Below are 72,089 nucleotides of genomic sequence, written 5' to 3'. Positions count from 1 at the left end.
AAGTGGCTTTCAGGTAATGTTAGTTTAAAATCTGCAGCAGAAGTGTAAATTAAATTTTTTTGGGTGTATTTATAGTCTGTGTTTGGGTGTATTCTGCAGATCTCTATGAAGACCGTCATATATGGGTTCCAATCTATCTGGATCACCACTTCTGGGCAGGGATGAGAAGCACACAAAAGAGCAGAGCATGCATTCATTTTTTAACAAGTTTATTACCCGGAACATCTCGCTTATTCAATTTGTCAAACAATACGATAATTGCCTCGGAAGCAGGGAGCAAGCAGAGAGAGAATCAGATGCTGCAGATTTTCATACGGTCATACCGTGTGCAACCAAATCCTCCATTGAAGCTCAGTTTCAAGATGTGTACACTCATCAAAAGTTTAGGGAAGTCCAAGCACAATTCATAGGAAAGGCAAATTGCATCACTAGATTAACGAATTCTGCTCTAGGCTATTCAGTATACGAAGTTGGAGAACAAGTTTCCAGCTCAATATTCAACAAGTTTGTGGTTACTTACGACTCAGTAGCAGCCGAGGTAAAATGTCAATGCTTATTATTCGAGTCAAGAGGGATATTGTGCCGTCACGCACTAAGCGTGTTAAGCTTTGAACGAGTAAGCCAAGTGTCACCTAGATATATACTGGAACGATGGAGCAAGAAGGTAAAGAGGCGACACACACACATCAAGAGCAGCCACGACGAGCCACTGTTGGAGCCAAGAAGCAAGAGGTTTGACGAATTGGTTTTTCGTTCACAAAATATTTGCGAATTTGCATCAGAATCGGAGGAGCTGACTACAATTCTGCACCGTGCGTACGATAACGTCATGGTTGAGATGGAATCATTGAAAAGCCAAAAGGAAGGGGACATCTTCTTTATCTCACGAAGACACCAACTTGGAATCCGTTAACGAGCTTCAAAGCCCTCCAAGGATTCGAACAAGAGGACGTCCAAAAAATAGGCTAGGTTCAAAGTTGGACAAACAGATTGCAAATGCCACAAAGAAGAAAAAAACGAAAGCTTTAAACGAGGTAAAAGTGATGTTCTTTAAATATGTGGTGATTGAGTTTAATTTTCTCATTAATAGTTTAGCTAATATGCGAGTTTGTTATATTCAATTAAACATCTTTGATGCTGCATCAGTGGTACTTTCAAATTCCAGCCAATATCAAGGACATATTATGAATTATCAGTTCAGGGTACCAGCAGCAGCGGATAACTCTTTGGGTGTATAGTTACAGAATATGGGTGTAAAAGCACTGTTCTTTTGGGTGTATTTTTGTGAATTTTCTTGTGTTTCACATTTTACATATATATATATATATATTTCACAATATGTTGTTCATGTTATAAAATATTGTTTTTTTTATTACAGTTTAAGGGTTTAAGGGTTTAGGGTTTTAAGGTTTAGAGTTTTAGGTTTTAGGGTTTAGGGTTTAGGGTTTAGGGTTTAATGGTTTTAGGGTTTACAGTTTAGGTTTTAGTATTTAGGGTTTAGTGTTTAGGGTTTAGGTTTTAGTGTTTAGGGTTTAGGGTTTAGGATTCAGGGTTTTAGGGATAAAATATCAGGGGGATAGATGTTTGGGTGTATTTTCAACTTTCTTTGGGTATAAACAATGTGAGGTTATGGGTGTATATTTGGTTTGATGTTTTTCTTCATATTATAGTACCTGTAATTCCGACATTTTGAATACAACAGAGAGTTTAATTATTGAAAGAAATTTTACAATAAACTGGATTATAATTGGCAATTTTTTACAGCATGTGTTCAATTTGTTACAAGACTATATAACATTTACATTAATCATTATCAATATCCTTAGAATCTATCTGACAATATGGACTCAATAACAATGAGGATGGCTTGGACAGTCTTATTGCATTACTTCCCCTAATGACTTCAGCTTTGTCTTGATTCATTTCATGGAATAGAATCCGGGAAGCATATTCTACTCTAAAGTGGTCCACCTCGTCCTACAGTTAAAAAGAATATTCTGTTTAATCAACCATGTTAATTGAGTAATGTAATACAGAGTTATTTAGTTTTAAACACATTTACCTGGGTCCAATTATCCCACTCATACTTCTGCCTTTTAATGTTTTCGGGCTGAAATATCTCAAGCCACTTCATTACGTAGATAGCATAGTCATAGCTGAAAACAAAGAAAATAAATTACAAATTACATATAGGAAAGTTTAATTTTCAGAGTGAAAGATTTATACCTTGTCTTTTGGCCTGAGATGTTAAGGTATGGTGGTTCAATTTCCTTGTCTTTGTCCCTTGTCTTCAGAGGTGCCCCCCAGCATATACTTTAATTTGTGAAATTACATATCCCTTAAAACACAAAACAAATCAGTAATACATGAATAATTTCAATAAAGGGATACACCCAAAGGAGCACAAAGTTACATCTTATATTGAACAGAAATACACCCAACTATTAAAATACAGAACACAGAACCAACTTACAATGCATGTATTCAGGGCAGTTCTCTCATCGGATGGAGATTTCGTGTGATATGGGTCGACTATATAAAATTTCCGCTTTCTTGTATCAGCCAACCATAACCACCAATGTTGTGAATGGCAAACAGGTGCAAAAATCTGAAATATGTTCAGATTGAACACTGTTTTAGTTTATTTGGCACATAAATAAAAAATGGTAATAAGAAGTTTTAGAAATGAAAACTTACATAACGATGTGATGCTAATTTTTTAAGGTCCAAGAAGGGTATGAACATTGGGTAGTCTTCCACCCTGAATGGCTTATTGTTTTTAGGCTGTAAGAATACCCCTTGTGGATGATTTCCAAGGGCCATGTTCTGCAAAAATTGCGAACCACAAAATGAATACAGAAAATACACCCAAACGAATCCAGAAAATACACCCAAATGAATAAATAACTTACACCTAATTTAACACAGAAAATACACCCAGATGAACACATAAAATACACCCGATTTAAGACAGAAAATACACCCGAAGGTATGCAGAAAATACATCTAAAATTCGTTGAAGCAACCCTTACCACAAAATCAGGGGGGAGACAGTATACTTCTTCTTGAAACCTTTTAATCTTTTGTTGGTTTAGGATGAAATACATGGCAGAGACAATCTAAAAAAAGATGTCGAAATCAATTTTACATCAATCAGGATTGCAGTTAATTTTGGTGATAAAAACATTAATGTTAATGTAATATTACCTCAGCTTCTATATGCGTTTCAGGTGCGAGTGATGCAAGGTGGAGTTTTGACAAAATGTATCTATCTTGGGCTTGGAGTGTGCAGACGGTGTCAAACTCATTAGTTAGTCGATCTGCGTATTTCTTCACTCGTATGGCCCAGAGGTAGCATTTCTCTTTCATGTCAGAAGTATGTTGATTCGTCCTCGTAGGAGTTTCAAACTTCTCGAAACTCTCTGCGCCACTCTCCTTTGGAATCTGTGGATTTTTTTCTTTTGTTGTCACCCCACCACTTGCAATTTTTTGTACCAGATCCCCTAATTGTTCTAGCAGTTTTAGGGTTTCTGGAGTTTTTGCCTTCTCTCCATCTTGCGTTGACGCTCCCTCCTGTGTTGCTGCTTCTTCTTGGCTTGAATCAGTCAAACCAAGGCTGAATGATGGCATCGGATCTGTTTTAGGAACATACGATGCTGTCCGTGCCATCATCATCAGCACAACAGCGTCTTCTAGGGCTGGATTACTGCGTGATCATGTATAAACGTATTATAAGAATAAGAATATACGAATGATAACCAAACATTAATTTTACTCTGATGAACTTACATTTTAGATGGAGCTGGGGGAAGCATGGGTGTGCTTTCTTCAAGTTGTTGGGGGGGGGGTTCAGGAGTGCTGCACGGTTACATAAAATTAATCATGTTATAAAAAAACTAGTCAGGGATCAATCGTGAAAATATACACCCCAACAGGTACAATATACACCCAAACTGTAACCAAATACACACCCAAGACTATTTCTTACCTTTTTGTAGTTCCTTCAATTTGTAGCACAGGGGTTGGTTCATTTTCTGTCTCAGGTGTTTCTTCAATTTCCGACATAGTGGTTGTTTAGGACAGTGGTAGACAAACTTGAATCGGAACTCTAAACAAGATGAAAAATAAAAGGTTAACAAAGCCTCCGAAAATAAAAAGGTTATAAGGTTGAAATTTTCTTGAAAAACTCACATTACAAGCGCTTCAGACTGTGTCTCTTCCCTCACAACCATCATATTCTCTTCATCCGGCTCACTGGCTGACTCTTCAACCAGACTCAACCTAAAATACACCCTAAGAAAGTCAAAAATACACCCGAAGCATTCAAAAGAAAGACAGGCTTTGTTTATTGAGAACTTACATACTTGCAGTTTTTACTTTTTTTTTTCCTACCTTTTTTTTCTCGAATAAAACAATAAAGGGATTTTTTTCTAAAAAAAATATATACAGAATTAGAAGTAGAAGGTAATAAAAGAACAGAAGCAACGGTTATTTGAAAGAGAAATTACATGCTCTCTGCCGGTTTGTTTACGTTACTTTGGTCTGTGTGTCCTTGAGAGGAAGGATCATCACTTCCCAAGTTTACGTCCGGTATTCTAAACATAATAGAGTACATATTATTCAAAAAAAATCCATACTGTTAAATCAGGATAACAATATTTTATTAAATAAAGCTTCTTACGTTTCAAATGAGACATAGTGACCTTCTGTCGATCGCAGGTCAGCTTCCTTCTCCCTGCGAAACAAGAAACAATTATTAGCAAAGAAAACACCCTAAAATCTGAAATATACACCCTAATAAGACATACCCCTGTGCAGCAGATTTTTCATTGTTTTCCCTTAAGAATTCATCTAAATCTTCAGTTCCAATTTCAGATCTGAAAGTACATGCATAAAAGAACATGTTAACAAATATAATTTTGATGATAGACGGTAATATAGCTTAGAAAGTACTGTACCCATGATAGGATTGAGCTTGCTCAGGAGATGAATCCTCAACAATGACCTTTTTCTTTTTGGACTGTGTCCTGGGGGGAAAAAACAAGTATGAATCAGAAATACAAAATTAATTTGATCACAAAATACTATCCAAAGAAGTGCTTACTTTTTTGGTGTTCTCTGAGTCTTTTTCTTTGTTTTTTGCTTCTCCACTGGTGATGATTCTTCACTTCTATAAGTTAATAAGAGACACTCTGTTAATACATGAAATCTTGATAATAAATCCAAAGAAAAGGAGTAATAATTTCAGAACATTACTCATCAGTTGATTCAGATTCTGAATCAAAATCCTCCTGAATCTTCTTTCTTTTTTTGGACTCCATTCTGGAAGGAAAACAACCATTATTTAAAAACATACTAAAAGGGATAAAATACACCCAAATGAATATACAAAATATACCCAAATGAATGCACAAAATACACCCAATTTGATAACAAAATACACCCAACTGGATAAACAAAATACCCCCAACTTGATAAAGAAAATACACCCAACTGGATAAACAAAATATATCCAAATATGTTACTTTTTGGTTTTTCGGGTGGGTTGTTTTCTTGTTGAATCTCTGAGTCTTCTTCAGTCTCAGACTCAGAGGTAGAATGGTCACTTTCAGTTGTTTGAGTCTCAGATGATGATGTTGAACTTGCCTTCCTTTTTTTTGTTTTTTTTCGTCTTTTTTTCTTTTTTCTTTATTTCTTTCATTTTTTCCTTTGTTTCGGCCATCTTTACAATCCCCTGAAACATTAGAAATTTTAGTTAGTAGCATTCAGGTAAATAAAATACACCCAAGATATTTTGTTCACTTACCATATGTTCCTCCATTTCTGCCCTCATTCTTTCAACCAACTGCTTCCTAGTCCAGTTGGCAATCCAGGGTTCTGGAGGTCTTTCTGCCCTCTTCTTGTCTTTATTTTTTGATAGATGAAAGTAAACTATCATCAGGGCAAACAGGCAGCCGTCAATTGCCTTTTTCTTTTTCAGATTGTAATCTGTTACGCCCTTGATGATAAAATTCAAAACATGTGCTCCCCAGTTCCGCTCTATTATTGTGTCCATCTTGAAAATTGGCGCCAGGTGCATAGGTGAGATTTTGTTTATTGTTGTTGGTAACAGGAACGCCATCTGTATATAGAGGATGAAAATCCTCTTGAACATGAGGCGATCCTGTTCATTATCAACGCCAATAGCCATCATCTCATCTGTCAGATTTTTGAGGGTCTTACCTTGGAATCTTCTAAAAATTTGTTTGTCATCTTCAGAAAGATCCTTATAATTGACTTTCTGAGGAAATAGATCTCCTACAAAAAAGAAAAGATATAGTATGAAAATCAGTTCAAATACACCCAAGCATCAATTGAAATACACCTAAATATGACTCATATACAGCTATGTTTGTAGCGAGTTACCTGATGCGTTGATGCCAACCGCAGCCCCTATTGTTTTTTGTCTTACTTTAAATGAACCGTAGCCGTTTTCGAGTCTGTTTTCCCCTAATTTAAAGGAGTTAGCCAACTCTCTTAATATTTGGTGATGCACCCTTAGCGGCGGGATGTGCATCAGGCCACCAAATCCCAAATTCCTAACAATTGTTTTCTTCTCCTCGCTCATATTTCTGAATTTCTCACTCAACAAATGGGTTGCACACTTAAGGTCTTTGGTTTGCTGTAAACAAAGCAAAATTATAGTCAGAGATATTTCTGTTATGAAAAACTGATTTCATCTAAGACATATATTTGTTCTTACATTTTTTTCAGCTTGGTTTCTGCCTGCCATTTTTTCTGAAATGAAAAATACACCCATAGATATCAGTAATATACACTCATAGATATCAGTCAGATACACCCATAGATATCAGTCAGATATCACTCAAACATGCATAATATACAAGGTCAAGCAACATTACAAGGTCAAGCAATATACACCCATGGACAAGCAAATATTAGAACAGTTGCAACTGTTGACTATATTACAGTATATCAGTTCAGAAATATATACCCAACAAAGTATGCCATATACGCCCAACAAATTACTCCATATACACCCACCAAATTACGTAATATACTCCCAAAAATCAGTTACGAGAAGAACTAGAACAAGAAGAACAGTAACACCTAGAACAACTAAGAAGAACAGTAAAACCTAGAAACAAGAAGAATAGTAAAACCTAGAACAAGTAGAACATTAAAAACAGTAAAATGAGACCTAGAACAAGAAGAACAGTAAAACCTAGAAGAACGTAGAAAAATAGTAAAAGCTAGTTCTTCGATTTCGAAATGTGGAAAATATACAAGATGAGTAAAATAGTAACGTACCTTGGGTAATATATCTTCATTTTTTCTGGAGATTGTTGATCGAGAGTTCTATCTTGTGTTGATGGAGAGTTCTAATCTTCGCGACGAGTTCTATCTCTGCAGTTTCCAATGTTGCTCGAAAATAGACGGTTTGTGTTTTCTTCGAAGAAGGAGAAGTGGAAGAGTGCGCCATAACGAGCGCTTTTTGCGAAGCGCAACCGTTGAGTTGCGCGCGTGTAAATGATGCTCCATCAAAGTGAGTGAGTGCGCGTGTATTTTTGATGGGTTTGGCCAACTTGTAACACTTGTAGGCCGTTTTTGCTTATATGTGTAGCAGGCCCGTATTAAATAAGTAACAATCTAAACTCATTTCTATTTTAATTGATATATACTAAAGTGATTAATTAATTACAATTGAATTTAAATTTATTGTTAATAAAAAAATATCTAAATAACAAGGATTGATAAGTCCATAGGGGTTTACCAATAGTTTTTTAATAAAAAATACATAAATTGAAGAATTATATGTTATTGATAGAGAGAGGGGGAGGGGTTATTGACAGAGTGATCAATACTTAATAGCAACAAAATTCAATAGAATGATAGATGAAAATTAAGAATACATTTATTCTTGGAGTTATCATTAATATATATATATATATATATATATATATATATATATATATATATATATATATATATATATATATATATATATATACTTGAGCGAGCTTTAGTTACTTTAAAAAAAGAAAAAACTCCTTCAATTCAATAAGATTGCTATGTATATCTACAGAGTCGCACACATAAGTTCTTTACCATTAACGTTTGATGTTGTATTCAGTATAGGCATAAAAAAATTCTATATATATATATATATATATATATATATATATATATACTTGAGCGAGCTTTAGTTACTTTAAAAAAAGAAAAAACTCCTTCAATTCAACAAGATTGCTATGTATATCTACATAGTCGCACACATAAGTTCTTTACCATTAACGTTTGATGTTGTATTCAGTATAGGCATAAAAAAATTCTCTCTCTCTATATATATATATATATATATATATATATATATATATATATATATATATATATATATATATACACTTGAGTGAGCTTTAGTTACTTTAAAAAAAGAAAAAACTCCTTCAATTCAACAAGATTGTTATGTATATCTACAGAGTCGCACACATAAGTTCTTTACCATTAACATTTGATGCTGTATTCAGTATAGGCATAAAAAAATTCTAATTCTTTCACTATCTTATCAAATAAAGAAGACTAAACTTATCACGCTTGATGAATTAGTTTAATATTATTTTTTTAAAATTAATGTGGATAATTCTCAATTATAGCAATTGAAACTATTCAATTTAATTTCTTAAATTTAAATCCCAACCTCTTGAACCATCATATATATTAAATCTTTATTTTCAAAAATTAATTTAAAATTTTTGCTTTTTACTTATATTTAAAAAAAAGTTTTATTTATAGGTCATTCTATTAAAGCGAACATTTTTTTTATCTTGAAATTTGGTTATTTATAAATTAAAATTAATGCAAATATATAAAACCTGCTTTTAGGTTTAAAAACATTTTTTTCATAAAAAAGTCTAAAACAAATAAGCGCCCGCAAAATAAAATTCGGTTTTAACTTTTAAATTTTAATACTCTTTTACGTGCGCAAAATAATAATAATAGTAAATAATTATAACTACAATAATAATAATAAGTTGTAAATAATAATAATATTTAAATTAACGACAATAATAATGTTTAAATTAACAATAATAATATTTAAATTATAACAAAATAAAATATCACTACAAAATATATTGACCTTTTTAGTTAAATATACAAAAAATATAAGGGAGGTGCTAGTGTGCTGAAAGAAAGATTCTTCAGCAGGTGTGGGTGTTGCTGGTCTCAAGGTGGTGAAAACATGTGTTCCGCTGACACAGTTACTGATTTTGCATGTGTTGCAGTGGAAGGCATCTGATACAGTAGAAGGTCCCACAATCAGTGATAGTGCGGGAATCGAGGTTGATAATGAGATTGATTAGAAGTAACAGAATGGTAGTTAATTGGAGATTAAATCTAATGTAGTGTAATTGGTTTTTTTTTTGTTAAGTCTCAGGTCTCAGTTAGATGAAAAAATTGATGGGCCTGGGGAAAATATAATACCCGAAGGAGCAAAAAAGAAAATGGGCCAACCCATGGGCTTTACCCCACTTCTCCGTCACCTGTGAAGTGTCCCCGACCGTTCTGTCTGAAGCTAATGAAAGTTCTAACAAAATTGAAACCCTAGCCGTAGCTCTCGTCGAGGTTATATATAGTGCGCCGGCGCTCTGCATATGTAGCTTCGGTGGTGATCGAAGTCTCTTGAACGTCACCGATCGCAACTCCGAGTTGTGGCTCGGGCTCCGGTGTCCTTGTCTCGTCAGGCGCGTTGTAGCCGTGGTGTGTTTGCCCTTCTTCGTCGCGTCTTCAGTCAGAGTTCCGCGTCGTGCCCGTCTCGTCCGGTGACGTTCGGTCCCCGTTTCTTCTTCGAGTTCGCATTCCCGGTCGTTCTGTAGCCACCCCTGTCTGTCGCCTGCCAAGGCCGGGGCCAAAGCGAGAGCCACACCCGGCCGAGAAATTGCAGTAATGTGTCGGTTGGGTGAGTTTCCCATAGCCCGCTAGAAGACAATACACCCAGACCAGAAGAGTAGTCTACTTTAAAGTCTGCCACTTCTTGCCTTCTGTTAAAATAAGTAAGTTTTTGAATCAGTAGTAGGTTGGATATTTTGAATAGACTAAATTAAAGTATACCGCAGATATGTTCTCTTATGTATGACGTCGTTTGTTTAGCTGTGAAGTATCTTATTATAGTTATAATTTTACTGCACTCGACATGCATGATGAAGTGGTTTTACCATGTGACTGGATGGCTTTATAATTGCTAGCATTTGGAAAGTTAGTATGTTAATTGCATGAGAAATTAAAATAATTGGATGTTAGTAGTTAGGAATGTTTACCTGCATAAATAGCATGCTTGCAGAGAAATTAATACGTTAGTTGTTATTTTGTTATTCTTAGTCGGTTAATTTCGATTTTTTTATCTTTTGTTTTGATTTTTTGTCCGTGAAGTTCTTAAGTTGAAACTTTGCTAAATTGTTGGGAGGATGATGATGTAAGTTGACAAGTTGTTCGGGCGGTGCGAACTTATTTTAAGGACCATGCATTTAGGGTCCGTACTTGATTACCTGGTACATTGTGTTATTGTATTTACTAGTGTCTGGGATATTATTGCTGGAAATTGGTGATGATTTGTTTCTTGTAACCCGAATGGTTTCTACCTCTAAATGGGAAAACAAATTCTGCAGAACAGTATTTTGTCTAGGGTTTGTTTTCTTTTGGAAGTCAATGTTTTTGTGTTGGCATATTCAAAATGTGAATGCTGTTCTGTTGTGGTTGTTGGGGTTATTTTTTTCTGGAATTCAGGTTTGTTTGTGCTCAGTGCTGAAACTCTGGATGTGGGTATGCTTATTTTTGTTTTGCTCTGGGTCTCGCAGTTGTTCTGACGAAAGCTCCAATATCAAACCTTGTGAAAACTATTTTTGATTTTCTGGATGTAAATTCTGTCATCAATGCTAGTTGGTGAAACATAGGTTGTTTTGTTGTAAGACTGTGCTTGGAATAGGTGATTCAATACTTAGTGAAATATTGTTTTTGTTGTAAGGCTGTTTGTTGGTTTAAATTTTCACCGTGTGGGAATTTCCTTGCAGTATGTAATAATGAATTAGGTAAACTATTTCAATGGAGGTGTCTTTGAGCCAGGAGGATGCTGATCGTGGAGGGAGTGATGGTGATGCTTGCGATGTAGAAAATTCTGAGTTGGAAGACCTTGCCGGACTAAGTGTGAATGACATCCTTAAGAAGGTATGGGACAGCGTTGATAATGCATATGAGTTCTATCGGGGTTTCAGAAAATTGCATGGATTCGGTGTGCGAAAGGGTGACTCCGGAAAAGACTGTGAGGGGAATCTTGTAATTTACGGGTTTTTTTGTAACAAGGAAGGCTTCAGGGAGCGTAAACACTACGATAGGGTTGACAGAACGAGGGTACACAAACCGGAAACAAGAACTAACTGCAAAGCAATGTTATCGGTTTATTTAGACAAAAATGATAAGTATTAGAAGGTTAGGAAGTTAGTAACCGAACACAATCACGACCTGACACCGGCAGGAATGGTGCACTTGATTGCCAATCAACGTCGGTTAACAGAAGTTGCAAAGAGTCAGATAGTTGGGATGCAAGCACATGGTATTGCGACCTCTAAGATTGTAGGGTACATGGCTGGTATGGCCGGGGGATATTCGTTGTTGGGGTTCCTGAAGAAGGATGTCTATAACTATGCTGACAAAATGCGGCGCATTAAAATAGCTGATGGCGATGCGAATTCTGCATTAGTATATCTAGAGGGAAAAATATTATCTTAAACTTAACATTCAATAACAATGATATTGTTAAATTTGATTTATTATAAGAATAAAAAAGAACACATAATTAAGCTCAAAAAATGGTGATGATTAATTTTATTAAACTAGTTAATTAGTTGATAATTAACTGAAAATTTAGTTTTCTCAATAAATACAACTTTAATAATTAGTGACTTTCTAAAAAATATTTAACATAAAAAAACATATTATATATACATTTGTATACTCTAGTAGTATTTATTATTAAATTCGTATTCATTATAGTAATTAAACGATTTATTTATGCCATAAAAATGATAATAAGTTGATTTTGTAATTAAATTTGAGATAATAAAAAGTAACATAAATGTTTAAGAACATATGTAGAAAATAATATTTACTCATGTTAAAAATAAATTATAAAAAGTCTTTATAAGTTATTTTCTATTATTTTGGATATTGTACTAACTTAAATTATCTCTTTATTATTTTAAATATTATAATTAGTGACTGTGTGTGTTTCTAATTCTTATCAATATGTATACATAATTTTACTTTAAAATTTTAAATATGTCTACATAAATTTGGGTTGCTCGAGTGATTACCTTAACCGTCCGCTTAAACAACTGTTCGGAGTTCAAATCCTCATTCCGTGTGTGTCGCAACTCAGTGACCCGCTTAGATGACTCTGAAAGTTACGATACACTAACTATAAACTTATTGGATAATGTGAAAAACCAAAAAAAAAAAACTATATCTATACCTAAATTTCATTATTTTTTTCCCCCGCAAAGAAATTTTTCTGGATCCGTCATTCGTGACATGTATCACATTTTGGCTCAAAACAAAAGCAGGGAGTAGCGTCGAACTCCCTAATGTTGGAGGCAGAGATTCAATTTCGATCAAAACGAAAAAGTGACACGTGATAAGTTATGCTTGTCCTATTAGTAACATGTAATACACACAATACATTTACGTTCAGAAGCAAACAAACCTAAACCCTAAACCCTAAACCCTAACCAATAACCCTTAGCAAATGACTTTCATCACACATATTATACCCGGAATCCGCAACTAGTTATTCTCGTTTCCAACTGCTCAACCCTAAACCCTAAACCCTACACACCCCCAACAGACCTACATCGCATATATAAAGCCCTAAATCCTCAGTTATCCATTCACCTTTTCAGCCACTGAGTCTGTATTTGGATTTCTATTTGTAAACAGCGGTTTCTATAAAATTGATTTTGATTAAGTGAGTTGGTAGTAACGTAGTTTATGTTTGGTGATTCTTATTCAAAATTAATTATAATAAACCAAATAGTGTTTCGATTACATTATTTAAAATCACTTTAAAATGAAAATTTACAGAAAAGGACATAAATTTAAATAATTATTTTATAATTTTATTTTTAGAGATTTAACCATATTTTTATATTTTTTTACTTTTTTCAATACTCTTTACTTTTCTAATGGGATTAATAGAATCATAATTCAAAGCAAAAAACTATTCTATACAAAAAAATAAAACTAACGGTAAAAAAATTTATATAAATAAAAAATAATAAGAATTTTTTAGAAAAAATAATAACATGCATCAAAGAGTATTAGAAAAATATTATTATAAAAAAATAACAAAATTCATCATATAAATAACAAACGACATCATCGGTAAATGTGGGTTCAAGGGTAGAATCAAGTTTACCTTTAGAAAAAGTAAAAATAGCCAAACGAAAAAGTGAAATTTTCAAGAAAATTAAACGAGCTTTTGATACTTCAAACACTAATCCAAACACACCCTAAACTGCCGAACATACACCCTAAACTCTAAAACATATGAACCCTCAATCTCTCACATTAGGTTTAAAACATTCCAAATAATTAGACAATTAAACACTACCCTAAGGTCATAACCATGTCATTTCACCCCCCCGGCGTCAACTAGCGGTTTCGGCGGTTTGGCCTGAAGCGATCTTGAACCGAAAAATTATCCGATTCGAATACTTATTTTACTTGTGGTGCGGTAAGAATTGGATATTTTACCTAAAAAAATTCAAATCCAAGACATTTCATTTTTAAGCGGCTTCAATTGGATTGGCTTTGCGGTTTTGTCAAATAAAAGGGATGGACCATAAGCATAAACATAGAAATAAATTAATGGATTAGTTAAAATAAATATACTAGATTATATTTTCATCATAAAACATTTTACTAAAGGAATAATTATACAAAAAAACTATATAAACTATCTAACAAATTCCACAAGTTATACGTATAACTCATAACACATGAAATTAGCAACATTCAGGACAACCACAAATTCCTTCTTTTTTTCTTTTTTTTACAATGTGATTGGCAAACAATTCTTCATTCTTTCCATCAGAACTTTTTTTTTTCATCTCCATAGTATCTCATACCCACTTCCTTAACATAGCCCAACTGCCCTATTCAGCCAACTTTCTTCAACTCCAACTCAAACCTCAACATCAAGACCAAAAAAAAAAAAAAAAAAACTCATCATTAAAATCAAACTACCTCAATCCGTTCATAATACTAAAGGTTACCATCCAAAGCCCATCAAACAAAAAATTTGGATCCACACCGACCCATTTAACACCCTGCCTGCAGCCCACTACTCCAACACTTAATTAAAATTTTAATCACCTCAATTAGAACAACTAATCAATGTCCATTGTTGCTTTCATCACCTGTCATTCGGGGACCGTACCTGCTCTTACCTGCTCCTAGTGAGCCACGCAGAATGCACCCAGCCATGACACGTGCAAATCGTAGGTGTTGAAGAATCTTTCCTTCAGCACCTTAGAATTTTTCAAAATATAATGCTCATCTATTCTACTAAATTTTTTTCGACATTTATTCCATTCATATTTAAATTATACCCCTTCACGCGCTGGCTTCACCGTGATCAAATTATTCTAACCCTGAAATAGTGAAATTTTTTAGAAATATTGTAACCCTTCCTTCGGCGTGCAAGTCTTATCTCTTGGTCCCTCCGGCCTCCACCATATATATATATATATATATATATATATATATAGAAAAGTACGATGAGACAACGTATATTTTATACAATGTGTATAATAGAGTTAATTTAAAATTAAAACTAAATTATAGGCAACTAATTAATTTTAAACAGTTTTCAATTTGAAATTTAAATCAAATATTAGGATTACCGTGTGTTTTGAAAATAAATAAACTACCTCCCTCTCTCACCTCTCTCTCAATACGGTTTGTCAGCATTCTATGTCTTTTTCATGGAGTCTCGCCGGTACACTAACGCCACAGTCACCAACCGCTATCGGAAATTGTGTCGACACTGTTTCGACTGACACCGTTGCCGCATATGCCACCGCCAAGGGAGGACGTGCATATTGTGTGGGTCGAACTAATGGCACTGCAGTAACCCGGACGTCCAGCGCTTCCGTCGCAGCCGGTGTGTGCCTTCTTCCCGACACCGTCCTCACCTCCTCTGATGCGTCTTCGCTTTCTCCCATTCCTTCAAGTCTCTTCTCACCGATGATACCACCATGTTCTTCTTCTTCTTCGGATCCAAGCATGGTTAACTTCTTTCATGATTTGAGCCATGTGCTTCACAACAGTGCCACTTTTGTCATGACTAGTCATTCAAAATTATGTTTCACCACAATAATAGTTTCTTCTGTTTATTCATCTTCTTCTTCTATTTTAATGGTCAATTTAGGATGGTCATTTTAGTAGGTATGCGGATAGTTATTTTATTTTTATGTAGATGATTATTTTGATTGGATTGAGTTTAGTTATATATAATTAAAATATGTTAGATGTTCAATTCATTAGGTATGCGGATGATTATTTTCATCCTTAAGTGGATGTTTATTTTTATTAAGGGTGAGTGGTGTGTGGCAAGCCAAGTAGCGACGGTGAAATGGGATGATAATTGATGAAGGTGGGGTGGCTGCCGGTTGAAAAAAAAGAGAATATCGGAGGATTTCAGATAGTTATTTTTTTGAAAGCTAACTAGATTTTTTTAAAATTTAAAATATGAAATTGGAGAATTTGAAATTTGAAATTTGATATGAAATAACTGAATAAGAGTTTTTAAATTTATTATTTCGTGGGTAATTTTCATTTTTAACTCATATTGGGCTAAATAAGTAGTCCATTATACACATTGTATAAATATCCCATCGACTCTCTAGCGGGACTCGCCCAGGATAAATTATGGAAGTGTTTGAATTTTTATTATTTTATTTTTATTTTTAGCCTTCTATTTTTAGAATTTAATAAAAAAAATAAGAAATAAAAATGAAAAATGATATCTTATTTTATAATATTTTTTGCTTTTAAGATTTTATTAAAAAAAGTTTAAAATGCTAACCACAATGATCAAGTAAATAGTATGTTCACCATCTATTATTTCTAATTGATCATTGTAATTAGCATGTTTATTATCTACTAACCACTCATTTAAAATTACATTAGTTTTTTGCATTATAATTTTGTATGAATTTGCATTATAATAACCTCACTCCTATTTTAATATTTTATTTTGTTGTAATTTAAATATTATTATTGTTAATTTAAACATTATTATTATTATTCAATACTGTTATTATTACATTGTAGTTATAATTATTTATTATTAGTGTTATAATATATTATTATTATTATTATTATTATTATTATTATTATTATTATTATTATTATTATTATTATTTAACAAAATTATGTTAAATTACAGTCCAAACTAGAATTAAAAAAAGTTTAAATTTGTTTTGTTTAACTTTTATAATTAATAAATACTAAATAAAGTAAATTTAAACTTTTTGATTGATTTTTGTTATGTCCCGAACATTATTTACTCATTAAAATTAATATTAAATCGCCATAGAGCATCAATGAAAAACAAAGCAAATCTATATTTTGGTTAAAGATTTTTCTTTTAACATTAAGTTTTAAAAGATCCAAGATGCAACCCATATTATTATTATTCAATTTTCAACGAATTTCACATTATTCTTATAACAGAAAAGTGAAAATTATCAACTTGAAATACACTTTAATATGTAAAAATAATGAGCTTTATGTTAAAATAAATAAAGCAATGTTTGATAATTGATTGGTTTAAACTTTAAACTTTCAAGCACCAACTTCTTAGTTGCTAAGCAAATCACACCATTTTGATAATTTTTTTTTCTTTATCAAACAGAAACTATTGTATCATATATTCTAATCAGTGACGGACCTAGAAAAATTTTATAGTGGAGGCAAAAATATAATAAAATTTAGGTATTATTCTTTTTTACTTTCTACAATACCCAACAAGTTAAGGATTATTCTATTATGAATTTGAATTTCATTTAAGAGTTTGTAATTGGCCAATGAGTTACTACACATACAAGATGAAATTCAAACTCCCAACACTTGCTTAAGTGGAAAACAACAAAAATGATCACTCGACCAACCCAAATTAGTTTAGATATATTTAAAATTTTAAATTATAACTATCTATACATATTAATAAAAACTAAAAATATACACACAATCACTTATTATAGTTTTTAAAAATAATAAAGAGATAGTTTCACACCCACAATATAATATTCAAAATAATAAACACAATAATTTATAATGGATTTTTTTTTATTTTTAACATGATAATATTATTTTTTATATATGTTTTTAAAAAATTATTTTATTTTTTATTATTTCATATTTAAGTATTTAACTGTTAGATCTATTTATTATAGTCTTTATAGTATAAATACATTTTTTAACCAAAATAATTACTATAATCAAGACCATTTTAATAATAAATATTAATACAGTATATTAATATATAGATAATATATTTTTTATCTTAAATAATTTTTTAAAAAATTACTAATAATTTAAGTTATATTTAATTAAAAAATTAAATTTTAATTTAATTATCAACTAATTAACTAATATAATAAAATTAATTATTACTATTTTTTGAGTTTATTTATTTATTTTTTATTATTATACTAACTCAAATTTAATGATATAATTATTATTATTATTATTATTATTATTATTATTATTATTATTATATGTTAAGTTTAACAAAAAAAATTTTAACATAAAATACAAGAAAATTATTTATATTTTATTTTGGATAAATATAATATAAAAAGGGCACATATATATATATATATAAAAGTATTATTATTTTTTAAAAGCCTTTGTGGGGGCAAATGCCCCCCCCTCTTCATGATATGTAGGTCCGTCCCTGATTCTAATCATAGTTATTCGAATCCTCAAATGCAAAGAGTAAGATAAATAAGCAAATAACGTATTAGAAACTAGAAATTAAAGTTTGCAGAGTAAGAGAACGTACTTTTATAGTTTGATGTCAATGCATCTAAATATTTTACTATAAATATTTCAAACGTTGCAGAAAAATCAGAATCAAGACCCATGTTTAATTCCAAGTTCCAACTAACAAGAATAAATTAAACTAAACTACATCCAATACTAACTATAAAGAATTGTCAGAGTTAATTACTATTATGCTATTCAGATTCAATTCAGCTCTTCATGTTTCATTCCTTACTCCTTTACTGTCACCGTATTAACACCCCTCCTAGTCAGCACAGTCAACAAACCTAAAAAAAGGAAAGACGAGAACTTTGAGTTTTGAATAGTATATTTCATCAACTTATTTATTTGTATATTTCTTGACATGTAGTTGAACTAAAATTAATAGTATCTAATTCAATTTTAAAAATTAGCTTAATAAAAAATATTTAAATTATATTTAACAAATATATCATATTTTCTGAAACATCTAGAACTGAATATTTAAGATTATAATATATGATATACATGTGACCCAACAAATATAAAATAAAATCTAATACCATATTATAATTGAACAATTTAAAAGATAGCTTAAAGAATAGTAAAGATTGAACATAATTTGCATAGCAATACACATTAACATGTATAACTATTGTAATTTACTGTGTCGCTATCAATTTAAAACAATGCAATATCTTATGCTACAATCCATACACAGAGACACAAAGTCCCATTCAGAGTGTAAAACCAACACCTTGGAACAAGGTTTCTTGTGTTACAAACTTACAATCCATACAAAGATACATACATACTCTAAAAATTAAACCCATAAACAACTAGTAAGAGAAACTAACATATACCTTTAATTTAAAAATACGGTGCTATATATTTTGATTGTAACATTGAAATGTATAAATAATAACTGTGATTTAATTTATGAAACTAGTTTGTAAAATTGGATTGTCAAACCAATAAATAAAGCTAACATTGTTCATAGTCATCAACATTGTTATATGAAAAAAACAAAAAACAAAAGAAAAAAAAAATCAGTCTTTTCACATACCTTATGAACTAGGCTTAATAGAATCAGACTGAGTAGGTCCCGGATAATAACAAAGGCTCCCAAAATACTCTGGATACTGATAATAATAATTAAAAAAAGGTTAATGATTGCAATAATGAAGAATTATGAAAGAAAAAAAGAGAACTATTTTGAATTGAATTGAATTGAGAGTTTCACCTCTCTAACGAAAAACGACCCAGATTGAAATTGATGGTAGCTTTTTCTTCCTTGCTGGTTTAAAGAACCTGAATAAGAATTGGAATCCGAATTCCAAGGGGTAAGAAAAGATTCATCTTTCTCAAGAAAAGATATCAGACGAGGAACAATGTCCACTGCCTTGGCCGCCATTGCACCACCACCACCAACGGTTGTTCTTTCTTCCACAGAAAAACCATCTTGTTGTTCTTGGTTCTTCTTGTTCTTAGTTTCTTGCTCTTGTTCCACCATTATTCTCTTCATCAATGATTGATGCTGCTGATTTTCCATCTGATTCAGTTGCTGATGATTCTCTTCTTTCGATACCGGTCTCCACTGATATTTGTTTGGATCAAACCTTGTTCTAAAATTGAAACTCAAACCCATTACTACTGATTAGATAATAACATCAATAATGCTGTCTAATAAGTTCTCTTCATTCATGAAATTTTGAGTAACAAGAGCTATATATATATATGAATGAATGAATGACTATCAAGAATGTGTAGATACTATTCAAGAAAGAGAGGAGTTATTATTATTATATTATTATTAAATAAAATAGATATATTATATGATGATTTTGTTCGTTTGGAAGCTTACAATTTCAGACTGAAAGGAGAGAAATAGGTAAAAAAAAAAAAAGAAAGAATTAAGAAAGAAAGAAAGTTAATATTGATATTAGGAGGCCACTCAGATAAAGACGCATAAAACGTCTTTTTTTAAAGATGTTTTCATGTTGTGTTTTAATTGGTTTCTGTATAATTTATTCGGTGTTCCTCATCATATATTATTAAATTCCTCAAAAGATTTTCTTTCCAGAAACAATAAAAAACATTTAATTTAGACTAAAACAAAAAAGGTAATAAATTAACTATTAGATTTTTTTAAAAAATTATTTACATAAAAAAATATATCACATTCATCAATATATATATATATATATATATATATATATATATATAACAAGCTCTTAAAATTTTTATAAATAAAAAAATAATTAATTTATATTCGTACAATATATAAAATAATTACTATATTATTATATTATATATTAAGATTCACTAATTTAAATTTTATTTTTATTTTTAATATAAGCATTAGAAATAAATAAAATTTTTATAACTAAATATAGTGTAACAAAATATATATAATATTAATTAGTTCTTAAAATTTCTAAAAAAATAGTTTCTTTCATTTTAGTAAAATAACTATTTATTAAAGTAGACAAATTAATTATTTTCTTCTCATATACAATTTTTTTAAGACATAAAAGTAATTAATTAGGACATTGGTTAAGATAATTAAAGTCACTATTTCATTAAATTTTTAATTTAAAGAAAAATCCTAGTTAATTTTGGTATAGAAATTTCGAATTTGAAAACATTGATAAAAATTATGTTGAATTTTGATTTATTTGATTCTCATTTAAATTAATCACTACATAAGTTAAAGTTCTATTTTGAAGTTATATTCGAGCTTTAATCTGATTTTTAAAGTTTCAATTTACTTAGTTTGATTTTTTAACTTAGGTATCCCTGACTCATATTAGGGTTTTAAGTGTTTAGTTGAAAAAAAAATAAGGTAAAAAAATTTTCAATTGTCACATCAAACAGTCGCTAGAATGTATAATGTAACAGTTGTTAGTCCATCTCAGCATGTCGTCAAAGATTTTGTGAGACAGTGACAAAAATAAGATTAGGAACCAATGTGAGTCATAACTATTAAGTTGGGAGACTAAATTGAGTAAATCAAAATTTTTGAAATTAGATTGAAACATAGTTGTTAGAACCTAACCAGTGATCGAACCGGTCAAGCTACTGGTTCACTGGTTTATTGGTTCAACCGATAAATCACTGGTTGAATCAATAAAACCGGTCTCACGTAAATATAAAATATAAAATAGTTAAAAACTTAAAATTAAAATTTGAAATACATATCTTCACTAACATTTTATGAAGAATTAAGTCTCAACTTCTAAAAATAACTAATATAAAAAATTATAAAATTTTAATACTACAATAGTATCTTATTTTGACACAATAAAAAAATAATTAATTCACAAAGCCTATTATCTAACTATAATATCAGTAGATTTTAACACTAACATAAAAACAAATAACCTTAATCACAATACTAGCAATAAAATAGATCAAGTAAATTAATAAATTTTTAGTAAAATTTATATTTATATTAATAATGGTATATAATTAAAATATAATTAATTTTAAAAATAGAAAAACAAAAATTAAATTAAATTAGATATTTATGTATACTATATAATTAGTATTTGTCAAATATAATACTTAGAAGTGCAATGGCTAAGTGGCAAGTAGAGGTTGCTTTTGCTCCAAGGTTCTTGGTTCGAGACCTTGTGGAGATATTTTAAAAAATTTTTCAAGCAGACCAGTTCAGTTAGATCGGTTTGTACCGGTTCTTACCGGTTCACACTGATTTTATTCTTTAAACGGTCTAAGGAGTAAATCGAAGGTTCGGTTCTAGTCTGGTTCACTAGTTTTCCGGTCGAACCAGCCGATTCAGTTCGGTTTTTACAACTATGGATTCAAATACGAATATAATTTCAGAGACCAATAAGTATTATCTCTTTGTTGACAATTAAGTTGTTTTAATGGTAATTAAGATCTAATAATGGCTTATAATGAAAGAAGCATTCTTTTGCAACAATGAACCTATAGTAGTAGTTAGGGTGTTCATAGATTAGATCATATCCATATAAATTCACAGTATTTATCCGTATCTGATCTGTAATTTGAGAATATGATCTGATCTGTAAGATGATCGAATCGGATCCACACTCTAATCAGATAGAAGTAAATATGTTTACAAAAGTAAACAAAAAAAATTATTGACTTTTTTTATAAAAATAAAATTTTTTAATATTTTTTATTTTATGGATATATTTGATATCTGATCCAAACATAAAAAGTGCGAAAATCGAATTTGATCTAATGAGTTTAGTGCGGATTGGATCGAAATTTCAACCATATCCCATCTGTAAACACCCTTAGCAATAATAACTAAAAAATTATAATGATTATATTTTTAACTAAGAGGAAGTGCAAAAAAAAAGTACTAAATATAAGAACATTTAATCAAATATTAAAAGAAAATTTTACTTTAAAACAGTTGGACTTTTTTGCTCATATATATATATATATATATATATATATATATATATATATATATATATATATATATATATAATGTAATAATAATAATATGATAATTGTTTATTTTATATATCACACAAATATAAACGTTTTTTTTTCTATGATCTTAAGAAAGGTTTTGTAAGTCCCTAACCTTATTATTGATTTTTGTAGTGTTAGCCCTCATATTATCAATTTGATTCATATATAATTCGGATGATAAATTATTTGGTGACGTGTTTCCTTTTCTAATGGAGGAAACAAAATTCTTTTCAATAGTTTATTTAACATTTAGCAGAATAAAATAAATTTTATTAGAATAAATTTTAGTACGAGTTTAATATTTTTATTCATCATAAAATATTTATAGAATTACTCGTAGATAAATTTTGGAAAAAAGAAAAAAAAAACATGATTTTTATTTTATTTTTAAATAAACTTTATTTTTAATTTTAAAATAAATTTTAATTTTATTTTTTAATAATATTAATTTTTTACCGTATATAATTATTCAATTATTTTTTAATTATATATAAATAAATTACTCTTAATAAGACTTTTTTGTGTTATTCAATTATCTTTTTTAAAAAATAATTAATTATTAAAATAATTAAACTTTTCACAACAAAAATAATAACAAAAATTATGAACGAAAAAAATTAACTATCCTGATAATTTTTTGTATTTTTATTCATATTTTAATTATAAACATAAATATAATTTAATTATATTATTTATGAAATGTGACTATAGATGTAGATAAAATTTAGTTATATTACTTATATATAGTTTCATTGTATTGTATTGCTTATAAAGTTAGATTATAATTATCACAATAGAATTGTTCTTGTATTTTTATATGTGTGACTAATTGGTGGTGTTAAAATATTACTCTTAATTATAAATAAGGTTTATAATTTAAAAAATCAAAGACTCAATTAAAAAGATACGAAAAAAATGATGTTAAAATATTCTAACTCTTTAAAATAAAAATATTCGAAATTCAATTAAAAATTATTTAAAATTTAAACTCAATAAAAATTTATATTCAATGTGTGTTGTATTAAATATATTTAATAACCTATTATATCATATTGGTTGAAATTAGTTTTTATAATGTTAATTTTTTAATAACACTTTATTAGAAAAAATCATCTTTTCAGAATTTTTTAAAAACTAATTAATATTATATATATTTTGTTACATTACATCTTGTTATAAAAAATTTATTTATTTCTAATGCTTATATTAAAAATAAAAATAAAATTTAAATTAGTAAATTTTGATCTATAATATAATAATAATATAGTAATTATTTTATATATTATACGAATAAAAATTAATTATTTTTTTATTTATAAAAATTTTAAGAGCTTGTTATATATATATATATATATATTTTGATGAATGTGATATATTTTTTATGTAAATAATATTTTAAAAAAATCTAATAGTTAATCTATTACCTTTTTTGTTTTAGTCTAAATTAAATGTTTTTTTATTGTTTTTGGAAAGAAAATCTTTTGAGGAATTTAATAATATGTGATGAGGAACACCGAATAAATTATACAGAAACCAATTAAAACACAACATGAAAATATTTTTAAAAAAAGACGTTTTAGACGTCTTTATCCGAGTGGCCTCCTTGATATTATCGTCTATTTTTTTATATGGATTTTCTTTAGTTTATAAATATCGTTTAATTATTATTTCTCTATTTGATTTTATAATGGCAAAAATATTTATTTTATCGCACAATCTTCCTTTTTTTTTTTTTTTCAAATCAGGGAGGTTTTTTATATTTATGAATTGTGATCACATATTTTTTTAAATATGATATCTTCCTGGATTTTCTTGTACCGTAAATATATTGGTTTTAATTACTTAACCGTATATACAGAGAATTTTATATTCTCTTCGAATTCTATTGATCAATGATGCAGTTTTGATTTTTATTTTTTAAAATTTAATTTAAAAGTAATATTAATTTTATTTTGACATACATAGTCATTAATTAATTTTTCACATGGAAAGCAGTGTATTTTTACGCCTTTTCTATATAAATTTTAATAATATATATAATCTAATAATTCCATTCTTTATTCATTTAATTAAGATAATTTTAAAATATGGTATCTAAAAAGATAGTTTCACTATATCTAAATACTAATATATTTTTTTCTCTAATAATTTCATTCTTTATTCATTTAATATATTTTTTTTGTTACCAAACATTTTCGACGAAAGTGATATATTTTTAAAATAAATGTATTTTAATATAATTATATCCAAATATATATATATATATATATATATATATATATATATTTATTAATATTTGACTGAATTGAGAAATTTGTGGCTATCACTTTAGAATTTAGTTTTTACAAGAGTCGAAATTCAATATTAATAAGAAATGAATAAATTTGTCTGTCACATGATTAAATAATTTGTTATTTATTTATTTTTTAAAAATCATACTAAAAGCATCCATTTTTATAGTATAAATTTAGTTTTAAAACATTGTCAATGTAAAATAATTTTAAATGTTCATTTAATTAAGTAATAATACATTAATAAAAATAATTATTTTTTATTTTAATTGATTATTAGTGCATTAAAATTAAACTTAAAAATTAAATACTAAATTTTTAAGTAATATAAAATTATTTAGTACTAGTGTATGACCCGTGTTCAGCACAGAAAAATTTATAAAAATAAAAAAATATATATGCTTCGATATTTAAAACAAAGTACAAAATAATTATTATTTTAAGAAATTTATAAAATTATTATTAAAATCAAAGTTTAACTTAAAAAAAGTAAGTAATAATTATTTTATATTTTTAAGGTAAAATAATTATACACTGATACAGAATTTAAAATAAAATTAAAATATTTACATTAGAATACTATTTTTTCAAAGACTTCTCTATAAACAATATTGATGGTTGAATTTGCAGATATTCCTACATGATTTATAAGTAAAACTTTTAAACCTCTCTTACTCTTAGAACTATAGCAAATAGCCCCGTTAATAGAAGGTTGAGCTTTGCTCTATGCTGGCTTAACTCTTCCTATGCCTTTTCGAACAGGAAAGTAACTCTTGAAAGTGCCACATATAGTTGGTCATGTGTAAAAACTGGTTTGGGCAAGCATAATCCAACATGAGATAAAGTTTGTCCCTGAAACTTGTTAATTGTCATGGCAAACGATACTGTTATAGGAAACTGTCTTCGTTGGAATCTAACTGGGACGGTTTCATTTGTTGGTACCATATTCATTCTTGGAATCAAAGCAATATGACCAACATTGTTACCCGTTAAGACTTCACATTCTATGACATGATTTCCAAACTTCTTAACTTGTAGCCTTGTACCATTACAAAGACCACTGGATTAGTCAATATTCCTCAGTAACATCACCGGAACACCAATCTTGAGTATTAATTTATGTGGAGGCAAACCAGAGCAATTTATGCTATTCAGTAATTCAGGACCATGGAGATCTAGCTGACACTCCATATTCCCTTCATCCATACAAATGGAATCCAAACTAAGATATAATTTTTCCCCTCCAGAAATGATAGCCATCAGATGGTTGTTGACCTCTTTAACGATGTCTAGTGTGGGAGCCAGTATAGTTCTTGCTTTGAAAAAATCTTTTGGGGACATGTTTTCCAAAATATTTGGATAAGAAAAATGAACCAACTCATCAAATGTCTGGTCCGAAGAAGGAATAACAATATCTCCTGGAAGATATATCTCAAATTCACCATCCATATTGTCACCTATTAGACCATCACTAACTTTCAATAACCACTCACCAAATTGCTCTGTCTCTTCTTGATCTGAAGCAATCGTCCTTACAGAGAGTCTCATATTTTTTGTTAGTTTGAGCACCTGACAAAACTTCCAAAGGTAAGACGAATTCATGGTTGAATGAACGATATCTTGTCTCAATCCTCGTAAAATGACAGGAAGAATTTGTCTAAAGTCTCCACCTAGTACAACCACTTTTCCTCCAAAGGACAAATCTTTGCTATATGTTAGAGAACACCTCATGATATCACCCAAGCATTTATCAGGCACTTCATAGCAGTACCTACTAACCATTAGAGCCTCATCCCAAATTATAAGTTTGGCTTTCAATAGCAACATTACTTGAGGGGAACCAGGTTTGATGTTCCATACAGAATCCTCAGTTATATTCAGCGGTATTTTGAACCTTGAGTGTGCCGTTCTTCTATTGGGAAGAAGTAAAGATGCAATACTACTCGAAGCAATGTTTAACACTATATCACCCCTTGAGCGAATCTCAGCAGACATAAGGTTTCAGAGAAATATTTTTCCAGTACCCCCATGACCATACACAAAGAAAAAACCCCCTTTCATCACAATACACAGCTGTAACAATTTTATCTAATGCATATCTCCGCTCAGGTGTTGCGATGGCTAACATGTCTGAGACATTTTTCTTTAAATCATCGCTGTTAAAGTTTAGCTCTTCCCTAATAACCCTTTCGGTTAACAAAGAACTATCAACTTCAGTTGTTAAAGGCATTGGAGGATAGTCTTTCAAGGTTTTACCATAGGAATGTAAGATCTTGTCTATATCCATTAAGCACAACTGCTTAATCTCATCATCTGACATTGTTAACTCTGTATATTATACGATACTGTAAAAATCCAATCAAACTAAAAATGATCAATAAGGAAGAACTTTTATCATTGTAATTAATAAAAACTCACCCCTCATGTTCATCACAGCTCTCTGTCGATACAAAATATCATCTAAGAGTTCATGCCAACATCTATCCCAGACATGTTCTGGTCTTGAGATATTGTTGGATGTTAATAGAATGACAAATAACCTCCTAACATATGATCCTGAGGCCCATGAGCTTGCTTCCTTAATTGCATCAATGAATTCTTTGTCATCTTGCAAGAGTCCAAGGGCGAAGCATGCATCTCTATACATAGCATAAATTGTTCCTCCTACTGTTCTTATATCTCGAAAACTCATACATCCTCTCTGAATATTCAAGAGAAGTCGTTGGTAATATTCTTCAATATTTGCTGCAAAAAATTGGGTTAAAATCCCACTTTTAAGTTGTTAAATGGATTAAGCTATGCTATTTTAATTATTATGTAGCTACACATCCGCATAAGAATAATTTTTCTAAAAAATATAGAAAAATAAAAAATTGTATAATCTACAGATTATAACTGTTGAAAGTTATTTGAACATTTATTTTCTAGTGTAGATAAATCGAATAAAATGGACGTGGGGTATAGACTGTTAAGATTTTAAATTTAAATCATTAAATAAGTAAGATCAAAATTGAATATAAACTCGTCATTACCTGTAGGTACATGAGTCTTCCAATTGTGAAGCCTTTCTTTCGAAGAAACCACTTTGAAGAATCATCCTTCCAAACAAACTTGGTTGGAAACTCAGCATAAGTCAGACTTCAAGCATATGGATATAACATGTTCGCTGCCATCCATCCCAAAAATATGGACTTATGAGATATTGCTCTTTCGACGATATCATTCACATTAGAAGTTTTACCATAAACCACAGGTTGCTCATCCACCAAATGGAATGGAAGTCTAATCACAAATGGTTCTTTCTCTTAGATTTCGTATCCAAATAGACGCCAGACTACCTCACATGCCGAAATGTACCTACAATCGTAGTAATTCCTAATTTCGTCAACAACTTGTGTGGCTTCTGACGGATCACCAGCATTGTATAGAGTAGCTGTTACGCGGTCATTACCCTTGTGTACATACTTAAACAGATACTTAATAGAACTTATTTGGCATGTGTATTCCACATTTATGTGGCACTCGAACTTGAGCAACAATTCTGGATTATATGAAACAATGAACTTATTGTCTAGTACACATTCCCTTTTCTTCACTGTTCGACCGTTATCAGTACGCCTATATTTGGAAAATCCGGCCTCATCAATGAGTGTTCACTGTCTAAACTCTTTAGGATAGAACTTTGAACATGATCCATTCTTCATGCAAGGTGAATTCTTGTTGTACGGACCACATGGACCATGTACCATGTAATTTTGAATAGCTCCATGTAGATTTGGCCTTTCATTTTCATCAAGAATCTCAGCTATTATAGATTTGGCCTTTCATTTTCACATCAATTTCAGAGAGGAGAGGAGAGAAGTGTGGGAGTGGGAATGGGTTACGGGCTTAAGTCGTTGGGGATTCAGTTTTTTTTTTTTTAAGTCAAAACGGCACCGTTTGGAGGAGTTATTAACAAACCGGAAACCTTTTAAAAAAACCAACCAGTTCTAACGGTTCACCGATTTTAATCACATATACGACCGATTTTGTAATGAGTTTTTTTGTCAGACGATTTACTCATAACATCTGTTAAGCCATTTTTAAATTTTATAAAGTTATTTATAATAATTACAAAAAGTGCTCCTAATAAAAAATTTTAAAATTTTATAAAAATATTTTAGTTAAAATTATTAATAAAATCTTAGTTGTACTCTGTTTCAAAATAAATAATTATAATGATATTAGTATTTTATACAACAACCCATACAAAAAAAAAATTCAAATTTCATACAATATTTTTTTGTTCATTTTTAATAGCTCATAAATACAAAAAAAAATATTGTACAGAATTTAAATTATTTTTGTATTAATTTTTATATAAAATACCCATAACATTATAATTATTCAGAAGTTGCATATAATTCGAACCTTATGAATTTAATTTACTACATATTTGCCTAAATCGAATTTATATAGAGATGCAAATTCAATTTATTTAATTTAATTTATTTTTGTATGTGGTATGATTTGATTGAAAGAGCAACAATTTATAATTTTATCTAGCATCAATAAATGTAAATTATGATTTGATTCTTCTATAATTTTATCTAGCATCAATAAAATTCCACTATCACTGGTTTAAAAAAAAATAAAATCTAAAACGATGGTTAAAAATAAATAAAGAGGATAGATTTAATTCTTCTATAATTGTATGCGTTTTTTTTCCTGATTTGCATTTTTATCACAATCCACAAGTTCTATATTTTATAACTTAACGTTAATTCATATATAGTATATAAATAAATTTAATTAGAATAATAATAATTTATTTATTTTATTTTAGACTTTATAAATGAAAAGACTAATTCACTAATATAACGAATTATAATTAATGTAATATAATTAATTAAGTAATATAAATTATATTAATTATATTAATATTTAAATATCTAATCAAATCAATTAGTTAATATAATTAAGTCAGTGCAATAAATTGTATTGAATAAGTTAAAACAATTAAATCGAAAAATACTCTTCGAAACATACCACGTCAGCTTAATCATTAGGTGCAGACATCCAATTTTTATATAATAGAATAGATTATATATTTTTTTGACACTACAAATACTTGTACTCTTAGAAGCTTTAATAATAAACAATTTATAGTAGCCTTTAACTAATAAGATAATGTACAGCCTAATTTTTTTTCCAAATTAAACAACAAAAGTAAACTAAAATGTTGAATGATCACACCGTTATCTTTTTATTGATCGAATTTGTTACGTAGATTCTATTAGCAATAAATGTGAACTTAATTATAATTAGTTAATCATTCTAGCATATATCAATTAGAATAAAAATTAGTTTAATTTATTAATTATTTAATGTATTTTTCTACAATTAATTATAGTTATGCATTAAATAACTAACAATTTAAATTAATTTTTATTTTAATTGATATATGCTAAAGTGACTAACTAATTATAATTAAATCTATTTTTATTGCTAATAAAAAATATCTAAATAACCATAATTGATGAGTTTATCTGAGTTTACCAATAATTTTTTAATAGAAAATACGTAAATTGAAGAATTACATGTTAGTGATAGAGAGGAGGAGGGAGGGGAGAGAGGAATTATTAACTCAGAATGGTCAATAATAACTAGATTGGTAGAATAATGGGTAAATATTAGGAATACATTTATTCTTCGAGTCACCGTCAAGCGTTAATAGATTTTTTCACGTATATATATTTATAATTTACGTATGAATATTTGAGAGAGCTTTAATTATCTTAAAAAAAAATTTTTAATTCAACAAGGTTGCTATGTATATTCACAGAATTGCACACGCCAGTTCTTTACCATTAACGTTTGATGCTGTGTTGTTGCATATATATATATATATATATATAGAGGTATAAAAAATTTTTTTTACTATCTTATCAAATAAAAAAGATTGTTTAGGTGAGTTTTAAGAAAGATATTTTTTAAGTTATTTTTTTTTGAGAAGATCTTATAAAAATAAAAATAATTTTATGTTTGAATATCTCATACAAAAGAATTTTTTTATTTATCAATTATGTTTGGATATAACTATATAAAAATATTTATGTTTGACTTCTCAAAAAATATATTTTTTTTTATTTTTCTAATACTTTTACTTTTACTACTAAAAATTTATTAAACACACTAAAAAATTAATAAAAAAAACTTTTTCATTAATTTTTTTATCAACTTAATAATGCCTAAACATACAAGCACTAAATTTATGATGCTTGATGAATTAGCTTAATATTACTTTTTTTTTAATTAATGTGGATAATCCTCAGTTATAGCAATCGAAACTATTCAATTTAATTTCTTAAATTTTTAAATCACAATATTTTGAACCATCGTCTATATTAACCCTTTATTTTTTAAAATTAATTTTAAATTTTTTTTTAGTTATATTTCCAAAAAAAAAATATATTTGTAGGTCATTCTATTAAAGCGAACAATTTTTTATTTTAAAATTTGGTTATTCATAAATTAAAATTAATGCAAATTAAATATATAAACCTGCTTTTAGGTTTAAAAACATTTTTTCATAAAAAAGTAAAATAAACGCGCATAAAATAAAATTGGATTTTAACTTTTAAGTTTTAATATTGTTTTACGTGCGCAAAATAATAATAATAATAATAATAATAATAATAATAATAATAATAAAAGAAAATGTCACTCAACCAGACGGTGCTGCGATAATATAATGAAGGCATAATGTGTTGTATGAAGACTGGTTCGTCCGAACACTAGGGAGGCCGAGCTTAAGCGCTTCCGAGTGGGTTGACACCGAGGAGGAAGAGCTTGACGTCGGCTGGAAGTGAAACACCGCGGCGGGAATACCTGCACAAGATACTCCGACGCTCAAGTCAGTAGTGGTTCACAGTGAGTGAGTTAAGAGAAAAGAGTGAGAGAGTTAGAGTGATAGAACCTTAGACCTAGCCAAGCATATTAGCTAGGTTTTATAGGAGTTGTCTTCTGCCCGTTAGTGGATAAGTCCTAGTTTATAGGTTGGTTGAGATATTCTGTTTTGGTGCTATAAACTAGTTGAGCACGTTTCCTATTTTCAGTTGAGTGATGCTGTTTTGGTCCTGATCACGTGCCGAGATTTGCGGACGGCTGATACGGGACCGAGCTTTATGATGCACGTGTCTTTTTATTCGAACGGGTAAGGTTGAGCTTATCTGCTCTTTTTCCGAGCTTGTTTAATGTGGCGCCAGCCCCCGATATTTACGCGCCGAGTATTTCGGGTGACTGATACGGGGCCGACCTTTCTGTGCAACCGAGGATAAGGGTGACGTATCATAGCCCCCAAGCTTGCCTTGGTGTGGACAGGACTAAGGCGAGCTTTTGGACCGAGAATACCGCAATCTTCGGTTGCCGAGTTTTGTTTGTCGCACATAACCCTTGTAGCCCCCAAGCTCGGCTTGGTTCTGTCTGGGAACACAGAGCGTTGTGAGTGGCTTCGTACTTCGCGCCAGTGTGAAATGATTGATGTGAAAGAACCGCTCCGCTTCTCTAGGTGTCCTTGTCCATTGGTTTGTGTGGTGGTTTTAATGCTTCCCTCTTTTTTGCCAATCTGAAGTAAATGCATAGGGCCTAGTAACCGTTTCTTTTGTGGGTTTTATGTTACTTTGCGTTTTCTTCTTCTTCCCAACTGCTGTAATCTGGGATAGAGGTTATTTTCTTCTTCTTGTCTGAGAAATGAGCAAGCAAGGTCCGTGTTAATTCTTCTTTCTTCTTCATCTTGCTTTTTTCTTTCTTTGTCTTCGATGGAGAACTGTAATGTGGGTGCTTCATATGATTGGGTTGATGTTAGGGTGAGAGAACGCAAATCCCAGTTTGATGATGAAGAGTCTGTGAAACTATTAGGGTCGGGTGTCTGGGTTAGGCCTGGTAGTGATATTAGGATTGAGTTGCTGCCTTGTGGGGAGGAGGATCGTGTTTGTGACCGGTTAGACGACTGGTCCTATTTTTATATGTACAGTTGCCTTTTCACAGAGCTGGGGGTAAGACTTCCTTTTACCGAATTTGAGTGTGGGGTTTTGTACTGGTTGAACTGTGCCCCAACCCAATTACATCCCAACTCCTGGGGTTTCGTTCGAGCTTTTGAGGTTTTGATGGAGCTTTTAGAGTGTCCGCCGTCTCTTAGGTTGTTTTTCTCCTTATTTCAAGCAAAGGGAGTGAATAGAGGGCTGTGGGTAAATCTTAGTAGCTATCCTCGTCGGGCGGTGTTTGGTTTGTATAAGTCTTCATTTAAGGATTTCAAATCAATGTTCGTTAAGGTTAGGAGTGTTCCCGAGGATTTTCCCTTCTATCTGAACGAGCATTTGGTTGAAAGGTTTCCCTTATTTTGGTGCTCCAAACCTTACCAGGCCCTGGATGTAGACGATAGGTTACTAGATGATGATATTGTCATGGATTTTTTGTTTAAGTCTCTGGGTCCGAAGGGTTTGTTGTCAGTTGCCGAGGTGTTGAAATGGGATTCCGATAGGCAAGCAGTGTATGATCATATAGGTAACTGCACTTTGTTATGTTTGTATTGTGTTTCTGATTTTCCATGTTTTCTTCTGACTTGTTTGCATGTTATTTTACAGCTGAGAAAGCTCCTGCAATCACTACTGCGGGGTTGAAGTCGTTCTTTAGCCAACGGAAGAAAAGTGAGAAGGAAGTGTCGTCTAATGTGGGGAAGGGGCCAGCCGCTATAGTAGCCCAATATGGTCTTGGGCCGAAGCCTAAGCGAAAGAGGGTTCAGGCTAAAGGTAGTCTTGCCGAGGTGCTGGATGGTAAGGGGGAGTCATCGCTGATTCTTCAAGCAGTTGAATCTGCTTATGAATCGCAAAAAAGGCTTCACGGATATGATGAGAACGAGCATGGCAGATCTTTATGGGCGAAGCTCTATCCTTTTGGCGTTATGGCTGACGAGCTTTGCTGTTTTCCTGATGATATGAAAATGATTGATGAGGTGGGCCGAGCTGGTGTTAGTCGTTTTCTCCAGGTATGACTTAAGTATTTGTGCTTGCTGAATGTTCCTTTATAATGTTGTTTGTTTACTGAGCTGTTTTTCTTTTAGGTTATTGGTGCTCGGATCGTCGCCATTGGTCGATCTCAGGAGCTCGCCTTAGAGCGGGAGGAAAAAGAAGCTGCGCATGTAGAGGAGTTGTCTGAAATTATCCAGAAAAAAGATGATAAAATTGTTGAGCTGTCATCCTCCATTGAGAAGAGAGAGCTTGAATTTGCTGAGGAGCGGAAACTGCACGAGGCTTCTTTGAAGAACACGAAGTCTGAGGTCAATCGGTTGTCTGCTCGAATCAAAGAGTTAGAAGGCGGGGTCTATGAGGCCTTTGCCCAAGGGTTTGACCGCGCCGTTTCCCAAGTCAAGGTGTTGTATCCCGAAGCTGATTCTTCAAAGCTCGATGTTATGAAGGTTGTCGTTAATGGAGAACTTGTGGAAGATGAAGGTGCTGCTGGAAGTGAGAGTGAGGGTTCCAGCATAGGTGATAAGATAGAGTAGGCTTTAGTGTTTGTCCTGTTTATTTTGTATGCTTGTAGTATCTTTGAAGCTTGTTTCTATTTTTGTCTTGAACTTTTTTCCTAATGTTTGACAATGATGTTTTGTGGTCCGAGTATATAGCTCGGTTTGAAATTATAGCTTCTGTTGATTAATGTGATATATATATATTTTGGTTAGATTATAGTAGTGTGCCGTTATGTGAAAACGGCTGTTTGTGTTTGATGATGGTTGGTAAAGAGAGCAGTAGCTCAAATATAAGGGTTATGGTAAAGTGATCCCTTAGGATTCGCTCGAAATATTTTGTTTATCTTCTTCTTCTCCGAGAATCATGCTCGGAATGCGCGCGTTTCTCTCCGAGTATAGAGCTCGGATTAATTTTAAATGTTCATTTGTTGGAATGCGTAGTAGAAAAAAAAAGTGTTAGTTTTTACTTGTCCGAGTATTATGCTCGGTATGCGTATGTGGAATTCCGAGTATGAAGCTCGGATTAGTTTGTTCATTGGGAAAAAACTTGGCTTGTGATGTTAGGGTCCCGAGGATTATGCTCGGATACTTGAAATGTTTACTGACTGAAACGTATGCTAACTGTCAAAATGGGAACTGTTTTGATTGCACATAAGTTGTATGGGTACAATGATTTGTTGCGTCCGGCCTCATTAAAACCCTTTCCGAGTAAAACCCTTGCGTTTTGGGAAAAAACCTTCAGAGGAAAAAAGAGTACCATCATTCGCTATCATACAGGCTATGTCAAGACTGATATTCCCTTAGAGAGGAGACGTTCCATGTTCCTGGGAGTTGTTCTCCTCTAAGGGTTTCTAGTTTGTAAGCCCCCTTTCCGAGGTTTTGAAGGACTCGGAAAGGTCCTTCCCAATTTGCTGCTAATTTGCCATGTGATGAAGGTTTCCGAGCATCTTCTGTTCGTCTGAGTACAAGATCTCCATTGTTGAAAGACCTGCGAACTACTCTTTTGTTGTGTCTTTGCTCTAGGTATTGTTTTCTGGCTCGCTGTTTTATGGCGGAAATGTCTCTGTCTTCTTCTACAAGGTCCAATTCGGCTATCCGAGCTTGTTGATTGTTTGATTGATTATAGAGCTTGGTCCTTAACGTTGGGACGCTGACCTCTACTGGAATGAGCGCTTCTGCGCCATATACCAATTTGAAAGGAGTTTCTCCTGTGGCAGATTAGATGCTGGTGTTGTAACCCCACAGGATTTCTGGGATGAGGTCGGCCCATTCTCCTTTAGCTTCGCCGAGCTTTTTCTTTAATCCCTGCAAGATAATTCTGTTAGCTGATTCAACTTGTCCGTTAGTCTGCGGGTGTTCTACTGAGCTGAAGTGATGTTTAATGTTAAAATTTTTCAGAAAAGTGGCGAGCTTGTGGTCTGTAAATTGTCTCCCGTTATCCGAGATTATTTCTCTTGGGATACCGAATCTGCATATGATATTTTTCCATAGAAAAGATCGCACTTTTTCTGCTGTTATGTGCGCTAGTGGTTGTGCTTCTATCCACTTAGAGAAATAGTCAATTGACACTAAGAGAAACTTTACCTGGCCTGGCGCTTTCGGAAAGGGTCCGAGGATATCCAATCCCCACTATCGAAAGGCCAGCTTACCTCTATGGTATGGAGCTCCTCGGCTGGGGTTTCTGAGAGGGTGGCGTGCTTTTGACAATTATCACATGCTTTGACTTTTGTGATGCAGTCCCGTTTTATCGTCGGCCAATAGTATCCTGTTCGCAAGATCTTTGCTAAGACTCCTTCATGAGTTTCAGCCATAACCTCCTCGGCTTCCTCTTTGCTAATGCACTTGAGTAGTGGTTGTGAATGTCCCCGCCTGTATAGGGTATTTCCGAGCACTGTATAGAAGCTTGCTCTTCTTCGGAAGAGTGGCAAGTTTGGTTCGTCATTTGGCATAGTGCCTGTGTTAATGTAATCAAGAAAAGGTTTTTGCCAATCTGGGACCTGTGTAATGCTCAGAATTGTACCCTGCTCAAAACTTGGTTTGTTAAGTGTTAGCTGGGACAGTTCCGATGTGTTTTCGGCTTGCCGAGTTGTGGCTAACTTGGATAACACATCGGCCCTGGTGTTTTGTTCTCGGTTTACATGGATAATATCAAATTCTTTAAATTTTGAAATTAGATCCTTTGTTATGAGCCAATATTTCTCTAACAGAGGATCTTTTACCTGAAATTCGCCCTTTATTTGATGTACCACTAAGGAAGAGTCGCAGTAGGCTGTTATTTGAGGTATTTGTAGTTGTAGGGCGAGCTTTAGTCCAGCAAGTAGGGCCTCATATTCTGCCTGATTGTTGCTTGCGTTGAAGCGGAACTGTAGTGACTGCTCGGCCACCACCTTGTCTCCTTCTTTTAATAGTATCCCTGCTCCACTGCCTTCTTTGTTTGACGCTCCATCTACATGTATGCTCCAACTGACCTCTGTATTATGTGTATCAATAGTCATCTCCGATATAAAGTCGGCTAGCACCTGTGACTTCAGTGTTTTCCTTGATTCGTACTGGATGTCGAACTCGGAGAGCTCGACCGACCACTTTATCAATCTGCCGGCGAGCTCGAGTCTAGTCAATATCTGCCTTAGCGGTTGGTCCGTTCGTACTATGATTGTGTGGCTCTGAAAATAATGCCGCAGTTTTCTTGCTATGGTGACTAGTGCTAGCGCCAGTTGTTCTATCTTCGGGTACCTTGTTTCTGTTGGTTGTAGCACCCTACTGATGAAGTATACTGGGCTTTGCTTTCTTCCTGTTTCTGTTACTAAAACTGAGCTTATAGTATGGTTAGATACCGATAGGTATAAATACAGTGGGTTACCTGTCTCTGGTCTTTGGAGGATTGGTGGTGATGTTAAGTGTTGTTTAAGTTCGGTAAAAGCATTTTCGCATTCGTCTGTCCAGCTGAACTTCCTGCCTTTTGAGAATGTCTGGAAAAAGTGATAAGATCGGTTTGCCACTGCAGGTAGGAAACGTGACAGGGCAGCTATTCGTCCTGCAAGTTGCTGGACTTCCTTTACCGTTTTTGGACTTGTCATGTTCAGCACGGCCTTGCACTTTTCTGGGTTGGCCTTGATGCCTCGAGATGTTAACATGAATCCCAGGAACTTCCCTCCTTGTACTCTGAATGCACATTTGTCTGGATTGAGTCTCATGTTATATGCTCGGAGTTGTCTGAAGATTTCTACTAGGTCGTCACAATGTGACCCCTGCATAGGTGTTTTTGCTACCATGTCATCTACGTAGACCTCCATATTGCGGCCTATCTGTTGTTGGAACACCTTGTCCATTAGCCTTTGATATGTCGCCCCTGCATTCTTTAGGCCAAAGGGCATTACCTTGTAACAAAAATTCCCATGTTCTGTTATAAAAGCTGTTTTGCTTTGGTCTTCTGGGTGCATTAGAATCTGGTTATAGCCAGAGTATGCATCCATAAAACTCAAAGCTTTGAAACCAGAGGCGTTATCAACTAATTTATCAATGCAAGGCAGTGGATATGCATCTTTAGGGCAAGCTTTATTTAAGTTTGTAAAGTCGACGCACATGCGCCATTTACCTGAGCTCATCCTTACCATTACCACGTTGGACAACCATGTGGTGAAGCGAATCTCTCTGATGAAACCTGCATTGAGGAGTTTCTGGGTTTCTTCGAGTGCTGCTTGTTTTTTCTCCTCTCCGAGGTTCCTTTTCTTCTGTGCAACTGGTCGGATTGTTTTGTCGATTGCTAGCTTATGGCAGATGACTTCTGGGTTGATTCCGGGCATGTCATCTGGTGTCCATGCAAAAAGGTCGGCGTTCTGACGCAGTATGTGAATGAGTCTTGCTCGGTCTGCCCCTTCTAATGCCTCTCCAACATATGTGCATTGTTTGTCGTCTGCTGTTAGTGTTATTTGTTGAAGGTCGTCCATTGGCCGAGGTCTTTCCCCGAGGTCTTCCCTTGGGTCTAGATCGGGTAGTGTTGCTGAGTTGGCCGTCGTGTGGATTGCTTGAACCTGGGGCCGAGCTTCCTGTTCTGTTTGGACTGGTTTTAGACCAGCGTTGTAACACTGCCGAGCTTCTTGATGGTCGGCGTACACCGTAGCGATCTTGTTTTCCTGCACTGGAAACTTGACACACAGGTGTAATGTGGACACCACTGCCCTGAATATGTTCAGTGCGGGTCTCCCAAGTATAATATTATAAGGGTTGTAACAGTTTACTATTAGATATTGAATATCAATTGATTTTGACATAGGGATCTCTCCCATTGTGGTCTTTAGCCATATATGCCCCATGATGGGGACTCTCTCTCCGGAGAACCCAATTAGCTCTCCAGAGGAGAGTTGTATCAATTTCTCTGATAATTTCATTTTTGTAAAAGTAGAGTAAAATAAAACGTCAGCACTACTACCTGGATCTAACAATGTTTTTCTTACCAACAGCTCTCCGACCTGAATGGAAATTACCACGGGGTCGTCGAGGTTAGGGCTTGCCGATTTGAAGTCTGTTTGGTTGAAGGATATTGTGATGTCTGGTTCTTTGTCCTTCCTTGATTGTATGGTCCCTTCGATTGCCAGCATTGCTCTATAGCTTCGCTTCCTGGCCGAGCTTGTTCCTCCTCCGCCTGCGAATCCTCCTGATATGTGGTTGATGACTCCTCTTGGCGGATCAGGAGTCATCCTCTCTTTTTTGTCGTCGGCCGTTGCTTGCTTATGCTCTATCCTGTCCGAGTTTCCTCCTCTGCCTTTTCGGGTCTCGATGTATTTGTCCAGGAGCCCTTGGCGTGCTAGTCTTTCCAGGAGGTCCTTTGCAACGATGCAGTCATCTGTGGTATGACCGAACTTCCGGTGGAAGGCACAATGCTTTGTCTTGTCCACAAATCGTTGATCCTGGTAGTTCCCTGCTCGGGCTGGTGGCTTTATGATTTTGGCATTGAGGATTTCTCTGATGATGTTCTCTCTTCTGGTGTTGAATCTGGTGTATGTGTTGTACTTTGACGCGGGCTTAGGAGGTTTCTTGGTGTCCCTGTTGCCTGGCGATCTGAAATTCCTTTCCTCATCTCTCCACTGTGGCTGTTTTTCTGATTTTTGGGCTTCTCGGAGTTCTTCAATCTCCATTTTCCCAGCCGCCCTTTCTCGGAATTCCTCTAGCGTCTTTGGTTTTGTTATGGCAATGGTCTCCCGAAATTTGCCAGGCCTGAGGCCGGCCTTGAGGGCGTGCAGGTGAACGGCCGGGTCCAAGTCTTGGATCTCCATAGTGGCGTCAGCGAATCTGGTCATGTAGTCTTTCAGACTCTCGTGCTGACCTTGTTTGATGGTGCCGAGATAGTCCGAGCCATGTACATAAATTCTTGATGCAGCGAAGTAGTCAATGAATGATCTGGCGAGGTCTTCAAAGGAGGAAATCGAACCTGCAGAAAGTTTAGAAAACTAGAGTAACGCAGCACCATCTAGGTACGTGGGAAATGCTCGACAGAGGACGGGCTCATTGTTCGGGCCGTTGAAGAACATCATCGATTGGAACTTCTTCACAAGGGCTCGGGGGTCGCCGAACCCCTTGTACGGCTCCAGCGCGGTGGGCAGCGTAAAGTTTTTTGGCATTTGGTAATTCGTGATCTCCTCGGAGAAAGGGTTGTCGAGGGTGAGCTTTTCCTTTGGCGGGACGATGTTTAAAGGGTCCGCCGCACTTTGAGCCGAGCCTTTGGAGTTCTCTCCATTGTTTTGTGTTGAAAGCTCGGCTATCCTCCGTACCTCCGCCTGAAGCTCAGCGATTTGAGCCAGGAGGTCATCCTGTGAGAGTTGTGGATTTTCCTTGTCAGTCATGTCCGAGGATCGGGGATCCTGCAAAATAAAATAGAAGACTAGACGAAGGAAAAAATGGGGTTAGATGTACTCCGGGCCCCACGGTGGGCGCCAAGTGGTTCGTCTGAACACTAGGGAGGCCGAGCTTAAGTGCTTCCGAGTGGGTTGACACCGAGGAGGAAGAGCTTGACGTCGGCTGGAAGTGAAACACCGCGGCGGGAATACCTGCACAAGATACTCCGACGCTCAAGTCAGTAGTGGTTCACAGTGAGTGAGTTAAGAGAAAAGAGTGAGAGAGTTAGAGTGATAGAACCTGAGACCTAGCCAAGCATATTAGCTAGGTTTTATAGGAGTTGTCTTCTGCCCGTTAGTGGATAAGTCCTAGTTTATAGGTTGGTTGAGATATTCTGTTTTGGTGCTATAAACTAGTTGAGCACGTTTCCTATTTTCAGTTGAGTGATGCTGTTTTGGTCCTGATCACGTGCCGAGATTTGCGGACGGCTGATACGGGACCGAGCTTTATGATGCACGTGTCTTTTTATTCGAACGGGTAAGGTTGAGCTTATCTGCTCTTTTTCCGAGCTTGTTTAATGTGGCGCCAGCCCCCGATATTTACGCGCCGAGTATTTCGGGTGACTGATACGGGGCCGACCTTTCTGTGCAACCGAGGATAAGGGTGACGTATCAAAGACAATTGACAAAACTCTATTTAAATTTGCAGAGTTTGATCGAGTAGTAAAACAGTAGAACAAATACGATATGAGAAAAAAATTCTGAAAAAAAAAATTGAAAGATGAAAAATCTCATTATTTTTGTTATTATAATCATTTATATAAATGTATTCTAACAATTTATATACACTAAAATATCTCAAGAGTATCTAATTAACAAAATAAAATAGATATTAAATTTAAATAATTACATATTCTAATTTTTATAATACTATTTAGGTTTAATTATTCAACAAGTTTTTATAGTTTTACCGAATTTTTAATTAAGTCTTTATATTTTTTTTTAATGGGTCCTTATACTTTTTTTTTTCTTTTCAGTTTAGTCCTTGTTAACGTTAAACGTCAAAAAAATATTAGTGAATTGTGAAATTATTTGTATATCTCTAGGGATCTAATTGAAAAGAAAAAAGTATAGGGACCTAATTGAAAATTCGGTGAAATTATAAATGAAAGATATTCCTATAATCCATATTTAATGATTCTACGACATGAAAGATATTCCTATAATTTCTTTTATTTTGTCACTATCATTCTTTTTCTTATTTATATACAAATTGTACCAAAAATACTTTCTCTTTATTTTATTTTTTTTGACTTTCAAAATAGCTTATCTTAAAAATATATAAAAAAAGGATAAAATAAAACAAAAAAATAGTAGTAATAAGTATATATAAAATTCAGTTTCCATCACTCAAGTATTTATGATGATCAACATAATGAAAGAACTTGCACATGGCATATGGTAACAAGAACCATTGATAGAGTAATAACTAAAATTGTTTACAAAAACATATTTCTATATAGTTTCTCAAACAAGAGAACTAATTTGACTGACAAAAACCTAAAAGTAAGTATATTAAAGGCATGAATTTTTCTTATGTTCAAGCTAGAACAAAACAATACATATTTTTTTCAAGTATCAACAAAAGACAAGACATATAAAGCAACAGTCCAAGATTTTCTCTACACATTCTTGGATTAAACCATGTCAAACAGTATCAACAGTTACCGATCAACAATTTTCTAAGGTTCACTCCTCTTCCCATCAGAAAGAAATCTCTAAAGGTTGCTTGCTCTAGCATAAACTGATATTCCATTTCTCTTGGATATAATCTTTGCCATTGCAACTGATGCCAAGTGACACACAGGCCGTCGAGTACTAAAAGTGAGCAGGAAATACAATGCATCCTCACACCGTCTTTGCCACAACAAAATATTTTTCTAGAAGATATGATAAATTTTAACATCAGAAAACACACTAAAATTTTTAATGAAAACACAAATCACCAATAATAAATAATATCAAATGAATAACACTAAATCTTAATTAAAAGCCAATTCTCAAAAGCAACAAGCTTAGCATTAGGTTACTACCTCATGTTATAAAACACACATACTGCTAACAAATAGTATCAAATGAATAGCACCAAACCTTAATTAAAAGCTAATTCGCAAAAGCAACAAGGTTACTACCTCAAGTTATAAAACACACACACTGCTATAGTTCTCCTAATTTCGTAAGTATAGTACAATGACTCAAATCAACTAATTAGATTTAGTTACAATAGTTTCAGCTGTCATACTAGAATTAGAGACATAAAGATGAATTATAGCGCAAGCATCAAGATTCAGTGCTATTTTCCTCTCTGTAAATTCTCCAAAATGCTCTTCTGCTTTCTCTCATTTCTTGCTCCTTGAGAGCTTGCTAATATGCATATATCGAAATTGAAACTATAGTTCAACTAATCACAGAGCGACCGCATCATACGAACATATTAAAGTAATAACCTAACGCAACAAAATGCAGCTCGTTCTCAATATCAAACATTGTCTACTAAAGACAAAAGCATTCATGAATTCATATTTCATAACAAACTCATTAAACTAAAAAAAGGAAATTCGATCTACAACAACTTAGTTTCAGCTTATATATACAAAATAATCCGAATGCACACAGCTAATGAGGTAGTAACAAACTGGCAGTAACAAACTTAATAACCAGCTCCCAAACTTAACAAACGATAAGAAAAGAAAAATAAAAAAAAATTTAACTCGTTACCTGTTTTGGCAGATCGACTTAAGGCAGCAAGGCAAGGTGCGGCCAGGCGAGGCGTGGCGCGGCAAAAAATTTTTTCTTAGTCTTGCATTCACAGTCCAAATCCCAAAATGAAATCTTAAAATTAAAATTATTTAAAAAATAAAATAAAACTTACAAAAGTATCTGTCCAATGCATGTTTCCATCAACAAGTATGAAGCTTTTTTTTTTTGGGGTGTACATGCTAAGACCTCCAAATTACAGGTTAATGGTGTAGCAACATCAAAAAACAACTTAGTATTATTGATAACAAATCTAAAGGAAATTTTTCAAAATGAAAAAGTATATAGATTCTGAGTAAGGAAAAATAAGGTTATTTTGCCGCTACCTAAGTTCAAGATGCAAACCTTCTTCGAAAACTGTTTGCTTAATTGCGGCCCTGCTGAATCAGGCCTCGAGTCCATTATCTCTAGCAGCAGCAATTTGAAAATTTTTCCGATCTGTGGCTGGCGGTGTGTGCATCGATGTGTTTATGGCAAGAAGGAGAGAGAAAGCTGACATTGATTGCAATACTGTGCTGGGACTTGTGGAGAGTTCAGAATGCTGAGATATTTGAAGAAGAAAGAACCACAACTCAAGTGATTTTTGTTACGGCATCGAAGCTCCAAGATTTGTCGCTAAAACTTCCAACCTTGATTTATCTTTGTTCTGTCGACTGCTGCTGGTAGTGGATGAATGGCCTTCTTCTAGCGGCAACGAGCACGAGAAGGACGCTGAGCAAAGAAGATGCCGCAAGACGAGACCATGCGGTGGATTCGGTAGGAGCTTAAGAAGTTAATTAGCGCTACTGAGTTAGGACTGGGTGAGTGTTGGACAAAATAATAAGAGTTTTTTGGAAATTTTAAAAATATGAGGGTGTCTTTGATTAGGTTTTTATTTTAATGGTGAAAATATTTATTTTTTAATAGAATATTCTGTTATTTTAAACGTTTTTATCATGGTAAAGACTAAATTAAAAAAAATTATATGGTATAAAGATTCAATTAAAAAAAAATTATAGGGATCTAATTAAAAATTCGGTGAAACTATAGGGACCTACAGAATAATTAAACCTTTTATTAAAATTCCTGTCCAATACTTTCTTTATTCATGAAACTTTGATTTTTTAGGGAATGGATCCTCTCAATTGTTAAAAGAAATTGAGAGTGTAAAGTGTGATCTCTAACCCTTTATTGCTCTCTATCTCTCATATTTATTCTTGGTCCCACTTATAAAATTAATGGTGAGAGATCACACTTTACCTCCTCAATTGTTAAAAAAAAATTAAGAGGATCCATTTTCGTTTTGTACCATGTGTCACTCAATGAAAACTAACACTAATCAACCATTTGAAACTCCATTTGTCGAGCAATCAATTCATTACTACATTTCTATTATATATTAATGGAAGATTATATTTATCGTATCTACTCATGAATTTTTTGCGAAACAAACTTAAAACTAATTTTGTTCAATTTATCATAGAAACAAACTTAATTTGGCACAGAGACTAGATGAACATAACAAGTCCAAACCAGTGAAAGTATGACTTATTCACAAACTTCCACTAAACACATCTACCTTTTTATCCAACATCATAGTTTTCAGGACTGAACTGGTGATCGAACCGATCTGGCTACTAGTTTACCGGTTCATTAGGTCAACCGATGAATCACTGCTGGAACCAGTCTTATGTTCATCAACAGTATAAAAAGTCAAAAAAAATTGGTGACCTTTCGGTAAGCATATATTTTTTTGTATTATATTTGTTACCAACCAATATTACTTTTAAAAAATCACAAAAAAAAATTTTAACCCTACCAAAAAATACTGAATTTTAAACATTATAACAGCTTATTTTTCCATTCATATTTGTTAAAAAACGCATCCAAATTCAATCTTGAATGTATTTTTTGAGAAATACATACTTAATGTTAGATTTTTTGCAGCATTATCTAACAATAAAAGTGTATTTCTGAAAAAATACATTAGAGATTGAAATTTGATGTGATTTTTGGCAAGAATACATACAAAAATGGGGTATTACTATCTTTAAAATTTGGTGAATTTTTCTTTCCGTGTATATGTTTCTTTTGTAATATTTTGTTACCAACAAATAATACCACTACAACATTTTGAAGATTTAGTAACTTTTTTTAACATTTGTTAAAATGTTAGTAATAGTCATAAAATTAAATATTAAGTAACATTTATTTATAAATGTTAGTAAATATATTTAATTTTTTAAAAAGTATTACCTTTTCCTAATCACTTATTCACATTTTCAGAAACAAGCAAAACTCACTACTCACAACATCAAAATCTCTCACTCCTCACATCTAAATATCGCTCACGATTCAATCTAATCACTTATTCCTTCATGCGTTTGCTTCGATCTCGATCTCACTAAATTTCAATCTCAATCTGGCTCTTGTTCGATCTGCTCTCGCTCTCTTCTCGATCTCGTTCTAGCTCGATCTCGATTCTCGATATCTTTCTGGTGAGGCTGCAATCTTTGAGCTCGTTGCCAATCTGCTCTCCTAAGTCATCACTACTCCTCTGTCCTCCTCGTTGTAAGTGTCTCTGATTGCCGCTCACAGTCGTTGTCGCCGTCGTCCTACAGGTAGGTCATCCTTTGATCCTCAATGTGTTTATTTATGTTACGAATTCGTGGCCAACCCCTAATTTAGTGTTTTTTAATTCCAAAATATGTTAATATATGCATTGATTTTAATTATAAATTATGATTACTGCAGTTGATTTTCAGGAAATTAAATTCCCTATGTTTAGCACTATGGAATTCAAACAAATTTTAGTCTAAGACTTCTGATCTCTCTGTTTTTCATTCCTCAATTCTTTCAAGGGCTTCGATTCACTTTTTTTGGGGGAGATTTTCTAGGGCTTCTTACTCTGAAACTATTGGAGGATGTGGTTTTGATTCTTCGAATAAAGTTCAAGGAATTGTTTCTACTGAGCACAATGTGGTTGTTTCCACTAAGCATAAGGTCGCAAAGGGAGCAGAACAGTGACCAGAAGATCCGTGTCACAATGTACCTCAATGTTTATGATCTTACTCCCATGAACAATTATCTTTGGCCTTAGGATCTTTCATTCTGGTATTGAAGGATTGTCTAATTCTCTTTCTTTTATGCTAATTTTTAATTTTTCAACTCCTTTATGTGATGTTTTATTGTCTGCTCTGCTTATTATGGAGCACTTTTTAGCATTAGGTGCTAGATTGGGGATACAATTTTATTGTCTGCTCTGCTTATTATTGAGCAATTTCTTTTATGCTTGCTACTTTCTTAGAAGCATCATTTTTTAGCTTTCAATTATTTCTTTCTAAATTTTTTAAAACTGGAAGACTGTTGAAATTTGATTAACTTGTTTTAACTAAAAGAAAAAATTTGGAGTTTCATGTTTAAATAACACTTGAATAGCTTTGCAGGAGATGCATAGAAAACTTGTAGATAGATTGCAGGATGGTGTGACTGAAGCCAGCACTTCAGAAGTTAATAAAGTAAGTTTCTAACATTTTTCTCTGGTAATGTTTGACCTTTTGTCCCAATCAAAGTTACTTGACACCCTTGTTTTTATATATGTTTTGTGTTTCCAAATATTTTCTCCCCATTCCTTTGTATAACAAATGCTACTATTTACAGATATTGGCAAACTATAAAGAAGCAGGGATTGGACTTGGAGCTGCATATAACATCAAAACATCAATATTGCAGTCTACATTAGAGTGTCCTTTCCTTAGTGTTCATTTAAAGGTATCTCCAATTTTTTCATATTCATGCATAATAGGTACAATGTTTTCATAGTTAATAACAATATAAAAGTATTTAACTTGCATTGGTTCTTTCATTAAACACTGCTGTTTCTTTTCCAGAATGATTTGCCTGTCATCTGTTCAGCATAGCATGGTTTCCTTTAAATATTTATTTAAACTTAGGAGTTCACAGTTCTAGTATTATTCTGATTCGTTCTTGTCTACCATCTTAACTTAATACAATCACTATTTTGTTATACAAATGGAATTAAACTATATGTAGAAATATCATATGGCTAAGCTAAGGCGTCATCATCAGTTGAGAAATACACTACTTGTCCAAAGTGTGGTGCTTCTAGGTATAAAATGAAAAAGGTCCAAAGTGCTAAAAGAAAAGTTTCTTGCAAGGTAACTTCTCGACCAATTCCAGCAAAGATTTTGAGGTATTTTCCTTTGAAACTGAGGATCAAGAAACTATTCATATCTTTAAAAACCGCCGATCTGATGACGTGGCACAATAAAGGTCGTAAAAATGATGGAAAACTAAGGCATCTGGCAGACTCACCAGCTTGAAAAACTTTCGATTCGTTACATTTAGATTTTGCGTTGGAGCCTCGAAATGTGAGGATGGGTTTAGCAAGTGATGGTTTTAACCCATATAAAACAATGAGTAGTAGATACAGTATTTGGCCGGTGATCCTGACGATATATAACTTGCCTCCATGGGATTGCATGAAACAACATTCTATGATGTTGTCTTTGCTTAGTCCTGGTCCTTCTTCTTCTAATAGAAATATTGACATATATTTACAACCTTTAATTGATGAGTTAAAAGAGTTGTGGGAGAATGACTTTGGGACATATGATGCTTCTAGTGGGAAGTTATTTCGTGTACATGCTGCCTTACTTTGGACTCTAAGTGATTTGCCCGGTTACTCTATGTTATCTGGTTGGCATACAAGTGGAAAATTGGCATGTCTTGTTTGTAATTATGACACATGCTCTAGATTCTTGAAACATAGTAAAAAACATATGTTACATGGGATATCGAAGATTTTTAGCATCAAAGCATCGGTGGCGAAAGGACAAGAAGAGTTTCGACGGTACGGAAGAGCTAAGAACAGCACCTATACCACTATCAGGGCCTGATATATTAGAAAAATTAGGCGATAGGGAGAATTCGTTTGGGAAGACTATAAAGAGGAGAAAAAATGATGATGATCCCTGGACTAAGAAAAGCATATTTTTTGAGTTACCATATTGGAGTACTAATTTGCTTCGTCACAACTTGGATGTAATACACATTAAAAAGAATATTTGTGAAAATATTGTTGGAGCATTACTGAATTTAGAAGGAAAATCAAAAGATCATCTCAAAGCAAGGCTTGACTTGGTAGATATAGAGATACGACATGAACTTCATCCAAAAAATATAGGACTAAATAAGATATTTTTGCCACCAGCACGTTTCACAATCTCTTCAAAGGAAAAAAGTGTCTTTTGTTGTGTTTTGAAAAATGTGAAGCTTCCTGAAGGGTATGGCTCCAATATTTCTAGGCGTGTTCAACTGGAACATCACAAACTTCTTGGTCTTAAGAGTCACGACTACCATATATTGATGCAAGACTTGCTTAAAATAGCAATTCGAATAGCCTTACCAAAAGAAGTTGTGAGAGTTCTACTCAAGTTCAGTTCATACTTCAAGACTTTATGCTCTAAAGTTATCAGAGTTGATGTGTTTGAACAATTAGATGTCGAAATTGCACAAATTCTTTGTGAATTAGAAACAATATTTCCACTATCATTTTTTGTGCTAATGATCCATTTGTCTATGCATTATCTAGCATATGAAGCAAGACTTGGTGGACCTGTCCAATACCGTTGGATGTACCCAATTGAAAAGTGGTTTATTTTGAAACCTATAACAATTCCTATATTCTTTATTTGGTGATATTAATGATATATGTTCAATATATTTATCCTCTCTAAAGTTTTATTACTAATATCTATAGGTTCCTACTCAAATTGAAGAATTATGTCCGTAATAAAAGTCGTCCTGAGGGATCTATTGCAGAAGGGTATTTAGCAAACGAATGTTTGACATTTTGTTCAAGATACTTGAATGACAATGTTCGAACAAAATTCAATAACCCAACAAAGAATCTTGACGGTCCAATAGGGAATGGGGTGATGATAAGCCTGGATCCTCTTATGTGGGAGCAATCTCATTGTTATGTATTGTTCAATTGTAATATCACCGCTCCATATATCAAGTAAGTGATCATATATGCCTCTTTATTTTTTAATATTATCATACTTATATTTGATACTTTTCACCTTTATGTAGACAACATGAGGAGATTGTTTTTAGTAATGCTCATACTAGCCTTGGAGATAAATGGGACAAGACAAAAGACCATTGTCTTACTTTTACTGAATGGTTTGAAGATTTTTCTAGGAATTCATCTGTTAGTAAAGAGTTGAAGTGGTTGTCTAGAGGGCCAAATGTTGCTGCAAGAAGATTTTCTGCTTATGTGATAAATGGTTATAAGTTTATGACTGAAGATTGTGAGAGAAAAATACAAAATACTAGAGTTATGGTTATTTCATCCACTCTCAAGTTTAGAAATGAGAAAGATGAGGATCCAGAAGTAGAAAATGTCACTTATTATGGAGTTCTAAAAGTTATACTTGAGTTAGATTATCATGGGCATTCTAAATATGTGATATTTAAGTGCGATTGGTTTCAAAGTAAAAAAGACAACTTTGGGTTAACACTGGTAAATTTTAGAAATCCAATTTATGAAAATGATCCATTCGTATTTGCAACTCAAGTGAGACAAGTTTATTACATAGAAGATCCACTGATACTTGGCATGTTGTTACCAACACCATTCCAAGGGATTTGTTTGATATATACGGTGACTTAGATAATGATGACATAGAAAAGTTCAAGGATGGTCCTCAAATAACAAGTTCTGTGCTTTATCAATCTACAAGTGTTGAAGATGATGTTAATTGGATTAGGAATGATATACCTGGGACAACAATTGATACATGCATCTTAGATAATCAACCAATGGGAGAAAAGTCTCAAGATAATCTTGATTTTAGTCATAGAGATATGTCAACCCTATGATTTTCTTCCATCTAGGTAATTTCATACTCCTCTCAATCCCCTTTATTAATAATTATTTTGTTGAATTGTGAGAATCTTGATTTATTCCCTTTTATGCTTTTCTCCATCTATATTTTGCTTCCTTTAGTCACTAGTCAAAACCAGTATCTATAAATAATATATGATTTTTGGCCCTGCACATCGTAAAATGACAAAAGAAGAAAAGGAAAAAAAAGAAAAAGAAAAAGAAAAAAGAAGAAGAAATTTGGGGGCAATTACTTGATACTTCTAGGGTTAGTAAGATGGTACTTCATCATATACTAAAGTTCTTACTTCATTAGGTAGCATGAGGACTTGTATTGTTAAATTCACACCTGTGGGATTTTAGTAATTATGGTTACATTATGCAGAGTGCTATTTCTGGGCTGAATAGAGGTCTTGCTACAAATGCGGATCTGAGAAAGGCAGATGCTGTGGCTAAGGAACTCGAAGCTGTCGGAGGAGTAGTTGATCTCTTGGTTGACCTCGATAAATTGCAAGGAAGATGGAGACTGATATATAGCAGTGCATTCTCATCTCGTACTCTAGGCGGCAGCCGGCCTAGACCTCCCACCGGAAGACTCCTTCCTATAACTCTTGGACAGGTCTGTCTCCGAACACGTATCATGCATGATATAACTGTAAATTGCTTTAGCCTGGTGGCATGAAATATATTTGAAAATGATTCATAATTGTTGAGCAAGTTGCAGATTCTTATAGAAGTCTATTGTTTAAAGATATAAAATTGTTTTGTGTTCTTTCACGTATAGTTCTTGACATTGAATTAGAGCCGCTACAAGTCTTGAAATAGGAAAATTGACTTGTTAGACCAATTTTTAATGTTTGATGGTGATACATTTTGGGGGACTAAAAGCAGTAGGTGAAAGTGTACAAAAACCATTACTGTATTATAACAACAACTTGATTGGGACAATCACTCTGTTGGAAGTGATGGTTGCTCATGGATGCAAGAAGGTAAATTCATTGTTGTTTTGGGTCCTGCTTGACAATCTTCATCTGCATGGAATGAATATTATCAACAGTGTCAGACTTTTATGATACTGTAATACATTATGTTTCTAGTTCCTTCTTACTGCTTGGAGTAATTTGTATGGCCTGTTGAATTTCCAGAATATTGCTTGTATAATATTCAAATTTCAATTAAATACTTAAACTCCAACATCTGTGGAGGAATATTCAAATTTCCTGAATATTGCTTGTATAATAACTTATTTGTTATTTATTTGAATGATTCCAGCATGCGTTCTCATCTTCGGCCACCATATATGGTTGGCCAAAGGAGGTTCCATGTACAGAAGAGTTCCCTCTGTTAGCAATAAATCCATATGGACGAACTAAGGTATGACTTGCAGAGTAAATGGTTTTGATATGGATCCCTACATAGTTGTTCTCATGTAAAATGAATGTCATATTCATATGGGTGATCCGTTTCTTATCTATCTTAAATGATTAAGTTTCTTATCTATTTTCTGCTCTCAACTGTCGCACTTTTCACTAATATCAATTCATAATGACCTCAAATCTGTGCTTGTGTTTTGGAAGTAAAACTCATCTTGTGTGGTTAATATGTATTTGCTTTTGGGTTAAAACATTCGTTTATTTGTTCATCCTGCTATGCAATTTAAATGGTAAGGAGAATATAGTTCATGCATCTTTTGTTTTGGGGTGGGGGGCTACGATTTCCAATGGCATTTTCTTTGGCTTCTCTCAAGGATATAAATTTTTAAATTTGTTTTTCTTTTTTTTTTTTACGATGACTTTGTTGATCTTACTTTTCTGAGTTGACCATGTCCTCTGACATTCCTCAATAAAAAAATTAATTGTTTTTCATTACTTATGGTCTTTGTCTGGTTTCCAAGGAAAGGACTGGGGAAAAATCATTCATAGGAAAAGTGGTACAATATACCTCTTCCGGGGCAGAAACTACAACTATAGAACACGCCAGCGTTTTCCTCTGATGCTGTGGAAACTTGTATCTCCAGTGTATCCTAGGTTGGTCAAGCGAGTTCCAGAAGGCCTAAAGCTAGAAGAAGCAACTGAATTTCGTCGGAAGGGAAGGAACTTGGAACCGATATTCAAGCTAGGTAGAATCTTATCTATCTTAAAAAATATTAATCATGTAAGCATATTGAAGAAATAGGAAAATTGACTTATTAGACCAATTTTAATGTTTAAATATCTTGAGTTTAATTTGTAAAGTGGGTGTAGAATATGTAATTGAAAAAAAAATTAATTCAATATTTTGTGCATTTAAATGTTACTAAAGATCTATTGTAATATTTTTTTGTTGTTAGTAAAGAAAATCTTTTGTAACATTTATTAGAGTATTGCTATAGAATATTTATCGTAATATTTTTTTTAAAATGTTATTAGAAAGACTTATTGTGACATTTTTTAAATATTACATAAAATATCTATTGTAACATTTTTTAAGTGTTACAAAAAATATCTATTGTAATATTTTGTTAAGTGTTATGTTACAGAAAATATCTATGCTAACATTTTTCTAAATCTTACAAAAATTATATATGGTAACATTTTTCTAAGTGTTACAAAAAATATCTATTGTAACATTTCTCTAAGTGTTACCATAAATGGTCTATTGTAACATTTTTCATAATATTACTATAGAATATCTTTTGTAACATTTTTACTAAATATAATTAAATCTTTAGAAGAATGTTAGTAAAATTCTTTAGTAACATATGGTATATTTTACATTTGTTAAAATGTTACTAATATACATAGGTAGCATTTTAATATGATTTGGTAATATTTTTTAAATATTAGTAAAAATCAATTATGTAGTAGTGTATGTTTCAAAAATACAAAAAATACATACTTAGCAAAAAACTCACCAAATATTAAGAATAACAGTATCTCATTTTTCTAATCATCCTTGCAAAAGCTCGCATCAAAATTCAATCTCTAATATTTTTTGAAAATACAAATTAACTGTTACGCATTTTTTGCGTCTCTAAATTATTAAAAGGCATTTTTTTCGAAAGCAAAATTCAAGTGCATCTTTGTTGGCGTTTGAATAATTCAGGGGCGTTGTTGGAGGTTAACCCTATGCAACTAACTACTAAGCATGTGTTTGGATTGTTGTTTGTCAAACTGGAGTTCGAATAAAAGTGATTCTATCAAATTGATTTCGAGTAGAAGTAACTTTGCGTTAATATGATTTATATTTGGCAACTCTATACCAAAATTTATTTTGATAAAATAAATATTGTTTGGATAATATTAGTTAAACTCACTTTTACATAGATAATTACTAAAAAGGACATAATATTAAATTACAATATTATTTTTTAATACATCTTTATTTTTTAAAACTATTTTTTAATAACCTTTTTCTATAGTATATATTTAGTTCTCTTTTTTAATATGTTAAAATTTTTTACATTTGTTATTTATGGATAATTTTTTCGTTTAATTTACATTACCTAATGTGAATCACATTATAAAAAAATAATAATAAACAAAATACACAAAAATCACAATTATAAAAGTTTATAATATTAAACAAAAGGTTTCTAAAAAGATATAGATAAAAAATAATAAAACAAAAGGTCATGTAAAAAGAAATAATAGGAATTCCATAGATAATAGAATAAGTGAAAGGAAAATAAATGTTAAGTGTTAGTGGCTAAAAGTCCATTTGTAAAACACAGAAATTAAGAATTTTTGTTTCTTGTAAACGTAGTCTCAAATGCAAAAACACTTCTGCGTTCATGAAGGAAAAATTAGGCAAACATAAATTTGAAGCTTGCAGGAAGGAAAAATGTGTTTTTTCAATTATAACGTATTTGTTAAACACACCCTAAAACTCTTATTCGCCAATTCCAACCATGATTTTTTTATGCCTTCACTAACGTTAACTTCTCTGTTTAGATGCTCGTGGATTTCATTTTTGGTGAACTCAGCCTTTTTTCGTTTGTGGTTCTGATGTTCTCAGACCTCTTTAAATTTTATTGGACATCCAAATTCAAACCAATCATAAAAAAATAGTCTATGTGGATTTCTTCGACCCATCACCCAAAAAAAATAAATTACATCATTAAATTAACTACTTATTTTTATCTCGGTAATCTTACTCGGAACGCACTCCAAAAGACTGCACCCCATTATTTGTGTAGATGTCTTCAACTGACCATACCATAGAATTTGCCTTGGAATAATAGTCTTCAATAATTATCTTTATTATTTCTTTGGTCTCATATTTATTTTAGACCTTTAATTTATTATCATTTAGCACTTCCTTTTTCGACGTCTTAGCATGTGAGGAAACAAAGTTGCATGCAAATTTGAACGGAATATGCAATTCTTTAGTTTAGTCCATTGGAATGAACCATGCCTCTGGCTCTACCATGATTTTTTTTAGTTTAATTTTGATGTATTAATAAGTAAAATATTGTACATAATGTACAATTATATTCATCTTTTTAAATAATTATTCTTATAGTTAATAAAAATAATAATTTTTTTTATAATATGTTGTTGCATAATTAAATATATATGTACAATTATTTTACACTTATATTGTATCAAAATTATTTTTTTTCCACTTTCTCACTTAACCCATTTCCGTTCATCTCTCTCCGGTCCTAATTTCGCGTTAATCTCTTTCTTAAGCTTGATATTGGCATCTAAAAATCCAATGATTGATTCAAATTTCGAGTGAAGTACCAACCCGTCCCTATCCATTTTCAAGAATGACAACGCAACCCCACAAAATAAAATCGATCCAGTTGGTCCCTGTCCCCGATTTTCGTCACACAAGGCGGTCCCCATGCATTTTTCTCCGGCGAGACTTGACGAAAAACGCTGAGCTGGCTCGTTCGGTGCGTGACCTGTCATATGAGGCGGATGACGTGTTCAGTCAGTGCTGAGATGGAGAAATTGAGATGGACAGGGGCTAATTTGTCCTACCCAATCACCATATAAACGATGTCGTTTGAGTGGGAAGCAACGTTTCAGTTGCTTTTGAAAAGGTGGGTTTCCATAAAACCCCTTCCCCCAGCCTTGACATTTACAAAAAAACTCTAGGTCAAAAGCTTCTTCACTTCTCAAGACCATTGTGGATGCTATGTTGGTGGAGGAAAGCGCTGATGTTGCTGCTTACAGTGTTGACGACGTCATAGTTCACGGTGGTTTGGTGGTGCTGTTGACGGAGCTGGACGGAATTGTGTCAGGACGCTGTAGACAGTTCAGGTTAGTGATTTTTATATGAAGCATTTGTCCCTTGTGCGTTGTGTGGTCCCCCCAAATTGATTCTGCTTCTGACAAGGAACCATTGTTGTCTGCAACCCTTTGTGGTCCTAGTCATGGAAAATTTGAAATAACCCTGAACTTTGGGCATTTTTGAAAAATTAAATAATATAGTGGTGGTCATTCTTGTTTAAGCATGTTTATTGTTAGGGAGATTTTATTAAAGCTTGAATAAACTAATTGCAGATGTCTGAGTATATGGTCATTCCTGTGTTCCACCATGGCGGAGATTTGTCAGAAACTCTGAAGGTGATCTCTGCTACTTGGATGGTAAAGTGAAGAGATTCCCCCCCCCCTTAGACTTGGATTACGTAAATTTTTTTGACTTGGTTGAATTATTAAAGAATTGGGTTACCGGGAGTATAAACAGATGTTCTGGCTTGATATGGGAGAACCGAATATGGAAGCTGGACTCCATGCAATTAAAGGAGATGTAGAAATTAATCAGATGAGGGAGGGTAAGTTGAGGTACAGGAAAACTGATGAGCTATACATCTACTTTGAACACGATGTGGATATGCCTGATGTAGTTGAAGAAGATATGGTTGAGGAGACTGTTGTGTTGGATTCATCATCATCATCATCATCAACTGATGATGGATATGAGACAACAGAGGATGAGCCTTACAAGCCCCTCCTCCTGGATTTGAGACAGATGACAGTGGTAGTGAAGAAGAAAACAAGAGGAAGAAAAGGGTTCCAAAAAAGGGAGTTTCAGCAAAGAAAAAGACGAGTAATGAGGCTGTTGGGTATGAAACTGAAGATAAAAGTACAGATGAGGAAAAAAAAACTAAGAAGAAGAACAATGTGCCTAAAAAAATAGTGTCACCTAAAAAGAATGAGGGTAAGAAGGGTGGTTTAAGTTGTAATACCCCAAGACAATCACCAAGAACTGCTAAGAAGAGAACATCTAAAAAATATTTTGGTGTTAGAAGGAGGCATATCTTAAGAGATGGACTAGGCAAGAGGGGGATGGAGGGCCAAACTGGAGAAGCTGGATCAAGTGTTGGGGCTGGACAAAAAGACCAGAGAGATGGGCCTGTAGGTGGATCAGCTGAGGGTCCTAGTATGGGTGATGGGCCTAGTAACCAAAGCTCAGTCCCAACTGAGGTGCAGATGGATAGTGATTATGAGAAACCATATGAGTATGAGCGTGAGGCTTTCAAGAGCCCAGTTTCTTCTGAGGATGAGAGAATGAGAGCATATGATTCCTTTGATGAGGATACTGAGTATGGAGAGGTAGTATTTAAGGTTGGTCAGATATTCCCTACAATGGAAACGTTTAAGAAGGCTTTAAAAGACTACTTTGTATTTGAGGGAAAGGATGTGTTATATATTAAAAATAAAAACATAGTCTGAGGGCAGCATGTGTTGCTGAGGATTGTCCATGGCTGATTTTCACATCCTAAAATAGTACTAGCAGGTGTTTCCAGGTGAAAACTCTGATAGATGAGCACACATGTGCCAGAGACTATGGCAGCAACATGGCAGATAGGGGCTGGGTGGCATCGAAGCTCATTAAGAGACTACTTATCCATCCTGATATGAAACCAAGGCAGGCAATGGATCACATGATTGAGGAGTACAATGTGCAACTTAACCATAGAATGATTGCGAGGGCCTTGAAAGTAGCTAGAAAGGTGGTCATTGGTAATGCACGGGCACAGTATGGAAAAGTTAGAGACTACTTGAGTGAGATTCATCGGAGTAATCCCGGGTCCACAGCATTGATGGAGACAATACCACAACCTGAAGCCCTCCCTTTGTTTGATAGGTTATACATTAGCTTAGACGCTTCCAAGAAGGGTTTCATTTAGGGTTGTAGGCCAAATGGCAACACACAAGAAGAAGCTTGAGAGCCACAATGGTCACTTGGCACCAGTACAGCAGAAGAAACTGGATGAGTTTGTGAAACCTAAAGCTAACAAGTGGAGAGCCATTTGGGCTAGAGACAATGATAGGGTGCTCTTCGAGGTTCATAGAGGAACAAGCAAGGTTGGAGTTAACCTTCAAGAAAGGACCTGCACTTGTAATGCTTGGCAACTTACTGGTATAGTTGTTTATGAATCAATCATTATTTGAGTTATTGTATCTTATGGAATTTTATAAATTTCTAATATTGTGCTGTTGGAATATTGATTTGTACATCATTCATATAACCTTGTGGATTGCATGTCTGGATTGTGCTTCTTGTTAGGCCTTGTTGTCACGCTGTTGCAGTAATGTATAAAATTGGTCTGAAGCCAGAGGAGCATGTGCATAAATGGCTCACCATGCAATCAATCAGAGCAACATATATACATTGCATCAAACCAGTAGATTCAGAGGAGTACTAGACCCCATGTGATGCTCCAAGGATGGAACCACCCAATATCAAGAGACCAGCTCATCGCCCCAAGATGAAGAGGAAGGTAGATCCTATAGAACCTGAGGTGCACGCCACTAAAGCCAAGAAAACCTTTGAAGTGACGTGCAACAAATGTGGATAGCTTGGGCATTACTAGTACTACAAGACCTGTAAGAATGACCCAAAGGATCCAAACTGGCAGCCATTGACAAAGAAGTAGAGAAGAGCTGGTAAGGGGAAGCCAATGCAGATTGTACCCTTTAACCCAAACCAGAACAGAGGCCATGTAATTAGGGTTCGATTTGGAACACCATATTAGTTGTTAAGGGTTTAAGTGTCTCATTTAAAAATTGTGGGGGATTTAGGTGTCTCATTTAAATATTGTGAGGGGTTTATGTGTCTCACTATTGGTTGTTTACATGATTAGGATGTAGGACCTAATGTCAATCTAAACAGTGATACTGTACAACCTCCCCACCTATGGATCCACTAGTAATATCTTTTAACCTGCTCCTTATCCCTATTGTTGTTTAGATGACAGATTAGACTCTCCTTGCACTAACATATTTATACTACTGTGATAGACAAAGGCAAAGAAGAACAAGAAGAAACTTCTAAAGACAATGCATAAGAAAGGTAATTCTGACCAACAAGAACAGGGAGAAGAAATTCCCTTTTCACAAAATGCACCCCAGGCAGATGAGGTATAGTCATTGGTCAATGTTCTTTTAAGCTGTTTGTTTATTTTATACTCATTAAATTTTTGTTACAAGTTGCAAGAGAGGCTATGAACCTGAATCAACCACCCCCACAACCCTGCTCCACCCCCAACCTCAGTTATGCCCAGAGAAGAAAGCACCATGTTGTTAGGCCCCCAACTGCTCCTATCTCGGCTCCACCTTCATTTGGACAACCCACTCCACCATTAGTTCAAGCAGCATCAGGTCTTAGACCATGTGTTCCAACCGATCAGGCTGTGAACCCGAGGACAACAACTGCTAATGTTCCCTTTCAACAAAGTGCTCCTTCTGCTGAGACCATGGCTGCAGCAAGTTCCGGGACTGCAGCAAGGCTTTTCAAGTTCATTCCTACCCCTGGGTTTATACATTCGAAGAAGACTTGATATCTGATATGTTGCTGTTGACATAGATGATAAGAATGACTCCTTTTGTTATTAGTTTAAGTGTCAGTGTTTACAAATCTAGGAAATATTTTGGAAGCTTTTAAGTGCTTGTATGCATGTTTAAGTCATTTTGAAATTCTACTAGACTGATGTGGAAGATTTTTAAGTCAGTTTGAAACTTGACAAATTTAGGAAACACTTTGTTTCAAGGCTACATGTTGGCCTTCTTTTTGTTGTTAGAAGGCTATAAGTTGTCCCTTTCTCATGCTGAACAATGACATGATTGGTTGTTTTGTGTACATGTTTTATATAAGGTATCTTTTGGGTTTGTTTATCCAACATTTTCCAGTAAGAAATCTGTATGACTACATGCTGCCAGAATTCATCAAAGTAGTAATAGACCATTTTTCTTGGATCAAATCATATTCTCATTTGAAACAACATACATACTTCAACTTACAATGTAAACAACATACACTTCTAAAAAATAAGACACACTTTGAACCTAGTATCACAAAAGGTTCCTGCTACTCATATGCCTTAAAAAAATTTGGAGATCACAATTCCAAATACAAAAGCAATAACCAAAGCTTTAACACAAACGCCGCTAGAACCACTATTGGCATTACAATTTTTAGCTTCCAATTCTAATCCACTAACTCTAGCATCTAGTTCCCTCAGTTTTCCAGCATCAACACCAGCAGCATCAGGAATCTGACTTTGATCTCGCGTCCAACCCTCTATATCAGGAGAATTTCTGGGAAACTCTTCAAACGAGGCAACATAATCATCCAACCATGCAAAAAATTTACAATGCGGTTTTGTGCTCTGTAGGCTCAAAAGATGTCACATCGAGTTAAAATCAACAAAACTTAAATTAAATTTCAGATTACCTTGAAATGTGGACATCCAAAAAATAACCGGTTAGGGTTTAGTTCTGTTGAAGAGAGAAACAAAATAGCATGCGCCCCACACTGGCATCGTGGAGCAATGAACTTCTTCTTCTTCTTCGGCGCAGCAACACTTCCTGCAGATACACTTATAGGACTTCTGCCTTCATCTTTAAAAACTTCTCTTCCAATCCCATAAATGGAACTCAACGGTGGTTCGTTGCTGCTGCTCATGCATAGTTGTAAAAACCGGACCGGACCGGCCGGTTTGACCAGAAAACCGGTGAACCGGACCCATAACCGGTCCGGTTGAGTGATGTAACCGGATAAGGAAGAGAGTCGTTTCGAACCGGGTTGAACCGGCCGGTTTTGATGAAAACCGGAAAATCGACGGTTTCTGGTAAACCGACCGGTTCGAAAATGTTTTTTTTTTTATTCCTTTTCCAAAACGACGTCGTTTTGGTTTATTTAAAAAAAGAAAAAAGAAAAGCCCTACGGGCTACCAAACCCCACCCCCACCCCAATTCCACTTTCCCCTTTTCCCCCCAACCCTAACGGCGCCTAAGCCTCAGCCCTCCGCCAGTCCGCCTCACCTCACTCACCCAGCCCCCAGCCCCCAGCCGCCCGCCGTCATCCTCTTCGTCTCACCACCGGTCTGAACTCTGAAGGAACCAACTCAACCAAGGGAGTAGGAACAGGACAGATACAGACCCGCCACCCGCGAACTCGCCGTTGCCGCCCAATCGAACTCGCCGTTCCAGCGCCGTCGCCCTCGGCCAGTCGCCGTTGCTTTTCCGGTCGAACTCGTCGTTGCCTCGCCCTTCTGCTCTGTGACTCTGTCAAACAGGTAAGGTAAGCTCCAGTTCTGTAATCTGCTTCTGCTCGGTTCTGCACTTGAAGTTTAGTGATTGTTCATTGTTTTGTGAAAAATGCATTACACCCGCTCTGTTCTGCATTGCACTTGTAAGTTGTAAACTTACTTTTTTTCTGCACTTCTTGCTGACTTGCTGTTATGAATATGAATATGCTTGTTGAAATTGTTAAGATGAATATCCTTGTTGAAAGCTTGAAATATGAAACTGTTGAATATGCTTATTGAAATTGTTAAGCTGAATATCCTTGCTGACTTGTAAGTTGTAAATTTGTTGTGTTGTTGATTTGTACTGGAAATATGAAACTGTTGAATTATATGCTTGATTTGAATCTATGAAATATGAATATGTTTGTCTTGCTGAATATGGAATTTAACTATTTAAGCATTTAAGTTTTAAGGTTGCTGTCTTGCTGAATAGGGATTAGGAACTAGGGAATTTAGGATTGTTATTGTTTTATAATTTTGCGGTTTTGCTACTCCATATTCTTTTAGAATGTCTGCTGCGAATACACCATCAGAAACACCATCTTCGCAAGAACAAGGATCAACTGCTGATGCATCAATCGGAACCCAAAAAAACAATAATAGAGCAAAAAATGATCTTGCATGGGTCATTGTAAACAAGTTGTGGAGTCTGAAAAAACAATTCTGCTATGCATATATTGTGAGAAGCTTATTAGGGGTGGAGGAATTCATCGGTTTAAGCTTCATTTGGCTGGAAAAGGAGGAGATGTTGAGTCTTGTCGAAAGGTGCCAGCTGCAGTGAGACACCAATTCCATGAAAGTATTGAAGAGCTTCGAAGCAAGAAAAGAAAAACTCAAGTATGCTTTTATTTATTTATGAATTTTCAATCACCTTTAGATGATTTAGGTATGCTTTTATTTATTTATGAATTTTGATCAACTATGATTTTCGTATGCCTTATGACATGTTTTATATTATTTTTTATCTTGATTTGTGAAACATTATCTATAATGCTAGATCAATTGGATTTGGAAGATGATCGGAAGGATGATGGAGCTAATAATTCTGTGGAAAATGCAAATCAAAATGAAACCAATCAGGATGTAGCTCCACATTTGTCAGATGAAGAGCAACTTGCCGACTTCGAAATCACTCCTTGGATTTAGTTTATGAATTGTTATCCATATTGTGTTTAATTAAGATACTAATGTACTAGTACTAACTACTTTCATGTTTATCTTTGTATTAGTTATATTTAGACTTTGAAACTTGGTTGTTTTTAAAATGTTGGTGAAGAACTAACGATATGTATTTTGAATTTATTAAGTTTATGACTATTTTTAATATTTTATATTTTTTATTCATGTGAAACCGGTTTTACCGGTTCAAGCAGCAGTTTATCGGTTGAACCAATAAACCAATAAACCAGTAACCTGACCGGTTTGATCACCGGTCCGATTCTTACAACTATGTGCTTATGGCTCTGTTAGGGTTTTCTTCTAAATGTGAAGGCTGGAGGAAGGGGTTTCATGGAAACCCACCTTTTCAAAAGTAACTGAAACGTTGCTTCCCACTCAAACGACGTCGTTTATATGGTGACTGGGTAGGACAAATTAGCCCCTGTCCATTTCAACTTCTCCATCTCAACACTGACTGAATACATCATCCACTTCATATGACAGGTCACGCACCGAACGAGCCAGTTCAGCGTTTTCCGTCAAGTCTCGCCGGAGAAAAACGCATGGGAACCGCCTTGTGTGACGGAAATCGGAGATAGAGACCAAACTGGATCGATTTTATTTTAAGGGGTCGCATTGTCATTCTTGAAAATGAACAGGAGTCGGGTTGGTACTTCACTTTTCAAATTTCAAACAGCGTTTATAGATAACATGTTTTCGGTTCACATTTATTTTTAGATGTTAATTTGAATATTAATGTAAATTAAAATAAAATTTTACAAAAGTTGCGAGTGTCTGTGATAAATAGTTAATTTTCTAATTAGATTTAATTTATTTTTATATAATTGTCAAATTAGTATTTTTTTTAAAACTTAATTACAATCTAAAAATTTATGCTTTCTGCTCAGTTATTCTTCTATATATCAGAAAGTCACCCAAAAAATTATATAAAAAAATTCAAAATCTTAGTTAAAAGAACGTGCAAAAATGAAATCTATATCTAAAGTCAATAATAATTTTATTGAAAGTTACGACTTACGAGGGAGATGGGTAATATATGTTTATGAATTGAAGTAAAATCTTAGTAAGTGTAGATAAAGAAAAAGCCGATCGCGAGAAGATGAGTAGAAAAAAAATTATTTTAAGAGTAAAAAAATTGGTTAAAGTTGGCCATAAAAAAATTGGCTTTCTATACTTTTTTCAAATAAAAAATATAAAAAATTAATAAATAATATTTAAATTATAATTTTATTAGTTTTTGTTTTTATATATATTAATTTGATAACGATTAGTTTACTTACATGAAAATTTTATTAGTGTGTGAAGAAGATAATTAGAATATAGACATATATTATATTAAATTATTTAATAATTTTTAACTATCATATTTATATAAAGATATTCATTTAATCACATAATTTAATTTATATATTGGATGACTTTATGAAACATTAGTTGTATATTAAAATAGAAATGAAGAATAAATTCTTAATCATTTGTATCAACCAGTTACAAGGCTGAAGCTTGATAGAATCTAGACGTATGATTCCTATTATTAAGTACTTCTTTTTGTCTACTGATTTTCCATGCTTTTATTGTCGCATTCTGCACTGTAAAATAACAATTTTCATGATCAGATTTCTCTTCTTATTTATTGCTTCACAAATCTTAATTTACATGGGTCACCTACAACGGCCAAATCCTTGAGTTCAGAGACCGATAAGATAGCATTGCTTGCTTTGAAGGACAAGCTTACCAATGATGATCCTCATGCTCTGCCATGATGGAATGAGTCTCTCCATTTTTGTGAATGGCAGCGCGTTACATGCAAGTTGCTGCCACATGAGAGTCTCATTCCTACAACTGCAAAATTAATACTGGGTGGTACTCTTGCGCCATCCTTAGGAAATTTAACGTTTTTCAAGGAGTACTGACATCTACTTGCATGGTGAAATTCCAAGACAAGTAGGTAGTTTAAAGAGGCTGAAGATTCTTGACTTAGAGAGACAATAATCTTGGTAATCATATTCCCGTAGAGATGATAAATTGTTCAAGCCTTCAGGTGATTATATTGCTATACAATAATTTAACTGTCAAATTTCCTTCATGGCTTAGTTCTATGGAACAACTCACTCAATTGGGACTTGTAGCCAATGATTTTGTCGGCAATATCCGGCCTTCTTTGAAAAATTTTTCATCACTTCACAAGTTGTCACTTTCACAAAATCATTTGGAAGGAAGCATAACTCCAGCTTTAGGAAGGTTGACGAATTTAAAATTTTTCGCCCTGGGACTAAATAATTTTTTTGGATTACTTCCTCCTTCACGTTACAACCTTTCAAATATTCAAACTCTCTCATTAGCGGGCAACCAATTAGCGGGTAATCTTCTCTCAAACATAGCTCAGGTTTTTCCCAATCTTCAAAATTTTGCGTATAGAGGAAACTTATTCACTGATATTTTTCCATCTTCAATATCTAATCTTTCTGAATTGCAAAAATTTGATATAGAAGAAAATGATTTTTATGGACTAATTTCTCCACTTTAGGAAGTTTACACAAACTGCGGGAATTTAAAGTGGGTCCTAATAGATTTGGGACTGGAAGAGCTCACGATTTGGATTTCTTTTCTTTCGTTGACTAATTATACTCAATTGCAAAAGCTGGACTTTTATAAAAATTATTTAGGTGGTGCATTGATAATTCTCATAGGCAACTTATCAACCAATCTTATTAAGATTTTGCTTGACATGGGATTGAATCAAAGATCTGGAAGAATATCTGGAAAAATTGAAAATCTATTTGGCTTAGGTTCACTTTTTATGGATGAGAATGTCCTTGAGGGACCATTTTCAAATTCAATTGGAAAGCTTAAAAATCTAGTAATAATATTTTTGAGTAAGAACAATCTTTCAAGTAACATTTCTACTGGTATAGGCAATCTTACTATATTGGCAGAAGTTTATATAGACTTTAATGCATTTGAACTTTAAAGGAAGTATTCTATTTACGTTGATATACTGTAAAAAGATGCATATATTTAGCATTTTTAAAAATAATTTAAGTGAAAATATACCTACTCAAATCTTTGGCTATCAAGAAGGTTTAGTAAATTTTGACTTATCCACCAACTCCTTTATTGATTCAATCCCTCTAGAGTTAGGTAATTTGATGCATATCTCAAAATTATATATGTATGCAAACAAGTTTTGTGGTGTCATCCCATGGAACTTGGTGTGTAACACTATCAGAGCTTCGACTAGACAGAAATTTCTTCTATGGGAGTCTACCCCATTCCTGGGATCTTTAAGATCCCTTGAAAGGTTAGACCTTTCTAATAATAACTTCTCAAGCACAATCTCCATGAACTTGAAAACCTGACTTTTTTGAGTAATTTGAACTTATCTTATAACCATCTCTATGGTCAAGTCTCACTGGAAGGAGTCTTTAGTAACATCACTATAATATCACTCATTGGAAATAATGATTTGTATGGTGGGATACCTCAACTGAATCTCTCTCCATGTCCTGAGTTTTTCTTAAACAAACATTAGAGCTCTCATGAAAAGAAAATTACTCTCATCGGTGTGATTGGCAGGCTTTTGATCTCTTTCATAATTTTATTAGTATCTATTGCCTCAGGAAGAAGTCCAAGAAGTTATCTTTTTCACCATCACTAAAACATAGATACTTAAAGGTTTCCTATGGAGAGCTACATCAAGCAACAAATGGATTTTCTTCATCCAATTTAGTTGACACGGGAAGCTCTGGCTCTGTGTATAGAGAAACCCTTGTCTATTTTGAGAGACCTGTTGCTGTGAAAGTGTTGAATCTTCAAACAGGTGGGGCATCGAAGAGTTTCATGGCCGAATGTAAAGCTCTAGGAATAATTAAACACAGAAACCTTCTTAGCCTATTGGCTTCTTGTTCAAGTGTTAACTACAAAGAGAATGATTTTAAGGCCATAGTGTTTGAGTTCATGTCTAATAGGAGCCTAAAAACTTTGTTGTACAACACTATTGAAGATAGCGAGTCCACAAATCTGAGTCTGAACCTTATGCAAAGGGTAAATATTGCTCTTGATATAGCTTTTGCATTGGATTATATTCACAATGATTCAGGAGTTGTAATTCATTGTGATATTAAGCCTAGCAATATGCTTCTTGATGATGATATTGTTGCCCGCTTGGGAGACTTTGGTCTAGCTAGACTTATTTCAAGGGGACAGAAGCTATTCTACCAGTAATCATGGTAGTTCCTCTATAATTATGGGAGCCATCCGATATGTTCCACCAGCCACCAGGTAAAAGTGCTCTTGATCACTTTTGGTAATATTTGTCTACTATTTCTTCAAATTAATTCATGTATTATTATTTGTTAGATTCACGATATTATCATGCATAATTGCATTAATTTACTTATGATATCTACCTTGTTATGGCAATCAACTCCTTAAAATATTTATTAAATTGAAAATAACTAGTCTATAATCATCATGTTGTTGCGGTATGTCTATTCTTCTTCACTTATCATTTTGTTGGAATCATTTAAAGTATGGAGGAGGTGGGTCAGTATCACCACAAGGAGACATTTATAGCTATGAAATTTTTCTTTTGAAAATACTAACAGGAAAGAAACCAACAAATGACATGTTTGGTGAAGATCTAAGTCTACACAAGTTTTGTAAAAAAGCAATTTCAGAAGGAATCACTAAGATTGTTGACTCAAGATTGCTAACTCCGTATGGTGAAGGAGAAAGAAAGATCACACAAAAGCAAAGTATCAAGGAGTGTTTAGTGTCCTTTCCAGGATTGGAGTTGCATGTTTTCAAGAGTTTTCCACTCAACGAAACATTCTTTCAGGTAATATTCCTACTGGCATAGGCAATCTTACTATATTGTCAGAAGTTCACATGGACTTTAAAGCATTTAAAGGAAGTATTCCATTTACCTTGATATATTGTAAAAAGATGCACACATTCAACATTTCGGTAAACAATTTAAGTGGAAACATACCTACTCAAACTTTTGGCTATCAAGAAGGTTTAGTAAATATTGACTTATCCACCAACTCCTTTACTGGTTCGATCCCTCTAGAGTTAGGTAATTTGATGCATCTCTCCAAATTATATATGTATGCAAACAAGTTTTGTGGTGTCATTCCCGTGGAACTTGGTGTGTAACACTAACAGAGCTTCGATTAGACAAAAATTTCTTCCATGGGAGTCTACCCCCATTCCTGGGATTTTTAAGATCTCTTGAAAGGTTAGACCTTTCTAATAATTTCTCAAGCACAATCTCCATGAACTCGAAAACCTGACTTTTTTGAGTAATTTGAGCATGTCTTATAATCATCTATATTGTCAAATTCCACTGGAAGGAGTCTTTAGTAACATCACTGTAATATCACTCATTGAAAATAATGATTTGTATGGTGGGATACCTCAACTGAATCTCTCTCCATGTCCTGAGTTTTTCTTAAACAAACATTAGAGCTCTCATGAAAAGAAAATTACTCTCATCAGTGTGATTGGCAGGCTTTTGATCTCTTTCATAATTTTTGTTAGTATCTATTATGCCTCAGGAAGAAGTCCAAAAAGTTATCTTTTTCACCATCAGTAGAACATAGATATTTGAAGGTTTCCTATGAAGAGCTACATCAAGCAAGAAATGGATTTTTTTCATGCAATTTAGTTGGCTTGGGAAGCTCTGGCTCTGTGTATGGAGAAACTCTTGTCCATTTTGAGAGACATGTTGCTGTGAATGTGTTGAATCTTCAAACACGAGGGGCATCGAAGAGTTTCATGGCCAAATGTAAAGCTCTAGGAAAAATTAAACACAGAAACCTTCTCAGCCTACTGACTTCTTGTTCAAGTGTTGATTACAAAGGAATGATTTCAAGGCCATAGTGTTTGAGTTCATGTCTAATGGGAGCCTAGAAACTTTGTTGCACAACACTATTGAAGATAGCGAGTTCACAAATATGAGTCTGAACCTTATGCAAAGGGTAAATATTGCTCTTGATGTAACTTTTGTGTTGGATTATATTCATAATGATTCAGGAGAAGCCGTAATTCATTGTGATATTAAGCCTGGCAATGTGCTTCTTGATGATGATATTGTTTTCCACTTGGGAGACTTTGGTCTAACTAGACTTGTTCAGTTGTTCAAGGGGACAAAAACTATTCTACTAGTAATCATGGTAGTTCCTCTATAATTAAAGGAACCATCGGATATGTTCCACCAAGTAAAAGTGCTCTTGATCATTTTTGGTAATATTTGTCTACTATTTCTTCAAATTAATTCATGTATTATTATTTGTTAGATTCATGATACTATCATGCATAATTGCATTAATTTAATTATGATGTCTACTTTATTATGGCAATCAATTCCTTAAAATATTTATTGAACTGAAAATAACTGTTCTATAATCATCATGTTGTTGCGCTATATCTATTCTTCTTCCCTTATCATTTTGATGGAATCATTTAGAGTATGGAACAGGTGGGTCAGTATCACCACAAGAAGACATTTATAACTATGAAATTCTTCTTTTGAAAATACTAACAGAAAAAAAAAACAACAAATTACATGTTTGGTGAAAATCTAAGCCTACACAAATTTTGTAAAAAGATAATTCCAAAAGGAATCATTGAGATTGTTGATTTAAGATTGCTAACTTTGTATAGTGAAGGAGAAAGAAAGATCACGTAAAAGTAAAGTATCAAGGAGTGTTTAGTGTCCTTTGCCAGGATTGGAGTTGCATGTTCTCAAGAGTTTCTCACTCGACCGATGAACATTAAAGATGTCATAATGGAGCTGCATGCAATTAAACACAAACTCCTTCCATAAATAGGTGTCATGTTTATGAGAAACATTTAGCTGCTTTGAGTTGGATTATCCTTCTTCTTTTTTGTGAATTATTGCGTGTTGTCTGTGTTTTCTTCTCTACCATTTACAAGGATTAAGGAATAATACTTGCTCACCAATTTATTACCATCAATCTTGGTTTATATAAGAAACTGTATCATTACATGTTCGTTCTCTTTAATCACGGTAATGTGAGATAACAATTCAACACGATTGATTAATATACACAAACAGAAAAGGGCAAAAGAGAGGTTTGATTTGTCGATTTACCGAAACAGATTTCACGCGCTTGAGGAATCATCGCTTGTCGTAATCGACGATCTCATCCTCAGTGACGGATCTAGAATGTTGAACAATGGAGCGACCAATAGAGTTGATCCAATCCTCCTTCTCCTTCTTCGAATCGGCGATGAAGTACATCGTGTCGTAGCGCGTGGATAGCTCGAATGCACAAGGCTTGTTGAGCGCATCCTCCGCGCCCTTAACGGTAAGGCAAGACGCGACGGTAATGACGCCGCGTGGCTTTGATGCACGCGTGACGGTTGAGTCCTTGAACCAGAAAAGCTTCCCTTGCTTGAGGACGAACCAGCGACGGCGCCACGTTTTGATGTACTCTCCCTGCTTTGTTAGCCAGCCGGTTCGCTCAGGGTTCGACCAGAACTCGATGGCATCGTGGTCCGCCGTTGCCGGATTGGTTGCGAGGCCAACCGCGGCGCGCCACAGGTTGGCCATTAGTAGAAAGGGAAATGGAGGGAGATTAGGAAGTGAGGGAGATTTAAAAGAACAGCTCAGGAGATGAAAGATTCAGTCACAGTTAGTTACAGTGTCTCGCTGGACTTAGCCACACGCCAGATTATTCTTGCTGTTTTTTTTTTTTTACTTCTTTTCCTTTTCTTATATCAACTTGTTAACTTAATAATCAGGATGAAGTATAAAATTACAACCGTATTTTGTATATTTTAATAATATACTACTATTATTATCATTTGAAATATAAATTGGAATATAAGATATATATTAAAAATAAATTAAATAATAAATATATTTATATATAAATATAAGTAATTTTTAAATACTTTTAGAATAAAATAAAAAATTTATTATCTTCAATTAATTTATGCTATATACTTTACTTTGTTATAAAATAAATTATTAAGAGTACTTAAGAATGTTTTCACAATTGTATAATGACTACTTTTATATACATATAATATAATATTTTATTAAAATTATTTATGAAAAATTGTGTTGAAAATTTTGATATAGAGGAAAAGTAATGTGAAACATAGACCACCCCATTGGGTTGAACTCAAAATGTGTATCATGGGTTCTGTTATTAACATCTATTTTTTTTCTTCTTTTGTTCTATTTTTTTATAACTTTACAAATATATTTAATTATAAATCATATCAAAATTTTAATTAAAGTGATCAATAAAGAATAACACAATGAGTATGACAAAAAAAAAAAAAATAACACAATGAGTATTGACATTTTAAAATAAATACGTTAGAAATGTCACCCTAAAATTTATGAAGTTCTTTTAAATGTATGTTATATTGATAGAATTAAAAAGGATTTAGCCGATTTTTTTTCTCTACAATCTTACTTCTACCTAAAATTTTAATCTTTCTTAAGAATTTCCAAAGATACATATTAGAACTCCAAATTTCTAAAAGTTTAATTATTTTATTAGTCTTTGTAGTTTCACCAACTTTTTAATTAAATTTTTATATTTTTTTAATTGAGTCTCTATATTTCTTTTAATCTTGTAATTAGATTCTTTTCATGTCAAAAATATTAAAATTAATAGAATATTTCTCTCAACAAATATATGGTTAAAGATCTAGTTAGATTCTTAATCGTGAATACATTCAATTTGTAGAAAAATATTCAGCTAACTCTAATATTTTTTACACTAAAAAGGACCTAATTATGAATTTAAAAACAATATAAAAATTTAATTAAAAAAATATAGGGACTTAATTAAAAATTTAGTAAATCTATAGAAATCAACAAATTAATTAAACCATTCCTAAAAATCTTCTGTCTACTATTCTTTGATGCGATTTTCTGGATTTATCTTGTTTTTTAACAACATAATCTTGGGTTACTATAGATTAGTATGATTTTCGGTATGTCTATATCTTGAAAAATATCTAAGCATTTGTCCTTTAGATCACTTTATATTTCTCAGAATCAATCAAATTCTTAAACTTATATTTGTGTTGTCATCATATAAAAAGGTGAGATTGTTAGTTTCACTTTCACATATCTCTAATTGAGTTTTGATGATTATACACACTCAAATATAATTTAATAATTTCATTATTTACTATTTAACATTTTCTCAAGTGTTCAATGCAATAAGATTTTTTTTTCTAAAGCAATATGTGTTAAGTACAATTTTAATCCCTAACGTAGAGATCGAAAATTTATTTTGTCTCTGCCCTTTTTTTTTTGCTACAAAATGGTCTCAAAAATTTCAGTTTGTTTGAAAATCTTCCTTTTTACCAAATTTTTTATTTTTATTACCAAATTACTCCTAATTAAAAAAATTATAAAATAAAAGAAAAAAGAAAGAAAGGAAATGACGGAGGGGGGAAGAAAGAGAAGGGGGAGGGGGAGAAAGAGAGTCGGGGGAAAGGTAGCACCACCGTTTGTGATGGAGAGTGGGGAATCTCCATGCCGCCGCTGCTTCCTTGCCGTTCTCATTGCAATTCGCGGCATCGCCACCACTGCTGTAGTCCTTTCCACGCGATCCGCCACCACCACTGCATCTCTCCTCCTCTCGCGATTCGCAGTTCACTGCCACAGCCCCTCCTGCCCCACCACCTTTAGCCCTTTTTTCTTTAATTTTTCTATTTTTGTTTCTGCTTCTAGTTTGCTTTTGTTGTTGCTTTGATTTCATTATCCATTGTTGTTGGTGGTGTTGTTCTTCTAGTTGTTGTTGTTTCATTGTAGTTGCTGTTTCACTGCTCCTGTTTTCTGCTTCTGCATGCTGCTTCTGCATTCTGCTTCTGTTTCTGCATGTTAGGGAAGATGGGGGAAGGGTATTTTCGTTCGAATGACTATTTTTAAACAAACTGAAATCTTTAGGACCATTTTGTAGTGGAAAAAAGGTCGGGGATGAAATAAATTTTCAGTCTCTACGTTAGGAACCAAAATCGTACTTAACCCGTAATATATTATATATATAAACTAAGTGAATGCCAAATCTGAGAAAGTGTTATATAATTTCAGAAACTATATCTAAGTAAACAATTCATGTTAGAACTTCTGCCCCCAAGTAATAGTATACCTCCAAAATTATGTCATTTTCTCACGTGCGAAAAAAATTTAAGGGAATGAAAAATTTCAACCTCAAAAAGTATCATAGCAAAACACGCATTATGACTGCAACGGTTTAATTCAAATATACTCAACAAGTTAAACCGTTTGAAGGCATCTTTTGACGTTTAACTACAAAATACTACCAAAAGGATAAAAGATAGTGGCACAAGAAAAAAGAATTTTTCCTTTGTACCTTCTTACAAGTTATGATAAAAGGTGACAGTGTGTGAAAAAGGGTGTCCAACGGTTCTTGAATGCCTTAGGACTATATATGCAAGACCTTTATACCTTGATCAAGTGATGAAGAGT

At 33.3% G+C, this 72,089-nt stretch overlaps 2 protein-coding genes and 4 pseudogenes across 2 annotated transcripts; 3 read left to right on the top strand and 3 right to left on the bottom strand.

Moving 5' to 3' along the window:
* The first annotated feature begins 11,097 nt into the window (after positions 1–11,097).
* LOC148579168 (protein FAR1-RELATED SEQUENCE 5-like) lies at positions 11,098–11,781 on the top strand (annotated as a pseudogene).
* A 13,808-nt stretch (positions 11,782–25,589) lies between these two features.
* On the bottom strand, positions 25,590–32,466 carry LOC107646557 (uncharacterized). The gene is made up of 7 exons (XM_088489049.1): positions 32,156–32,466; positions 28,184–28,463; positions 27,878–27,943; positions 27,264–27,546; positions 26,915–27,173; positions 25,933–26,817; positions 25,590–25,884 (listed from the first exon to the last, which is right to left on the bottom strand). Exons 1-7 carry the CDS (start codon positions 32,464–32,466, stop codon positions 25,590–25,592), a joined length of 2,379 nt encoding a protein of 792 aa, XP_088345175.1.
* Positions 32,467–35,568: 3,102 nt separating this feature from the next.
* On the bottom strand, positions 35,569–40,190 carry LOC148579167 (uncharacterized). Its single transcript, XM_088489045.1, has 4 exons — positions 39,815–40,190; positions 37,962–39,778; positions 35,935–37,796; positions 35,569–35,818 (listed from the first exon to the last, which is right to left on the bottom strand). Exons 1-4 carry the CDS (start codon positions 40,188–40,190, stop codon positions 35,569–35,571), a joined length of 4,305 nt encoding a protein of 1,434 aa, XP_088345171.1.
* A 6,678-nt stretch (positions 40,191–46,868) lies between these two features.
* Positions 46,869–49,886, top strand: LOC110267642 (uncharacterized; annotated as a pseudogene).
* Positions 49,887–60,632: 10,746 nt separating this feature from the next.
* On the top strand, positions 60,633–68,429 carry LOC107620136 (uncharacterized; annotated as a pseudogene).
* A 216-nt stretch (positions 68,430–68,645) lies between these two features.
* On the bottom strand, positions 68,646–69,184 carry LOC107620135 (pleckstrin homology domain-containing protein 1 pseudogene; annotated as a pseudogene).
* Positions 69,185–72,089: the final 2,905 nt, after the last annotated feature.

This window comes from Arachis ipaensis, chromosome B10, assembly GCF_059453495.1.
Source record: "Arachis ipaensis isolate K30076 ecotype BB chromosome B10, ASM5945349v1, whole genome shotgun sequence".
Taxonomy (NCBI): domain Eukaryota; kingdom Viridiplantae; phylum Streptophyta; class Magnoliopsida; order Fabales; family Fabaceae; genus Arachis; species Arachis ipaensis.
This window is presented reverse-complemented; position numbering and strand designations above follow the sequence as displayed.

Bases quoted from the DNA above. Each gene is read 5' to 3' on its own strand.
- LOC107646557 (XM_088489049.1), bottom strand. From the start codon at position 32,466: ATGCATTTACTTCAGATTGGCAAAAAAGAGGGAAGCATTAAAACCACC. The intron at 27,174-27,263 runs GTGAGTTTTTAT...TATAATATACAG, and splicing joins AGCTGTGATGAACATGAGGG to AGTTAACAATGTCAGATGAT. The intron at 26,818-26,914 runs GTATTGTGATGA...GATTCGCTCAAG, and splicing joins GATAAAATTGTTACAGCTGT to GGGTGATATAGTGTTAAACA.
- LOC148579167 (XM_088489045.1), bottom strand. From the start codon at position 40,190: ATGACTGACAAGGAAAATCCACAACTCTCACAGGATGACCTCCTGGCT. The intron at 39,779-39,814 runs GTGCTGCGTTAC...AACTTTCTGCAG, and splicing joins ATTTCCCACGTACCTAGATG to GTTCGATTTCCTCCTTTGAA. The intron at 35,819-35,934 runs GTAAAGTTTCTC...TATCATATGCAG, and splicing joins TTCCGAAAGCGCCAGGCCAG to ATTCGGTATCCCAAGAGAAA.